At 46.4% G+C, this 72,089-nt stretch overlaps 1 protein-coding gene across 1 annotated transcript; it reads right to left on the bottom strand.

Annotated features, from left to right (window-relative positions):
- Positions 1–41,765: 41,765 nt before the first annotated feature.
- On the bottom strand, positions 41,766–42,731 carry LOC125535021 (uncharacterized). Its single transcript, XM_048698088.2, has one exon. It carries the CDS (start codon positions 42,614–42,616, stop codon positions 41,999–42,001), a length of 618 nt encoding a protein of 205 aa, XP_048554045.1. The 5' UTR covers positions 42,617–42,731; the 3' UTR covers positions 41,766–41,998.
- Between the last annotated feature and the right edge of the window lie 29,358 nt (positions 42,732–72,089).

The raw sequence follows: 72,089 nt of genomic DNA, 5'->3' as shown, positions 1-72,089 counted from the left end.
GCCAGAATTATGTCATGACTTGTTAGAATTGCCCTCTATGCTTCACTTAAATCTTTTATGAGCTATGGACTTGCTCTAGTGCTTCACTTATATCTTTTTGAGCATGGTGTGCTTCAGTATTTTTGAAGAAATGCTCTCTTGCTTCAATTAGATTTATTTAAGAGTTAATAATTTTTTAAGAAATTCTCTCTTGCTTCACTTAAATTAATTTTAGAGAAAGAAAAAAATTATGCTCATGATCTTCACTTATATTTGTTTGAGCTTGTCAAAAGAAACATATGAAAATTAGTTCTAAAGTGATAGATATCCAAGAAGGATATAATAAAAAATTCATGAAGATCACTGGACAAAATAAACTTGATTCTTAGTAATAGTTTTGAGATATGATGATGTGATATGTGAGTTATGTTAATGAGTAATTATGCTTTAGTAAGAATATTGGTGTTAAGGTTTGTGCTTCCCTATGCAAGCACGAAAGTTAATAATTATGCAATGAAATTATATCCTACTTGTGGTGCATTATTCGGTGTTAATTATGCTTAATGCTTGCTTATGAGATTATTCATTTCTTGGTTGGTCTCTTCTCAATCTTTTGCTAGCCTTCATTTTGCACTAAGTATGATCTCTACTTGTGCATCCAAAAACCTTTAAACCAGTTTTGCCACATGAGTCCACTATATCTACCTATATGTGGTATTCTTTTGCCGTTCTAAGCAAATTTGTATGTGCCATCTCTAATTTTCAAAATAAACTTCTCTTTTGTGTGTTCGTTCCGCTCGTGGAGCAGTGAGGGGTGGCAAATATTTTCCATGCTAGATGTGTTATTCTCACGATGAGTGTTTATTTACTTGTCATTGCACGAGAGTAAGGCAAAGGTATTAGGGATTCTCAGTCCCGAAATGAAAAATGGATTTACTTTATGTTGTCAAATAATAAATTCCTTGGAAAGTGTTGGTATGGAGGGAAACCGTGGATACGGCTAGCCATGGAAAGTGAAAGTATGGTTGAAAAGGGAATACACTTTATTTTCTATTTGGGAACCGCCTATGATATATATCTAGCATGGGAAGTGTTGGGAACTCTAAGTCGTTTCCGTTGGTGGGAAGGATACACCTCCCAAAATGTTTTTATCTCTAAATTTTTCACTTTGAGCTCTGGCCCCTCTACAAATCCCTACTTCCCTCTGCGAAGGGCCTTTCTTTTACTTTGTGCAATTTTTATTTTGAATTTGAGTCTCCATCTTCTCTTATGAAATCACCAACTAGGAGGCACTATGATCGTACTTGAGTATTCGGTGTAGTTAATATGCGAGTGTGTTTCATGAATTGATCAATGATTGAGCATGATGGGCTAGGGATAGCTTATTTTAGCGTTGATATTTTGAAAGACATGGTTGCTTGTTGATATGCTTGAGTATTTAAGTTATCATGTCAAAACTAGACTATTGCTTTGAACAATATAAAAGTCCAAATGTCCATGCTATGAAGAAAAGAATATGATATGACATGCTAGGCAGCATTCCACATCAAAACTTCTATTTTTATCACTTACCTACTCGAGGACATGTAGGAGTTAAGCTTGGGGATGCTGATACGGCTCCAACGTATCTATAATTTTTGATTGTTCCATGCTATTATATTATCAATATTGGATGTTTGATAATCATTTTATAGTCATTTTTTGGTATTAACCTATTGACATAGTGCCAAGTGGCAATTGCTATTTTTGTATGTTCTTTACATCGCAGAAAATCAATACCAAACGGAGTCCAAATGCCACGAAACTTTACATAGATTTTTTTATGGACTAGAAGACACCTAATGGGCCCTGGCTACGCCTAGGGGGTGCTCCGAGGAGTGAACAACCCACCAGGGCGCGCCAGGAGGCCCAGGCACGCGCTGATAGGTTGTGCCCACCTTGGGTGCCCCCCGGACCGCCTCTTTGCTCTATAAATACCCCAATATTACCAAAACCCTACGGGAGTCGACGAAATATTGATCCAGCCGCCGCAGAGTCCAGAACCACCAGATCCAATCTAGACACCATCTCCGATGGGGTTCACCACCTCCATTGGTGCCTCTCCAATGATGCGTGAGTAGGTCTTTGTAGACCTTCGGGTCTGTAGTTAGTAGCTAGATGGCTTCCTCTCTCTCTCTCTCTGAATTCTCAATACAATGGTCTCTTGGAGATCCATACGATGTAACTCTTTTTGCGGTGTGTTTGTTGGGATCTGATGAACTTTGAGTTTATGACCAGTTATATCTTTTTATATCCATGAAAGTATTTGAGTTTCTTTGATCTATTTTATGAATGATCTCTTATAGCCTCGTATTTCTTCTCCTATATTTGGGTTTTGTTTGGCCAACTTGATCTATTTATCTTGCAATGGGAAAAGGTGCTTTGTAGTGGGTTTGCTCTTACGGTGATTGATCCCAGTGACAGAAGGGGAACCGACGCCTATGTATTGTTGCTACTAAGGATAAAACGATGGGGTCTATCTCTACATAGATAGATCTTGCCTACATCATGTCATCATTCTTATTGCATTACTTCATTTCTCCATGAACTTAATACACTAGATGCATGCTGTATAGCTGTCGATGTGTGGAGTAATAGTAGTAGATGCAGGCAGGAGTCAGTCTACTAATCTTGGATGTGATGCCTATATAATGATAATTGCCTGGATATCGTCATGATTATTTGAAGTTCTATCAATTGCCGAATACTAATTTGTTCACCCACCGTTTGCTATTTTTCTCAAGAGAAGCCACTGGTGAAACCTACGGCCCCCGGGTGTCTTTCTCATATATTTGGCTTTGTGATGTACTTTAACTTTCCATTTATTTCAGATCTATTAAACCAAAAATATTTTGCTGCACTTTATTTTATTTGCGATCTATTAATTCAATCTATTACAACTTTCTCCCGTCCACGCACCAATTTATGGCACCGTTACCCAAAAGGGATTGACAACCCCTTTAACACGTCGGGTTGCGAGTGGTTGTTATTTGTGTGCAGGGGCTGTTTACATTGTGTTGCTTGGTTCTCCTACTGGTTCGATAACCTTGGTTTCATCACTGAGGGAAATACCTACCGTCATTGTGCTGCATCATCCCTTCCTCTTTGGGGAAATACCGACGTAGTCCTAGCCGACATCAACCACTAAGGGAATCACAACATACATATCATCGAAATATCAAACACATATCAAGTTTACATGATTACTTGCAACATGACTTCTCCCGTGACCTCAAGAACAAAAGTAACTACTCATAATTACCCCTGGGTACAAAATCTCTCTATGTCTTACCCATGCCTGTTGTTTTCGGGTAGGGTACCCGCGGGTACCCATACCCATGGGCAAAACTGCCATCCCTACTCACAAATGATATTCATGCTCAAGATCAGAGGGGTAGTAAATAGCATAACGGATCTGAACATATAACCTTTCACCAAATAAACCATACAGTAATCAACTACAATATGTAATCAACACTACTAGTCACCCACAGGTACCTGTCGGCGTTCTGGGAACGGGGGTCCCTAGACTTGCCTGCATGCGGCCAATGGCGTGGCTCTGCGAGCGGGCCCGTACAGCCCATCTTCACGAACAAGCACCCAAGACCCTTGTGAGGGGCCAAGCCTCGCGAGGTGGACAACACAAGACCTCCTCAGGCGCGGCCTCAATAGGCTGGCTCGCGAGGGGCGGAGAGTTCAAGGCAAGGCAAACCTCGCGAGGTTCCAGTGACGTAAGCCAAGGTGGGCGCCAGGCGGGCACCAGCGCGCACAGTGTCATTGTTTCCTCTTTGGTTCTAAGGAAGCAAGTGCAGGCACGGAGTACCGAGGCATCAGGCAAAGGTTTCCATATCAGTGCAACGAGACCAAGACCAGCAGGACGGCAAGACGGAGGTCACCGTGGAGCCCAAGACGGCGTCACCACCAGAGCCTTTTGCAGGCGAAGACTGCTTTTGTCAGGATAAGTTGTACTAGCTGTCCCCTTTCGAATTGGCCGTTGTTGGCTCCCTTCCCACTCAATATTTGGGGAGAGGACCAGGGCCTCTATAAAGAGGATTAGCCACCACAGTAGGAAGAAACGGGTCTCGGATCCATCCGAACAACCACAAGTTCACCAAGCACAAGAACACCTCGCCTCAGGAGGCTGTTCTTCCGCTTGTACTATTCATCTACAGCAGAAGAGGCAATCCACCACCACCACACTGGAGTAGGGTATTACACCACAACGGTGGCCCGAACCAGTATAAATCTGGTGTCCTTTGTGTCGCGAGTTCGTCGAGTTAGCCCTTGAGATATTAGTGAAGCTAGGACGTGGGAGATCTTCGCGCGCACCCCAGTGTTCGAACCTTGAGGGTTTTGCTGGAACCCGTGATCCGACATTTGGCGCGTTGGGTAGGGGTGCGCCGGAGTTTTCCTTCCATCGGTTCACGCTCCACCATCTTCGCGCCCATTCCCCATGGCTGGCGCCGCCCTTCCGGCTGGATCTACGGGTGACCACAGTGGCGCTCGGGGGCTCCGAGCCCTTGCTCCCGCCTTGCGGCAGGTGCAATGGCCACCCAAGTTCAAGCAGGAGATGCCGCCGCGCTACAACGGTGCGGCGGACCCGACGGCTTTCCTGCTGGCATATGAGGAGGCCGTCCTTAAGGCCGGGGGCGACGACAAGGTCATGGCCAACTGGCTTCCCATGGCCCTCAGTGGCGCACCATGGTGGCATCTTGGCAGGAGCTGCGCGGCCTCTTCGTCGCGCGCTACGCGGCGCCGGTGCACCACGCGGTTGCGGCCCTCCTCGGCGGCTCACAAACACCACCCTCGGATCGTCATGTCAAGCCATTCTTTCGTCAGATCGGGGCCACTTCCAAGCGCCCGGGGGCTCCGCCGGGCTGGGCCGTGCCCGAGGCCGACCTCACCTTTGACTCAGGGAATCATCCCACCTCCACCATTGGCTCGGGTGCGCTCCCAATGCTTTGCACGCCCACCATCTGCCACGTGTCCATCACCAAGATGCTCATCGACAGCAGCGCCGGCCTCAACATGCTCTCCGTCGAGGCCTTCAGCCTTCTTCACGTACCGCTCGAGCGGCTCCGCCCTAGCAAGCCCTTTGCAGGGGTTGGTGGAGGCTTCGCCCGCTCCCTGGGGTAGATCCGCCTCCCCGTGACCTTCAGCACGCGCGACAACTACCGCACCGAGCTCATCGACTTCGACATCGCCCACATCGGCCTCCCGTACAACGCCATCCTCGGGTACCCGGCCCTCACTCAGTTCATGGCGGCGACCCATCCGGCCTACAACCTCATGAAGATGCCTGGGAGAAAGAGTGTCCTCACAGTAGTTGGGGACACCAAGGAAGCCTTGATGATGCTTAAGCTCGGCCTCAAGACCGCCGCAACAGCGCAGCCCGCCGACGCGGATACCTCCAAGGCCAAGGGAGCCGCACCAACCAAGAAGAAGCAGTTTTTCACTCAGGACAAGGCAGAAACCAAGCGAGTGTCAGTCGAGGAGGACGGGTCCTCAGGGGCAACCTTTACCATAGGCGCCAACCTCGAGCCTAGTCAGGAGGAGGTGTTGGTGAAGTTCTTGCGCGCAAACATGGAAGTGTTCGCTTGGGAGCCCGATCAGCTGGTGGGGGTCCCAAGAGGGGTGATAGAGCACCACCTGAAGGTGTGCCCCAACGTACGCCTCGTGAAGCAGAAGGCGAGGCGGAAATCCACGGAGAAGCAATCTTTCATCGTCCAAGAAACCCGCAAGTTGGAGGCTGCGGGTGTCATTCGCGAGGTTCGGTACCCTGAGTGGCTGGCAAACCCCGTCGTCGTCCCCAAGAAAGGCGGGAAGGAGCGGATGTGCGTCGAATTCACCAACCTCGACAAGGCCTGCCCCCAGGATCCGGTCCCGCTTCCACGCATTGACCAAATCGTCGACTCCACTGCTGAGTGTGACTTGTTGTGCTTCCTGGATGCGTTCTCAGGATACCACCGGATCAAGATGGCGGTAGAAGATGTGGAGAAGACAGCCTTCCTGACCCCGTGTGGGGTGTACTGCTACACTGGCATGCCTTTCGGACTGTGCAACGCAGGTGCAACTTTCCAGCGGCTCATGCACAAGCACATCGCCTTGGGTCGGCAGCTCGGGAGGAACGCTGAAGCCTACGTCGACGACATCGTGGTGAAGTCTCGGGAGGCGAGGACCTTGATCCAAGACCTAGAGGAGACCTTTGAAAGCCTCCGCTGTTGGGGAACGTAGTAATTTCAAAAAAATTCCTACGCACACGCAAGATCATGGTGATGCATAGCAATGAGAGGGGAGAGTGTTGTCTACGTACCCTCGTAGATCGTTCGTGGAAGCGTTATATCAACGCGGTTGATGTAGTCGTACGTCTTCACGTCCGAACGATCCAAGTACCGAAAGCACGGCACCTCCGAGTTCTGCACACGTTCGGCTCGATGACGTCCTCGCCTTCTCGATCTAGCAAGAGGGGCGAAGTAGTAGATGAGTTCCGGCAGCACGACGGCATGGTGACGGTGTTGGTGAAGAACAATCTCCGCAGGGCTTCGCCTAAGCACTACGAAAACTATGATGGAGGATAAACTAGAGGGGACGGGGTTGCCGGCACACGGCTTGGTGTTTCTTGATGTGTCTTTGGTGCTAGCCCTACCCCTCTATTTATATATTGAGCCCTGGGGTCGAAACTTGGATTAAAAGCCTCCTCAAAGTCGGTTTCACCCGAAAGGCAAGAGTCCTTCTCGGACTCCAGCGCTAGACGCCAGGGTTCCCGGCGTCTACCCCCTAGACGCCGGGGTTCCTGGCGTCTAGCCTCTGGTCTCCGCAAAACTTCCTTTTTCACTTTCCAAAAGCATCGTGGGCTTTCCCCTTTGGCCCAGATAAAGTGTTCTCGTGCCCAAACATTTCGGGAAACATCCGGAACCCCTTCTGGTGAATTCCGGAACCCTTTCGGAGATCAAACACTACTATCCCATATAACAAACTTTATCTGCGGACCATTCTGGAGTTCCTCGTCATGTCCGTGATCTCATCCCGGACGCCGAACAACATTCGGTCATCAACATACATAACTCACATAGTACTATATCGTCAACGAACGTTAAGCGTGCGAACCCTACGGGTTCGAGAACTATGTAGACATGACCGAGACACCTGTCTGGTCAATAACCAATAGCGGGACCTGGATGCCCATATTGGCTCCTACATATTCTACGAAGATCTTTATCGGTCAAACCGCATAACAACATACGTTTTTCCCTTTGTCATCGGTATGTTACTTGCCCGAGATTCGATCGTCGGTACCTCAATACCTAGTTCAATCTCATTACCGCTAGTCTCTTTACTCATTCCGTAATACATCATCCCGCAACTAACTCATTAGTTGCAATGCTTGCAAGGCTTATAGTGATGTGCATTACCGAGTGGGCCCAAAGATACCTCTCCGACAATCGAAGTGACAAATCCTAATCTCGAAATACGCCAACCCAACAAGTACCTTTGGAGACACCTATAGAGCACCTTTATAATCACCCAGTTACGTTGTGACATTTGGCAGCACATAAAGTGTTCCTCCGGTAAACGGGAGTTGCGTAATCTCATAGTCATAGGAACATGTATAAGTCATGAAGAAAGAAATAGCAACATACTAAACGATCAAGTGCTAAGCTAACGGAATGGGTCAAGTCAATCACATCATTCTCCTAATGATGTGATCTCGTTAATCAAATGACAACTCATGTCTATGGTTAGGAAACTTAACCATCTTTGATCAACGAGCTAGTCAAGTAGAGGCATACTAGTGACACTCTGTTTGTCTATGTATTCACACATGTATTATGTTTCCGGTTAATACAATTCTAGCATGAATAATAAACATTTATCATGAAATAAGGAAATAAATAATAACTTTATTATTGCCTCTAGGGCATATTTCCTTCAGTCTCCCACTTGCACTAGAGTCAATAATGTAGATCACATCACCATGTGATTAACATCGATAGTTCACATCATCATGTGATTAACACCTATAGTTCACATCGCCATGTGACCAACACCCAAAGGGTTTACTAGATTCAGTAATCTAGTTCACATCGTTATGTGATTAACACCCAACGAGTACTAAGGTGTGATCATGTTTTGCTTGTGAGAGAATCTTAGTCAACAGGTCTTTCACATTCAGATCCATTATGTATTTTGCAAATTTCTATGTCAACAATGCTCTTCACTAAGCTACTCTAGCTAATTGCTCCCACTTTCAATATGTATCCAGATTGAGACTTTGAGTCATCTGGATCAGTGTCAAAACTTGCATCGACGTAACCTTTTACGACGAACTTTTTGTCACCTCCATAATCGAGAAACATATTGAGGGAGTCCTGGATTAGGGGGTGTTCGGACAGCTGAACTATACCTTCAGCCGGACTCCTGGACTATGAAGATACAAGATTGAAGACTCCGTCCCGTGTCCGGAAGGGACTTTCCTTGGCATGGAAGGCAAGCTTGGCATTACGGATGTTCAGATCTCCTACCATTGTAACCGACTCTATGTAACCCTAACCCTCTTCGGTGTCTATATAAACCGGGGGTTTTTAGTCCGTAGGACAACATACACATCAACAATCATACCATAGGCTAGCTTCTAGGGTTTAGCCTCTCTGATCTCGTGGTAGATCTACTCTTGTACTGCCCATATCATCAATATTAATCAAGCAGGACGTAGGGTTTTACCTCCATCGAGAGGGCCCGAACCTGGGTAAAACTTCGTGTCCCTTTCCTCCTGTTACCATCCGTCCTAGACGCACAATTCGGGACCCCCTACCCGAGATCCGCCGGTTTTGGCACCGACATTGGTGCTTTCATTGAGAGTTCCTCTGTGCCATCGCCGTCAGGCCCGATGGCTCCTACGATCATCAATGGCGACGTAGTCCAAGGTGAGACCTTCCTCCCCGGACAGATCTTCGCCTTTGGCGGCTTCGCACTGCGGGCCAATTCACTTGGCCATCTAGAGCAAATTGAAAGCTACGCCCCTGGCCATCAGGCCAGATTCGGAAGTTTAAACTACACGGCTGACATCCGCGGGGACTTGATCTTCGATGGATTCGAACCACTGCCGAGCGCGCCGCACTGTCACGACGAGCATGATCTAGCTCTACCGTCGAACAGTGCCCTGGAGGCCACACCCACATCGGCTCTGACCCTTAGTTCGGAGCCAACCGCGCCGATCGAGGATGGGCGGTTGGACGCCACCTCGGGGGTTGTGATCCCAACAGCGGTTGAGCCGAACACCAGCCCCGTACTCTGCGAGACTCGTGACTCCACGGAGCCGGATTCTTCTCCGGACTCCGAACCCTCCGCGCCCCTGCCGATCGAACCCGATTGGGCGCCGATCATGGAGTTCACGGCCGCAGACGTCTTTCAGAACTCGCCTTTCGGCGATATCCTAAAGTCACTGAAGTCTCTCTCTTTATCAGGAGAGCCCTGGCCAGACTACGGTCAGCAAGGTTGGGGTACGGACGATGAAGAAATTCAAAACCCACCCACCACCCACTTTGTAGCCACTGTCAACGACTTAACCGACATGCTCGACTTCAACTCCGAAGACATCGACGGTATGGACGCCGATGAAGGAGATGATAAAGAACCAGCGCCTACTAGGCCCTGGAAAGCCACCTCGTCATATGACATATATATGGTGGACACCCCAAAAGAGGGAGAGGGCGATGGAACAGCGGAGGATGACCCCTCCAAGAAACAGCCCAAGCGCCGGCGTCAGTGGCGCCGCTCAAAATCCCGCCAACACAAAAACGGTGATTCCAGCATGGGAGATAATAATACTTCGGAAAGTGCCGAAGAAAACCCCCTCCAGTAAGGTTTAGCACAGGAGGATGGAGAAACCAGCCCTCATGAAAGAGCGGCAGACAGAGAGGTCGAGGATGATAATTATATGCCTCCCTCCGAAGACGAGGCAAGCCTCAACGACGACGAATTCGTCGTGCCAGAGGATCCCATTGAGAAAAAGCGTTTCCAACATAGGCTTATGGCCATGGCAAGAAGCCTCAAGAAAAAACAGCAACAGCTCCGAGCTGATCAAGATTTGCTGGTTGACAGATGGACCGAAGTCCTTGCGGCCAAAGAGCATAAACTTGAACGCCCCTCCAAGAGTTACCCAAAGCGCAGGTTGCTACCCCAATTAGAGGAGGAAGCACTTGATGCGGCCGAACGGCCACCTCGTGGACGCGACAGAGAGGCCTCCCGGCCCTCCACTCAAGCCGCACCCCGTACCAAGGCACGGGAATATGCACCGGACTTATGAGACATGTTGGAGGACAAGGCAAGGCAAACACGATCGATCTACGGATCGCGTGGGCACCCCACGGCTCGAGACGGTAACTGTCACGCCGGCCAAAAATTCGGCAGGGCCGAACACAGTAGACAAAACTCATTGGAGCTACGTCATGATATCGCCCAGTACAGAGGCGCCACACACCCACTATGCTTTACAGATGAAATAATGGATCATCAAATCCCCGAGGGTTTCAAACCCGTAAACATCGAATCATATGATGGCACAACAGACCCTACGGTATGGATCGAGGATTATCTCTTTCATATCCACATGGCCCGCGGCGACGATTTTCACGCCATCAAATACCTCCCACTCAAGCTTAAAGGACCAGCTCGGCATTGGCTCAACAGCTTGCCAACAGAATCAGTCAGTTGTTGGGAGGACTTGGAAGCCGCATTCCTCGACAATTTCCAGGGCACTTATGTGCGACCCCCAGACGCCGATGACCTAAGTCACGTAATTCAGCAGCCAAAGGAATCGGTCAGGCAATTCTGGACACGGTTCCTAACAAAGAAAAATCAAATAGTCGACTGTCCGGACGCTGAGGCCCTAGCAGCCTTCAAGCACAATATCCATGACGAGTGGCTGGCTCGGCACCTTGGACAGGAAAAGCCGAAATCTATGGCAGCACTCACGACACTCATGACCCACTTTTGCGCGGGAGAAGACATCTGGCTTGCTCGTAGCAACAATATGACCAAGAACCCTGGTAGTTCGGACACCAGGGACATTAGTGGCTGGTTGCGTCGCAACAAGCAGAAGCGCCGCATTAACGGCGACAATGCTCAGGATACGGCAGTTAATGCCGGATTCAGAGGCTCTAAATCCGGTCAGCGGAAAAAGCCATTCAAAAGGAATCCTAGGGGTCTGTCCAGCTTGGACCGAATACTCAACCGCTTGTGCCAAATACATGGCACCCCCGAAAAGCCGGCCAATCACACCAACAGGGATTGTTGGGTGTTCAAGCAGGCAGGCAAGTTAAGCGCCGACAATGAAGACAAGGGGCTGCATAGCGATGACGACGAGGAGCCCCGGCCGCTGAACAATAATGGACAGAAGGGTTTCCCCCCACAAGTGCGGACGGTGAACATGATATACGCCACCCACGTCCCAAAAAGGGAGCGGAAGCGCGCGTTAAGGGACATATACGCGGTAGAGCCAGTCGCCCCAAAGTTCAACCCATGGTCCTCCTGCCCGATCACCTTTGATCGAAGAGACCATCCACTAGCATCCGTCATGGCGGATTTGCCGCATTGGTTCTAGATCCAATTATTGACGGATTTCATCTCACTAGAGTCCTCATGGACGGCGGCAGCAGCCTGAACCTGCTTTACCAGGATACAGTGCGAAAAATGGGCATCGATCCCTCGAGGATTAAGCCCACCAAAAAGACATTTAAAGGCGTAATACCAGGTGTAGAGGCCAACTGTACAGGCTCAGTCACACTTGAAGTGGTCTTCGGATCCCCGGATAATTTCCAAAGCGAGGAATTGGTCTTCGACATAGTCCCATTCCGCAGTGGCTATCATGCACTGCTCGGACGAACCACATTCGCCAAATTCAATGCGGTACCGCACTATGCATACCTTAAGCTCAAGATGCTAGGCCCTCGTGGAGTAATTACGGTCAATGGAAACACTGAACGCTCCCTCCGAACGGAGGAGCACACGGCGGCCCTTGCAGCGGAAGTCCAAAGCAGCCTCTCTAGGCAGTTCTCTAGTCCGGCCATTAAACGTTCGAACACCGTCAAGCGCGCCCGGAGTAACCTACAACAAGACCGCCTGGCACGTTCCGAGCAGGCATAGCAATGCGGCCCCAACCCCACCCTAGCAAAAAGGCGACGCCAGTACTTCGCGTACATAATTACGCTCTAGAAATACCATGGGCATAGGGGGAGGGGCACCATCACGGCATGCCAAAAACACGACTTAAACCGCACCAGGGGCTGCCGATTTTTTACTTTTCTCTTACTTCCAGGACTCTACTCTTCGGAAGGCCTGTTCGGCAGTTCAATTGCCGCAAAAACGATGCAAGAACCAGGGAAGCAGACAAGCCATGCCGCATTACGGAAATCCCAGGTGGTCTCTATCACGAGCAGTATACCTGTTTCGCATACTATTCCGCAGCTTGCCCCTGGAGCAGACATGTTAAATAGTCCAACTTTTCGTTTATCGCATTACTTGTATCATTCTGCTTTGATCGCAGCTATTTCTAATAAACAATGCATAGCTTTTGTCTATTTTTGCACTATCTTTTTATAAATAAATGTTCCTTCACGACATGTCGCACCCGTACAACTTGCTACGGCCAAAATACGCCAGGGGCTTTTAGCACCCCTCAATATGGTGTGAGAAGTCCGAACACTTTCACAAGTGCGGCACCCCAAACTTATAGCATTATATGCATCGGCTCCGAATCATGTCTTGGGTCAATAGTTGGGTTTGCCCGGCTCCTATGTTTTGGTGCCTTATATTCCGCTATATCGGCTAAGGTAGCACTAGGAGAACCACTGCGATTGTGCCCCAGTTGAGCTGGGCCGAGCACCTCAATGGAGAAAGCTAAAACTGACTGTCATGATGAAGCGAGAGCTGGTCGCTGTTCGAGAGGTTTTTTCGAGTCCCTAAAGACTTATGTCGCTTAGGGCGACGAGTCGGCTCTGTCCGGCCAAGGCGTGGATAGCGCCCCGAACTCGGTCTTCCGAATACTAGGGGCTTTGCCGAAATTTAAAATTATAGAATTTTGTGGCTAAGTGAGAGTGTTCACGCATTATAGTCTGATTGCCTCGTTCGTCGGGCTGAGCGCCTCCCTCGAAGGACCCAAACATGGGAAAAAGAGCGCCCAGATTTATCCCCGAACACCCCAGCACTAGTGGCAAGGGGGCAGAAGCCGACGACTCGCCATCTCTCAGTATTGATAAACAGCCGCACAGAAGGTAATATTTAAATTCAAGCAGCATTGCTCAGCGCATATGAACAAGTTTTCAGCACACAGGACAAAAACGAGCGAGTTTTGCTCAAAAATTACATCCCTAGTACATTCATCCGCCACAAGGCGGGCACCCTTCAGAACATCCTTATAGTAATTTTCGGGCTTGCGATGCTCTTTCCCCACTGGTGGCCCGTCCTTCACAAGCTTCTCCGCATCCAGCCTGCCCCAGTGCACCTTAGCGTGGGCAAAGGCCCTACGGGAACCTTCAATACAGGCGGAGCGCTTGATGACTTCGAGCCTTGGATAGGCCTCCACCAGCCGCCGCACCAGCCCGAAATAGCTCCCAGGCAGAGCCTCTCCAGGCCACAGCCGAACTAGGAGGCCCTTCATGGCCTGTTCGGCCGCCTTGTGGAGCTTGACCAGTTGCTTCAGCTGGTCGCACAGGGGCACGGGGTGTCCGGCCTCAGCATACTGAGACCAGAACACCTTCTCCGTCGAGCTGCCCTCCTCAGCTCGATAGAATGCGGCGGCATCGGATACACTCCGGGGAAGATCTGCAAATGCCCCTGGAGAGCTCCGGATTCGGGTAAGTATCAAGTAACTCACGTTTATGTGTTTACTTTGCATAAAGAATGCCTTACCCGCCGCTATTTTCTTCACCTCATCCAACTCCTGGAGGGTCTTCTGGGATTCGGCCTTGGCAGACTTGGCATTTTCAATAGCCGCCGCGAGCTCAGACGCTCGCGTCTTCGAGTCAAGCTCCAAACTCTCATGTTTCTTCATGAGAACCTGGAGCTCTTGCCACACCTTGCCAACCTCGGCCTCATACCTCTCCCGCTCGGTGCGCTCCGCGGCCGCACTCTTCTCGGCCTCGAGCAGCGCTTGCTTAAGGGTCGCCACCTCAGATGTGGCCCCTACAATAGCCATGTTAATCCTGTCATTTCTTGCAATTGCACCTTTTTTATATACATATTCAACCAAGGTATTTCTTACCTTCCTTCTCCTCGAGCTGCTTCTTGGCACGCCCGAGCTCTTGCTCGGACTTCTCGAGGCTCTGCTTCATCATGTCCACTTCCGCAGTGAGTACGGCGGACGCCAGCAGAGAAGCCTGCACACGCATATTGACTCCTTTTGTTAGACTCCTGTGAATTTTTTGATCCTCTATTCGGCTTTTCTTCCCGAACGCCCAACAGAGCATCAGGGGCTACTGTCTATGCGGTAATATTATTTACACATTATTTACTTACCTCAAAGCCTATCAAAAGGCTAGTACAAGCTTCAGTCAATCCGCTCTTGGCGGACTGAACCTTCTGGACCACCGCACTCATAATAGCGCGGTGTTCCTCGTCGATGGAGGCGCCTTGGAGCGCCTCCAACATATTGTCCGGCGCCTCCGGGTGGACGGGGGTCGCCGGCATGGTGGACTTGCTCCTCTTGGAAGGAGGTCCCCCACCGGACTCCGGAACCCTTGAAGGTTCCGGAGCGGTGTCCGGCCTAGAGCCGGACTTGGAGCCCTGGGGGATTTCATCCCCTTTACTCCTGGAGTCTGGGAGGTCGCCTTGCAGCGCCTCCGGGGCCACCTCCTCCCTGCTTGGAACCTGTTGGGACAACACCTCGGTGTCGTCCATAGGGCGGGGGGAGGAAGCCGTCGGAAGCGAGTTCACATCCGACGAGTCCAGTGAGCTGCTCGACGATGCGTCGAGCCGGTCTTTGGGTGGGCTGCATAAGCATATTCGACATAAGGGAAAGTTGTGCAATAAACGAATACTATGAATTATTCCGGTATCCAGATACTTACGATTTTGCCAGGGGCTTGGCCCTGGGCTGCCACTCCTCTTCGCCGTCGTCGGCGTCGTTGGAGTAGTCCGGAGGAAGGGTTTTCCCCTTCTTGGACCCTCCGGCCTCCTCAGAGAGGGCGGCCTTCCTTTTCTTCTCTCCTCCCGCTGGAGGGGGAGAGGTCTCTTCTTCTTCCTCCTCGTCTTCACGAGAGGAAGGCGCTTCGGGACCATCGGATGACGAATCCGACACCTCCTGGCACCGGGCACTCTTTCGAGTCCCCGTGGCCCTTTTCGTGCCCTTCTTCTCCGGCACCACATAGGGCGCCGGAACCAGCAGCTTCGCCAAGCGAGCGTCCGCTGGGCCTTCGGGCAAAGGAGCCGGACAGTTGATCTGTCCGGACGTCACCTCCCAATCCTATCACAGATAAGGGAACTTAGATCCCACATAGAGTCAAACTATGAAAAACTCATACCCTGTAAAAGGGCAAAACAGCTTACCGCATGAGCGTGATGCTGAGTACTGAATCCGCGATCTTCGGTAGCGGATGCGGGAGCCTCGGCGCCTTTGAAAAGCATCCTCCATGCATCTTCGTACGTCGTGTCGAAGAGCCTGTTTAGAGTTCGATGCTGCGCCGGGTCGAACTCCCACAGGTTGAAGGCTCGTCGTTGACACGGGAGGATCAGGCGGATGAGCATAACCTGGACTACGTTGACAAGCTTAAGCTTCTTGTCCACCAGGGTTTGGATGCATGTTTGGAGTCTGGTCAGCTCTCCTTTTTTACCCCAAGACAGGCATGTCTCCTTCCAGGAGGTGAGCCACATAGGGGGGCCGGATCGAAACTCAGGGGGTGCAACCCATTCGGCGTCGCGCGGCTCGGTGACGTAAAACCACCATGATTGCCACCCCTTCAGGGTCTCCACAAAGGAGCCCTCGAGCCACAGGACATTGGTCATCTTGCCAACCATGGCACCGCCGCACTCCACCTGGCTGCCGCGCACCACCTTTGGCTTGACGTTGAAAGTCTTAAGCCATAGGCCGAAATGGGGGCGGATGCGGAGGAGCGCCTCACACACGACGATAAACGCCAAGATGTTGAGGACGAAGTTCAGGGCCAGATCGTGGAAATCCAGGCCGTAGTAGAACATGAGCCCCCGGACAAATGGATGCAAAGGGAAGCCCAGTCCGCGGAGGAAATGGGGGAGGAATACCACCCTCTCATGGGGCCTAGGAGTGGGGATGAGCTGCCCCTTTTCGGCAAGCCGGTGCGTGATGTCGCTAGCCAGATATCCGGCCTTCCTCAGCTTTTTGATGTGTCCCTCCGTGACGGAGGAGACCATCCACTTGCCTCCCGCTCCGGACATGACTGGAGAAGGTTGAGGTGGTAGTACGGACTTGGGCGCTGGAGCTCGAGTGCGCAAGAATGGATATGCAAAGGAGGAAGAAGGCGTGGGTGAAAAGGTGGATCCTTATCCCCTTATATGGGTGGAGCAACTACATGTCCCCACCAGCCTGGTAAAACTCGCTTATCTCCAAGCGCCGTAATCAAAGGCGTGGTTGGGTTACCCATGCCCGTATTGATGAGAATCTCGGAATAAGGGGACACGATCTCTGCTTTGACAAGACGTGCCAAGGAAACCGCCTCGCATAACGCGTTGAGGTGGGATACTGAAACGACTCGGATAAAGGCTTGGCCGTGGTGTGTCATGCTACGGAATACGTCAGCAGATTAGATTTGTGTAAATATTATTCTCTCTATGGCAATATGTGGAAACTTATTTTGCAGAGCCGGACACTACCTTTGTGTTCAAAATCTTATATGAAGTACTTGGAGGAGGAACCCGCCTTCCAATGCCGAAGACAAACTGCGCGCCGGACTCGTCGTCATTGAAGCCTGGTTCAGGGGCTACTGAGGGAGTCCTGGATTAGGGGGTGTTCGGATAGCCGAACTATACCTTCAGCCGGACTCCTGGACTATGAAGATACAAGATTGAAGACTCCGTCCCGTGTCCGAAAGGGACTTTCCTTGGCGTGGAAGGCAAGCTTGGCAATACGGATGTTCAGATCTCCTACCAGTGTAACCGACTCTATGTAACCCTAACCCTCTCCGGTGTCTACATAAACTGGGGGTTTTTAGTCCGTAGGACAACATACACATCAACAATCATACCATAGGCTAGCTTCTAGGGTTTAGCCTCTTTGATCTCGTGGTAGATCTACTCTTGTACTACCCATATCATCAATATTAATCAAGCAGGACATAGGGTTTTACCTCCATCGAGAGGGCCCGAACCTGGGTAAAACTTCGTGTCCCTTGCCTCCTGTTACCATCCGTCCTAGACGCACAGTTCGGGACCCCCTACCCGAGATCCGCCGGTTTTGACACCGACACATATCCTTATTCCACTAAGGATAATTTTGACCAATATCCAGTGATCTACTCCTAGATCACTATTGTACTCCCTTGCCAAACTCAGGGCAGGGTATACAATAGGTCTGGTACACAACATGGCATACTTTATAGAACCTATGGCTGAGGCATAGGGAATGACTTTCATTCTCTCTCTATCTTCTGCCGTGGTCGGGTTTTGAGTCTTACTCAACTTCACACCTTTGTAACACAGGCAAGAACTCCTTCTTTGACTGTTCCATTTTGAACTACTTCAAAATCTTGTCAAGGTATGTACTCATTGAAAAACTTATCAAGTGTCTTGATCTATCTCTATAGATCTTGATGCTCAGTATGTAAGCAGCTTCACTGAGGTCTTTCTTTGAAAAACTCCTTTCAAACATTCCTTTATGCTTTGCAGAATAATTCTACATTATCTTTGATCAACAATATGTCATTCACATATACTTATCAGAAATGATGTAGTGCTCCCACTCACTTTCTTGTAAATACAGGCTTCACCGCAAGTCTGTATAAAACTATATGCTTTGATCAACTTAGCAAAGCGTATATTCCAACTCCGAGATGCTTGCACCAGTCCATAGATGGATCGCTGGAGCTTGCATATTTTGTTAGTACCTTTAGGATTGACAAAACCTTCTGGTTGCATCATATACAACTCTTCTTTAATAAATCCATTAAGGAATGCAACTTTGTTTATCCATTTGCCAGATTTCATAAAATGCGGCAATTGCTAACATGATTCAGACAGACTTAAGCATAGATACGAGTGAGAAACTCTCATCGTAGTCAACACCTTGAACTTGTCAAAAACCTTTTTGCGACAGTTCTAGCTTTGTAGATAGTAACACTACTATCAGCGTCCGTCTTCCTCTTGAAGATCCATTTAATCTCAACGGCTCGCCGATCATTGGGCAAGTCAATCAAAGTCCATACTTTGTTCTCATACATGGATCTCATCTCAGATTTCATGGCCTCAAGCCATTTCGCGGAATCTAGGCTCATCATCACTTCCTCATAGTTCGTAGGTTCGTCATGGTCAAGTAACATGACCTCCAGAACAGGATTACCGTACCACTCTGGTGCGCACCTCACTCTGGTTTACCTACGAGGTTCGGCAGTAACTTGATCTGAAGTTACATGATCATCATCATTAGCTTCCTCACTAATTGGTGTAGTAGTCACAGGAACAGATTTCTGTGATGAACTACTTTCCAATAAGGGAGCAGGTACAGTTACCTCATCAAGTTCTACTTTCCTCCCACTCACTTCTTTTGAGAAAAACTCCTTTTCTAGAAAGGATCCATTCAAAGCAACGAATATATTGCCTTCGGATCTGTGATAGAAAGTGTACCCAACATTTTCTTTTGGGTATCCTATGAAGACGCACTTCTCCGATTTGGGTTAGAGCTTATCAGGTTGAAACTTTTTCACATAAGCATTGCAACCTCAAACTTTAAGAAACGACAGCTTAGGTTTCTTGCCAAACCATAGTTCATACGGTGTCATCTCAACGGATTTAGATGGTGCCCTATTTAACGTTAATGCAGCTGTCTCTAATGCATAACCCCAAAACGATAGTGGTAGATCGGTAAGAGACATCATAGATCGCACCATATCTAATAAAGTACGGTTATGACGTTCGGACACACCATTACACTGTGGTGTTCGAGGTGGCGTGAGTAGTGAAACTATTTCACATTGTTTTAACTGAAGGCCAAACTCTTAACTCAAATATTTTACCTCTGCGATCATATCGTAGAAACTTTTATTTTCTTGTTACGATGATTCTCCACTTCACTCTGAAATTCTTTGAACTTTTCAAATGTTTCAGACTTGTGTTTCATTAAGTAGATATACCCATATCCGCTCAAATCATCTGTGAAGGTCAGAAAATAACGATACTTGCCGTGAGCCTTAACACTCATCGGACCGCATACATCAGTATGTATTATTTCCAATAAGTCAGTTGCTCGCTCCATTGTTCCGGGGAACGGAGTCTTAGTCATCTTACCCATGAGGCATGGTTCGCAAGCATCAACTGATTCATAATCAAGTGATTCCAAAAGCCCATCAGCATGGATTTTCTTCTTGCGCTTTACACCAATATGACCTAAACAGCAGTGCCACAAATAAGTTGCACTATCATTATTAACTTTGCATCTTTTGCCTTCAATGTTATGAAAATGTGTGTCACCACGATCGAGATCCAAGAAACCATTTTTATTGGGTGTATGACCATAGAAGGTTTTATTCATGTAAACAGAACAACAATTATTCTCTAATTTACATGAATAACCGTATTGCAATAAACATGATCCAATCATATTTATGCTCAACGCAAACACCAAATAACATTTATTTAGGTTCAACACTAATCCCGAAAGTATAGGGAATGTGCGATGATGATCATATCAATCTTGGAACCACTTCCAACACACATCGTCACTTCACCCTTAACTAGTCTCTGTTTATTTTGCACCTCCCATTTCGAGTTACTACTCTTAGCAACTGAACCAGTATCAAATACCGAGGGGTTGCTACGAACACTAGTAAAATACACATCAATAATCTGTATATCAAATATAGCTTTGTTCACTTTGCCATCCTTCTTATCCACCAATTACTTAGGGTAGTCCCGCTTCTAGTGACCAGTCCCTTTGCAGTAGAAGCACTCAGTTTCAGGCTTAGGTCCAGGCTTGGGTTTTTCACTTGAGCAGCAACTTGCTTGCCGTTCTTCTTGAAGTTCCCCTTTCTTCCCTTTGTCCCTTTACTTGAAACTAGTGGTTTTTGTTTACCATCAACACTTGATGCTTTTCTTGATTTCTACCTTCGTTGATTTCAGCATCACGAAGAGCTTGGGAATCGTTTCCATTATCCCTTGCATATTATAGTTCATCACGAAGTTCTACTAACTTGGTGATGGTGACTAGAGAATTCTGTCAATCACTATTTTATCTGGAAGATTAACTCCCACTTGATTCAAGCGATTGTAGTACCCAGACAATCTGAGCACATGCTCACTGCTTGAGCTATTCTCCTCCATCTTTTAGCTATAGAACTTGTTGGAGACTTCATATCTCTCAACTCGGGTATTTGCTTGAAATATTAACTTCAACTCCTGGAACATCCATATGATCCATGACGTTCAAAACGTCTTTGAAGTCCCGATTCTAAGCCGTTTAAGCATGGTGCACTAAACTATCAAGTAGTCATCATATTGAGCTAGCCAAACGTTCATAATGTCTGTATCTGCTTCTGCAATAGGTCTGTCACCTAGCGGTGCATTAAGGACATAATTCTTTTGTGCAGGAATGAGGATAATCCTCAGATCACGGATCCAATCCGCATCATTGCTAGTAACATCTTTCAACTTAATTTTCTCTAGGAACATATCAAAAATAAAACAGGGGAGCTAAACGCGAGCTATTGATCTACAACATAGATATGCTAATACTACCAGGACTAAGTTCATGATAAATTAAAGTTCAATTAATCATATTACATAAGAACTCCCACTTAGATAGACATCCCTCTAATCATCTAAGTGATCATGTGATCCATATCAACTAAACCATAACCAATCATCGCGTGAAATGGAGTAGTTTTCAATTGTGAACATCATTATGTTGATCATATCTACTATATGATTCACGCTCGTCCTTTCGGTCTCCAGTGTTCCGAGGCCATATCTGCATATGCTAGGCTCGTCAAGTTTAACCTGAGTATTTTGCGTGTGCAAAAACTGGCTTGCACCCATTGTAGATGGACGTAGAGCTTATCACACTCGATCATCACGTGGTGTCTGGGCACGACGAACTTTGGCAACGGTGCATACTTAGGGAGAACACTTTTATCTTGAAATTTAGTGAGAGATCATCTTATAATGCTACCGTCAAACAAAGCAAGATAAGATGCATAAAAGATAAACATCACATGCAATCAATATAAGTGATATGATATGGCCATCATCTTATTGTGCTTGTGATCTCCATCTCTGAAGCACCGTCATGATCACCATCGTCACCGGCGCGACACCTTGATCTCCATCGTAGCATCGTTGTCGTTCTCGCCAATCTTATGCTTCTACGACTATCGCTACCGCTTAGTGATAAAGTAAAGCATTACAGGGCGATCGCATTGCATACAATAAAGCGACAACCATATGGCTCCAGCCAGTTGCCGATAACTCAGTTACAAAACATGATCATCTCATACAACAACTTATATCTCATCACGTCTTGACCATATCACATCACAACATGCCCTGCAAAAACAAGTTAGACGTCCTCTACTTTGTTGTTGCAAGTTTTACATGGCTGCTACGGGCTTAGCAAGAACCGTTCTTACCTACGCATCAAAACCACAACGATAGTTTGTCAAGTTGGTGCTGTTTTAACCTTCACAAGGACCGGGCGTAGCCACACTCGATTCAACTAAAGTTGGAGAAACTGACACCCGCCAGCCACCTGTGTGCAAAGCACGTTGGTAGAACCAGTCTCGCGTAAGCGTACGTGTAATGTCGGTCCGGGCCGCTTCATCCAATAATACCGCCGAACCAAAGTATGACATGCTGGTAAGTAGTATGACTTATATCGCCCACAACTCACTTGTGTTCTACTCGTGCACAACATCAACGCATAAAACCTAGGCTCGGATGCCACTGTTGGGGAACGTAGTAATTTCAAAAAAAAAATCCTACGCACACGCAAGATCATGGTGATGCATAGCAACGAGAGGGGAGAGTGTTGTCTACGTACCCTCGTAGTTCATTCGCGGAAGCATTATATCAACGCAGTTGATGTAGTCATACGTCTTCACGTCCGACCGATCCAAGTACTGAAAGCACGGTACCTCCGAGTTCTGCACATGTTTGGCTCGGTGACGTCCTCGCCTTCTCGATCCAGCAAGAGGGGCGAAGTAGTAGATGAGTTCCGGCAGCACGACGGCGTGGTGACGGTGTTGGTGAAGAACAATCTCCGCAGGGCTTCGCCTAAGCACTACGAAAACTATGACGGAGGATAAACTAGAGGGGACGGGGTTGCTGGCACACGGCTTGGTGTCTCTTGATGTGTCTGTGGTGCTAGCCCTACCCCTCTATTTATATGCTGAGCCCTGGGGTCGAAACTGGGAGTAAAAGCCTCCTCAAAGTCGGTTTCACCCGAAAGGCAAGAGTCCTTCTCGGACTCCAGGGCTAGACGCCAGGGTTCCCGGCGTCAACTCCCTAGACGCCAGGGTTCCTGGCGTCTAGCCTCTGGTCTCCGCAAAACTTCCTTTTGCACTTTCCAAAAGCCTCGTGGGCTTTCCCCTTTGGCCCAGATAAAGTGTTCTCGTGCCCAAACATTTCGGGAAACATCCGGAACTCCTTCCGGTGAATTCCGGAACCCTTCCGGAGATCAAACACTACTATCCCATATATCAAACTTTATCTCCGGACCATTCCGGAGTTCCTTGTCATGTCCGTGATCTCATCCCGGACTCCGAACAACATTCGGTCATCAACATACATAACTCACATAGTACTATATCGTCAACGAGCGTTAAGCGTGCGGACCCTACGGGTTCGAGAACTATGTAGACATGACCGAGACACCTCTCTGGTCAATAACCAATAGCGGGACCTGGATGCCCATATTGGCTCCTACATATTCTACGAAGATCTTTATCGGTCAGACCGCATAACAACATACGTTGTTCCCTTTGTCCTCGGTATGTTACTTGCCCGAGATTCGATCGTCGGTATCTCAATACCTAGTTCAATCTCGTTACCGGCAAGTCTCTTTACTCATTCCGTAATACATCATCCCGCAACTAACTCATTAGTTGCAATGCTTGCAAGGCTTATAGTGATGTGCATTACCGAGTGGGCCCAGAGATACCTCTCCGACAATCGGAGTGACAAATCCTAATATCGAAATACGCCAACCCAACAAGTACCTTTGGAGACACCTGTAGAGCACCTTTATAATCACCCAGTTACGTTGTGACGTTTGGTGGCACACAAAGTGTTCCTCCGGTAAACGGGAGTTGCATAATCTCATAGTCATAGGAACATGTATAAGTCATGAAGAAAGCAATAGCAACAAACTAAATGATCAAGTGCTAAGCTAACGGAATGGGTCAAGTCAATCACATCATTCTCCTAATGATGTGATCTCGTTAATCAAATGACAACTCATGTCTATGGTTAGGAAACTTAACCATCTTTGATCAACGAGCTAGTCAAGTAGAGGCATACTAGTGACACTCTGTTTGTCTATGTATTCACACATGTATTATGTTTCCGGTTAATACAATTCTAGCATGAATAATAAACATTTATCATGAAATAAGGAAATAAATAATAACTTTATTATTGCCTCTAGGGCATATTTCCTTCATTCGCCTGGTGGACTTGCGGCTCAACTCGGAGAAGTGCGTGTTTGGCGTCCCTTCCGGCAAACTGCTGGGCTTCCTTGTGTCTCGCAGGGGGATCGAGGCCAACCCAGAGAAGGTCAAGGCCATTGAAGACATGAGTCCACCGCAAACCCTCAAGGAAATGCAGAAGCTTGCTAGACGGGTGACTGCGTTGGGACACTTTATTTCCAAGCTGGGAGAGCGTGCCCTACCCTTCTTCAAGTTGATGAAGAAGAAGGGCACATTCGAGTGGACCCCGGAGGCTGACCGAGCATTTCAAGACCTCAAGAGATACATGACTAGCCCCCCAGTGATGGTGGCGCCGCGACCTCTCGAGCCCCTAGTGCTTTAACTTGCCGCAACTCCCTACTCCGCCAGCGTGGCTCTAGTGGCGGTTCGGGAATAACACCAAGCCAAGGGCGCATCGCGCCGAGCTACGCCCCCAACAGGGACGGCGCAAGACCAGGAGGGCGCCACAAGGGCCGCAGCAGCGACAACAGAGGGCCAAGCTCGGCAGGATGATGACGCCGAGGTCCCGACAGGCGATCAAGCGTCGGGGGTTCCACCACCTCAGGAGACGCCCCAACTTCCGCAAGACACGAGCCTCACCAACGCGCCAGCTCTCGTCGAGCACGCGGTGTATTTCGTCAGCACGGTGTTGCGGGACGCAAGGGCACGATATCCCATGCCTCAGAAGCTCTTACTCGCGCTCTTGGTGGCCTCGCGCAAGCTGCGGCACTACTTCCAAGGCCACCCCATCAAGGTTGTCTCGGTCTACCCACTGAAGAGGGTGCTCAGGAGCCCCAACTCCGTCGGGAGGATCGCCGAGTGGAACATCGAGCTGCAGGCATTCCAGTTGGAGTTCAGCACCACCAGGGTCATCAAGGGGGCCGCGCTCGCCGATTTTGTGGCAGAATGGACGAACGCCCCGACGCTTGAAATAGGCGAGGACCGGTCCCTTTTGCTGGGAAGCGAGGCGCCCGATGGCTGGGTCATGTATTTGGATGGTGCCTTCGCGCGCCAAGGCGCGGGAGCTGGAGCAGTGCTCATCTCGCCCACTCAGGACAAGCTCTACTACGCCGTGCAGCTCTGCTTCCAACAAGGCGAGAAGGTCTCCAACAACATTGTAGAATATGAAGGCCTCATAGCCGGCCTGAAGGCTGCGGCGGCACTGTGGGTGAAGCGTATCACCATCAGGGGCGACTCGCAGCTCCTCATCAACTTCTCCAACAAGGTATACGAGCCGAAGGATGAACACATGGAGGCATACCTCGTGGAAGTACGCAAGATGGAGAAGCAGTTCCTGGGCCTGGAGTTGCAGCATGTGCCTCGGGGAACCAACAAGGAAGCCGACGACATCGCCAGAAGGGCATCCAAGCGACAGCCCCAAGAGCCTGGCATCTTCGAGGAGCGGCTCTTCAAGCCATCGGCGACACCACCGCTTTCAAGGACAGCGCAGCCTTGGGAGGAGCTCCCGCAGCCACCTGCCGCAGGAGCCCCAGCCTGTGGCCCGACTTCGGGTGTGCATCTACTCTTGGAGCTCGAGCCCCAGGAGGGATGCTGGACCAAGGAACTCAAGGAATACCTGATACAAGGGATGCTGCCGGAGAAGGAGGAGGACGCGGAGCGTGTGGCCCGGCAAGCCACATCATACTGCATCCAGGACGGTGAGTTATATAGGAAGCGGCCAAATGACGTTTCACGGCGTTGCATCTCCACGGAACAGGGGAAGGAGCTGCTAGCTGACATACATAGCGGGGACTGCGGGCACCACTCGTCCTCACGAACCCTCATCGGCAAGGCATTCCGCATCGAATTCTACTGGCCTATGACACTCAGTGACGCAGCTGAGCTGGTGAAGTCCTGCGAGGCCTGCCAATTCCACGCCAAACAGATCCATCAGCCAGCTCAGGGCCTCCAGACCATTCCACTCTCGTGGTCGTTCGCAGTCTGGGGACTGGATATCCTGGGCCTGTTCCCTCGGGCGCCTGGGGGCTATCGATACCTCTACGTCGCCATTGACAAGTTCACTAAGTGGGCGGAGGTGGAAGTCGTCCGCACCATCCTAGCTGGCTCTGCGGTCAAGTTCATCAAGGGTCTCATGAGCCGTTTCGGGGTCCCCAACCGCATCATCACCGATAATGGTTCGCAGTTCACCAGTAATCTCTTCAAAATGTACTGTGCTAATCTTGGAACGCAGATCTGCTACGCTTCGGTAGCGCACCCCCAGAGCAATGGTCAAGACGAATGTGCCAATGCAGAGGTCCTGAGAGGACTCAAGACTAGGACCTTCAAGAAGAAGCTCGAGGCCTGCGGCAGGGGCTGGCATGACGAGCTCCAGTCCGTGATGTGGTCCATCCGCACCACCGCGACTAAGCCAATGGGCGAGACCCCATTCTTCCTCGTCTACGGAGCAGAAGCGGTCCTCCCTCATGAGGTCAAGCATCACTCCGCACGAGTCCTGGCGTTTGATGAGACGTAGCAGGATGCCACGCGGAGGATGGACCTCGTGCTGGGGGAGGAATGCCGCCACACAGCTGCACTGCGGGCGGCAAGATACCAGCAGGCGCTGCGGCGGTACCACTATCGCAGCATCCGCTCCAGGACGCTCGAGGTGGGTGACCTCGTCCTGAGGCGGGTGCTCTCTAGGGAAGGGCTGCATAAGCTCTCACCCATGCGGGAGGGCCCGTTCAAGGTCGTCCATGTCTCCAGGCCTGGCGCCGCGCGCCTGGAGGCACAGGACGGGGTACCCATCCAGAACGCCTGAACATCCAGCACCTCCAGAAGTTCTACCCATGAAGCAAGGCCCAGCGCCTGTGAAGCAAGGCCCCGTGCCTGTGAAGATCGCCGCCTGTGACACTCTCACATAATAACGAGTGGGGCTGTACACGCCCCGGAGTCTCAGGAGTGCCGCCCTCAGGCCTCGGGGGCTCCCTCCCACGTCCAAGTGGCAGCACTTAGCTCCGCGCTGGTGAGAAGACTTGAAGATTAGACTAGGTGCCGAACACGGCTTTTCATTTGCTTTCCGTAGTTGGCTCGCCCTCTTCCTATTAAAATTTTCTTCTGGAGTTCTTTGTTGATTTGGTGCTGTCACCTTTTATCGATGTTTTCGGCTCCAGTTTAACCTGCACTCTCTCTCTCTTGCACACCTCGCGAGGGGGCTAGGCAGGCGCCCTCGCGAGCCCTTTTCCTTTCTCCCTTTCTCTGCCTTTCGATTATCTTTTCACGAGGCATCCTCGTTCGAGCCCACAAGCTGGCGCACCTCTCCTAATCTGTGCCCCTCGGGTATCGCGATACGAAGCGCTGGGTCAAGGCTTGGGTGAACGATAAGCCTCCTAGCGGGCCTCCTAACGAGTTTTTTGCAGTTCCCTAGCACCCGCCAAGTCAAGGAAGGCTTTCACAGGCACTATGAAGCAAGTCCCTCGTGAAGAGGAGGCTACCCCAAACATGCCAAGCTAAGTTACCTCTACAAAAAATAATGACACAGCATAAAAACAACAAACATAGCATAATGGTTGAGATCATAGTTCGATACACGCCCCCTCGGGGCCCATTCTGGTTTCTTTTGATGCAGGAAGGAAAGGAAGAACAAAATAAAAGTGGCGCCTGCCCCTACAGCAGTCCACAGGGGCAGGCTTCTGGCGCCGTCCTGAGCTCAGCCGGACCCCTCCTCGCGCTTCACGAAGGCGCGGCGACAAGACGACCCGCTACCGCCTTCGAAGCGGGCATGACGGCGTGGCAGCTGGTCGTAACCACCACTGCTGGAGCTATCGCCGGGGGAAGAGCCGCCATAGCTGGACGAGACACGGTTGGCACCAAGGGCGGGTTCGCCCTCATCCCCTCACGACCGTCGCTAAGGCCGAGCACCTCCCCGCCGTCGTTCACCTCGGGGAAGCACCCGGCGCGGAGACCATCTTCCCCAAACACCCTCACATAGAGGGTCGCATCGCTGTCGTACTTGAAATGGAGGGTGCACCGCCTGCCCAGGCCGCGCACACGGGAGAACGTCTGCCAACCGTGGGCCAGAGCTATGTTGTCCACGGCGGAGACCTCGACCGCGACCCAAGAAGCCCTGCTGCAGCAACCGTCCGCTTGCAGCCAGAACCCGCCTAGACCAGAGGCTGGCAGCTCGTCGACGAAGAAGCGCGGGAGCTGAAGCCAGTTGCCGGCCGGGTTCTTCGACCAGAAGACGAACTCCGGTAGCACCTCCGCCGAGTGGAAGCATGGCCGGGGAGGCCGCGCAACCACGACACGTCTCCCTTCATCGACAGGGCTGTCATGACCGGAGCGACCCCCACCACGCGCAACGGCGCCACCACGAGAACGGGGGGCCGCGGCGGGGTCGTGGTGTGCTTGCGGGGATGACCGCATCCACGCTTGGGCGCCGGAGAGCCGGGCCCCTCGCGAGGGGCCTTCCCCTTCTCCGCGGCAGAGAACCTCCTCGACGTCGCATTGGTGGTGATGATGGGGCAAAGGGGGAGAAGCAAGCGGAATGGGAAGAGATGGGCGATGAGGGCTCCGCCCCCTCCCATTTATAGCAGGAGAAGGCCAACTAGCGCCCCCCACGATTACAGGTAATGATGGTTTATCCTTGCATGTCGCAGGGACTTGTCCAGTAGGGCAGTTGCCGAGGCTGCATGGGGAAGCGGAGACGCCCATGTCCAATCAACCGCCACGCGTCGACCAAGGCCGCAGGATATTGGGGCCCGCGGTGCTCCGCACTTTCCCCTTGGCTTCGCCTCGAAGCCAAGCCCGAGCGCGCCTTGGGCCCGGGGGCTACTGTCGGCGTTCTGGGAACAGGGGTCCCCAGACTTGCTTGCCTGCGGCCCACGGCGTGGCTCTACGAGCGGGCCCGTACGGCCCATCTTCACCAACAAGCACCCAAGACCCTCGCGAGGGGCCAAGCCTCGCGAGGCGGACGACACAAGACCTCCTCAGGCACGGCCTCACCAGGCTGGCTCGCGAGGGGCGGAGAGTTCAAGGCAAGGCAAACCTCGCGAGGTTCCAGTGACGTAAGCCATGACGACCAAGGCCAGGCGAGCGCTAGCACGCACAGTGTCCTTGTTTCCTCTTTGGTGCTAAGGAAGCAAGCGTAGGCGCGGAGTACCGAGGCGTCACGCAAAGGTTTCCATATCAGTGCGACGAGACCAATACCAGCAGGACGGCAAGACGGAGGTCACCGTGGAGCCCAAGACGGCGTCACCACCAGAGCCTTTTGCAGGCGAAGACTGCTTTTGTCAGGATAAGTTGTACTAGCTGTCCCCTTTCGAATTGGCCGTTGTTGGCTCCCTTCCCGCTCAATATTTGGGGAGAGGACCAGGGCCTCTATAAAGAGGATTAGCCACCATAGTAGGAAGAAACGGGTCTCGAATCCATCCGAACAACCACAAGTTCACCAAGCACAAGAACACCTCGCCTCGGGAGGTTGTTCTTCCCCTTGTACTATTCATCCGCAACCCAAGAGGCAATCCACCACCACCACATTGGAGTAGGGTATTACACCACAAAGGTGGCCCGAACCAGTATAAATCCGGTGTCCTTTGTGTCGCGAGTTCGTCGAGTTAGCCCTTGAGATATTAGCGAAGCTAGGACGTAAATCGTAGGGGGAGATCTTTGCGCGCACCCCGGTGTTTGAACCTTGAGGGTTTTGCCAGAACCCGTGATCCGACAGTACCAATCTGAGGTTCCGGTACAAAGATTGAACACAAGAGATGAACTAGGGTTTGAGAAGAGATGGTGTTGTTGAATATGTTGATGAAGATTCGCCTCCCAAAGATGAGACTGTTGTTGGTTATGACGATGGCTTTGATTTCCCCCTCCGGGAGGGAAGTTCCCCCGACGGAATCGCTCCGCCGGAGGGCAAAAGTGCTCATGCCCAAGTTTCGCCTCGAGACGGCGGCGCTCCGTCCCGAAAGTTCCCTCCCTATTTTTTCTAGGTCAAAATACCTTAAATACCAGAAGATGGGCACCGAAGGTGGCCTAGGCTGGCCACAACCCACCAGGGCGCGCCTGGGGGGCCTGGCGCACCCTGGTGTCTTGTGGTAACCAGGTGCTCCCCCCTCCCCGCCGGTAGTTATTTGCTCTAGTATTTTTCATATATTCCAAAATAATTCTCCATGAAGTTTCAGCTTTTTTGGAGATGTGCAGAATAGGTAGCTTTGACATAGCTTTTCTAGGTCCAGAATTTCAGCTTCCCGCATTCTCCCTCTTTGTGTAAACCTTGCATTTTATGAAATAAAAGGCATTAGAATTACTCCATAAAGCATTACTATGCATAAAAACATTATAAATAACAGTAGGAAAACATGATGCAAAATGGACGTATCACTTATCTCGAGATTACCTGTGAACCTAACCATTATATATTGATCCATTGCCTCCTTTCTCTCCAAAACTAACAAGGCCAGTCTAGTCAAAGTTTTTTTAAACTTGAGGTGCAAAGAGGTCATGGCACGTTCATGGGAAAAGAGGCAAACCTCTTTCTAGGAGGAGGAGGATCGGGAGCTCGAAGGCTGTGACTCACCCTACAACTCCAATATGGAGAGGGCACGTTACATGGACAGTGACGCGTCCTCCTGGGAGGAACTGGGGGAGGAGTTTTATGAGGATGAGGATGATGAAGAAGAAGAGGGAAGGAACAAGAAGCTGGAACCAATCTCCATCGAGTCCGCCAAGCACCTCAACACCGCCGACCGCCTCGATTCATCAAGATCGATCTAACCGTATTCCATCGTGCATGCATTTTAGAGGGGTATCCCTATTTTTATCCGCTATTCAACCGCTATCCTTGAAAGACAAAAGTCCCTTTTTATAGGGTTTTTTTATCTAAACTTAGCATGTGCATTTTCATTATATGTAGCATGACAATTTCTTGGTCTTTTTGTAATGCCCCACATGGCAAGCTCTCATAAATTTTATCACTTATTCATGGCATTTTCTGGAATTGTTTTTATTTTACTTTCGCACATGGCAATTGTAGTTATCAAGAGTATGGCATTTTAATAATTAGCAACATGTCATTTTTATTATTAAGAGGATGTCAGCTTTATTATTAAGAGCATGCATTTTTATTACTAGGAGGATGACTGTTTTAGGATTAATAACATGACATTTCTATTATTAATAAGAAGCCATTTTTATTATTAGGAGAATGGTAATTTTATTATTAAGAGGATGGTTGTTTTATTATTAAGAGGATGAAAAATTTTATTTTTGCTGGCATGGCATTTCTAATTATCGTTGCAAATTTATAAATTAGAAAATGGCATTTTTATAAAGTAGCATGCCAATTTTCATATTTTCAAAGCATGGCATTATAAATGTATGTTCTCTGTTTTTTATAAGCAAACATGTTTTTTTCGTTCATGACATTTTTTATCTAGAGGATGGCAATTTATAGTTTAGCATGGCAATTTAATTTTTCTAGATCACATGTCCTTTTTTTGGTTTTGATCATACTCATTGTATTTTTATAAATTAGAGAAATGAAAATTTTATAAAGTTGCATGGTATTTCAAAATTTAGGGTTTCTCTATTTTTATAAGAAATGTTTATTTGTTTTGTTCATGGCATTTTTGAATAAATGACTATTAATTGTACCTTTGGGCCAATGGGGGGGGGGGGGGGGGGGGGTCGCCCTTGCCTGCTCCTTAGCGAACGAGGCGAAAGATTCGCTGGAAGCTGCTCCCCCTAGAGAAAGAAATTATACGGTGGAAACAGAGCAGCTCCCTGGTGATGAGTCGCAGGATATTAGGATCCTTTTATTTTGATGATGATGACTAAGCTTCCATCCATAGCAGGATCTCCTACTCCGCGACTTTAGCGTCGCGGAGGCCAACTAGCGCTCACTACAGCACCATGTTGGGCCGACCAACGAACACATAGAGTGACGAACTTATAGTGCGAAAAACCCGCAAAAAAGTGGCTCTTTCCAGGATTCAAACTCGCGCCATTGCATTCTTGTACGAGTTTGGATAAGCACTAGAGCCAATAGACACTAGTGAATAATGATAATAGTGCCAAAAACATAAGAACAACTGTGGTCGTGCTACTTATTGCACAGTACCATCTATTGTGTGACTTAGATTTTTAAATTATTTAAAAAAACATGTATTTGAAAAAGTTCATCGATTCATGATTTTGAAAAATGTTCATAATTTTTTAAGACAAGTTCACAAACTTGGAAAAAGTTCTTCAATTTTGAAAAAAGGTCATCGGTTTTGAAAAAATATCATCAGTTTGAAAAAAGTTCATGAAAAAATTCATCAATTTTGAAAACAAGTGCACAAAAAGTGTAAAAAAATTCATAGATTTTGAATAAAGTTCATAGATTTTAAAAAAGTTCATGAATTTTTAAAAAGTTTATGCATTTCAAAAAAGTACTTGGATTTAGAAAAAGTTCATGAATTAGAAAAAAGTTCAAAAATTTGAAAAACTTCATATTCTAAAAACTCATAAAATTTAAAAAAATTCAGAAATTTGAAATTACATCTTAAAAAAGAATGCAAATACAAAATGAAAAAGGAAAAAGAAAATGGGAAAGGGAAAGGGAAAAAAGAAAAACCAGCCAAATAAACACATAGTACTAGGAGGAGGAAAAACTGGTTGTAAGCTAAAAGAAGCATCCCAATACCAGAAAAAAAAAGGCAACCCGGGAGCCAGCTTCCTAGGTCGAGCCTCGGTGCGCATGTATCGCTTTTTTGTGGGTCGGCCCACATGTAAGCTGTTAAGTGGGTGGGTGGGTGGGGGGGGGGGGTGTTTGCCATGTACCATTATGCCTATAACAGGCACGAAATAGGAAATACCATCTGTAGCGTACCATTCCCATTTAGTTTTTCTCTTGTTATGGGCCGCACCGTTAGAACTCCGTCGGCCCGTCGACCGAGAGAAAACAACACAAAGTTCAAAAGGAAGTGCGAGAGCTATGTTTGCCTACAACCAGAAAGAAGGAGCTCTCGCCTGAAGCGTCCAAACTAACGACCAGCACCATTAGCGCATACTTAAGTGAAGTAGAAAAGAGAAAAAGAAAGCAGACAAGGATCGATCCCTGGTCTCCTGGATGCTATGTTATGCTGCATACCTCAGTTTCAAGTTCTTGTTAAACTCGTAGGGCGCGACCAACTTGAGGGAGAAAAGAGATGGTTTTTCCACTGGTTATTCAGGTTTTTTGTTTTTGTTTTTCCATTGATTTTCTTCGTTTCTTTCTTTGTTTTCACTGAGTTTTTTCTTTCATTTTTCTTGTTTTTCTTTGTTACTATCTCGATTTTTACTGGATTTTTCCTTTTTTTTCTTTTTTGTTTCTTTCTTTATTTTCATCAGTTTTCTCTTAGTTTTCACTATTTTTTGTACTCATTTTTCTCTATATCTAATACATTTTCTAATACACGTTTAACATTTTTCAAATACAAGATTAACAATTTTGTAAGACATGGTCATCATTTTTTCCAAACACGTTTAACATTTTTGAAATATTTGATTAGCATTTTTCAAATACAAGATTAAATTTTTAAATACATTGTCAATATTTTTGTGTACACATTCAACATTTTTCAAAAGCTTGATTAACATTTCAGTACCAGTTTAACATTTTTAACTTACATGACCTACATTTTTTATATGCACATTTACCATTTTCAAATGTTTTATTAAATTTTTTCAAATACAAGTTTAACAAAATTTTCATGGATCGTCAATATTTTTTCTATACACATTTCACATTTTTCAAATACTTGATAAATTTTTTAAAATTCTTGTTTAATTTTTTTAAATGTATGGATCAGCATTTTTTAAATACATGTTCAATTTTTTTTCACACACGTTGAATATTTTTTTATACATTTTCGTATACATGAGAATTTTTTCCTACACACATTTAACATTTTTCAAATGCTTGGTTAATATTTTAAAAAGATTTATGTAAAGTATTTTTGGTATTATATTTATTGAAAATTTTGGAAATATAGGAAGGAAAAACAAAAACGTGAAAAGGCAAAAAAAACAAGGTTGTGGCCTCCCGCACGTCTCGGCCGGCCCAACTAGCGCTCTGCTTGACGCGAGGCACACAATGCTTCCCCTCGGCCTCGCTAAAAGAGAGGTATAGCCGTGCCCAAAAGGCATAGTTTAAAGAACCAGAACAGACCGGCAGTCCGGTTGGAAAACCAGAATCAGCCGGTCTTTTAAGCTAAAAGGACCGTTCATGCAATGGACAAAGGAAAACCGAATGAATTGGGCTAAACCAGTCGCTTTTATATATTAAAACCAGACTAGAAAAATAGGGTGCACATAACCTCCCGGTTTCAAGCGAGCGTGCAAAGCCACTAGTGCTCACGGTGCTTCGTGACTAGAAGGCAGCGAGGACTATAAGAACTAGCAACAAAAGCAACTTTGTTAAAAGGAAGCAACAAATTCCAAAAATTTGAATATTATTTAAAAAATGTAAAGAATATTTAAGAAATGTGAATTTTAAAAACACACTAAACTGGATTTAGTAAATGGTAAAAAATTATAAAATACACACTGAACATTTTTAATATACATTGATTTTGTTTTTCAAATGCACATTGAACAAATTTCAATACACGATGAGCATTTTTTTGAAATTGCGAACAAATTGAATTTCAAACAGTTTTTTTGAATTGCGAACAAAATTTTAAATATGTCAACAAAATACTAAAACATGAAATAAATGTATTCTTTTTATTTCGAATTCTGAACAAATTTAAAAAGTGAACAAAATTTGAAAACGTGAACAATTTTTTAATTCCAAACTTTTTATTGAATTGTTATTTTTTTAAGTGAACAAAATTTGAAAAATGAACAGTATTTGAAACCTTTAGAAAACATTAAAAAATGTGAATAGCAATTGGAAATTTAGAACATATTTAGAATCCATGAATTTTTGGTGAAATCATAAATAGAATTTGAAATTTCAAACATTTTTAAAGTGAGAAAAAAAACCAAAAGAATTATAACAAACAGGATAAAAAAACAGAAACAGAAAAAAGAAAATGAAAGAAAAGAAAAGGGAAACAAAAAACAAAAAAGGAAAACCAAAAAAAGCACATATCCGGTTGAGGGAACTTCTGGAAGGTTCCCAAAATTGGTTTTGCGTCGTACTGATTCAACGCTTCAGATGGGCCAGCCTGGCGAACCAACCTGTAGTTCGATGGTTAGAAGGTCAGTGGTATGCCCAACCTAATCCTGGTGCTCGCATTTATTCTGAATTTATTTCAGAATTTTAAATGGTACACTTTTAGTGGGAAGAGACGTTTCCGTCGACTACGAGACACCTATGATGACTTCGTAAAATCTCAAGATAATATCCCGATCCAGTCTTTCGGAGGTGCTCATTAGGATAGAATGTGTGTGTGCGTCATAGGGTAAGTGTATGCGCGTATATATGAGCGCTTACGTCTGTACTATGTTTAAAATAAAAAGATGGGTAGACCTGTGTCGCGCCCCTCGCTCGCACGCTTCATTGGATGCACACGGGCGTCAAATAGGGTCTGCCGCACGCAACAGGATTCGATAAATCCAGCCCAATAAGAAACTTGTCAAGACCACGTTGACGTCAAATTGAACATACACAACTCCTTTGAACTGTTTACCTGCTATATTAATATAAAAATTGTTTTATTATATGCCCTAAAAAACCAGCAATTGAACCAACAAAAAAGGCGGTCCGATTGGTAAAAATCTGAATCGACAATCTCACATGTTCGGTCTTTTAAAAGGACGAGCGTGGGCGGACAGCGTAAGATAGTGAAGACACTATTGTCAATCAGGTGACATGTGTAGTCGACAGTGACATGATACGCCTTGGGCACCGTAAGCATTTTTTTTCAAGAGTACACGAATGGGTACTATATTTTTATAGAAGGTGGAATTTCAAATACAAGAGGACTAGTTTGTTGCGAACAACGAGTACAGTAAATTTTACACCAGGGCTAGTCCGAAGACAGCTACCATTGACAACACAATTAGAAAGCAAAAATAGCTTGTCTAAGACAGAGCAACATCACCGCGTCTCGATCAACACCGCTCACCTTTGAAGACAACACCAACTCCGACTGAACTTCTCTTATCGACGCACCATCCATCTTTGATGCCTAACAGGAGGTGACATGTAGATGTCAAAACTTGGTCGGTCCACTAATGCCACTGTCTCGGACTCACCGGTGATGACGTACATTGCATCATTGAAGATCATCTTAAACAGCGGCAAGCACCGGTAGCAGCCCAACATGGAACCTCAAGACCGTGACTTCAAGCACAATGCTTCCAACAAAAAAGCGATGTTAAAACACCGTCATCATACCGATTCAACTCCGAACATAGGCTTTCACCCCAAATCAGCTGCCAATCATGAGAGCGGGTGAGGGAGATGCCGGCACACCTTGGCGACGCCTTCAAGGAGGAGAACAACACCACAGGCGTCGTCGGCGCCAGCACTGACCTAGTACGAGCAGGAATTTTTTCTGAGTCGCCACACACCTCCATCCCTTCTCACCGGATTAGGGTCACACTGTCCAAGTTGACCACTCCGCCGCCGCCGCAACACTTCGACAGCATAGTCGAGATGCCGAGGTCCACCCAAGACATGCACGATCGGGAGCACACAGCCCAACCACAAGAACCACCACGGCTGAGAACTCGCACGTAAGCATTTGATTCGCCTGAAAGAATAACTTGAGAGGTTCATTCAAAGCGTGTGGCCAAAACCGTAGCAACGAATCCAGGTAAACCAAGAAAGCAAGCAACGTACTACTAGTATACTATCAAAGAACACTCGCGTAAGTCGGCGATCGATTACGATCAGAGTCAGATAGACAGACACAATCGATCGGCAAAACTCAAGCCACACGTTACCAGCTCAGTAACAGCAGTTCCACACACCTAGTAAACTACTGGCGCCAAGCCAAATCGGCAGCCACAAATCAGTCCGCGCGCGCGAGGTTAGGTCGACGCTGCCCGAGCCCGAGCCCGGTAGCATTCTCGAAGCAAAGTCCCGTAGCTTTCGACGACGGCAACGCGCCTCCACCTGAGCTGACCAAGCCCCTCTACTGGCCTGGCCGACCTTGCAGCAGCGCTCGCTCGCTCCCGGTCAACTCCACTCGCGCCATTGTGCTCTACGCAATAGCTAGCGCCACCGGCTCTCGGCGGAACGAGCCCCGCCCGGGCCCACGCGCGCACGCGCAGGATCCCCGCTTTCCGTAAAGGCGCGGCCGTAGATCTCGTGCGATCTTTATCTGGGCCTGCCGTGGTCCGTGGAGCTCCTTCAGTTCGTGATCGACGCGGAGGCTTTCGCGCCACCACTTGGTAAGTTTGTATGGACGCTGTCAAAGTTCAGGGGCTAGATGAATGGTTGAAATGATCCTGCAACTGCAACCGGTCAATTACAGCCGTGGGGGTATATACCGGCATCGAGAACCAAATTTATGTATATACTCCACCGTTGTGCTAGCTAGTTAAGTAATTATACTAAGTAAAAGATTTGCTACCATGTTTCTCTATGGGTTTTTTAACAGAGTATAGACGTAAGCGCTCATACATACGTGCATATGCTCATCCCTATGAACGCACACCCTATTCCTATGAGCACTTTCGAGAGACTGGGCCGGCATATCATCTTCAGATTTATGAAGTCATCGTAGGCGCCCCGTCATCGACGAAAACGTCTCCTCCTACTGAAGGCATGTCGCCGGAAATCCTGAAATAAATTCAGGAATAATGCGAGCATCAAGACTTGAACTCTGGTGGGCTGGAAATATCACTATCCCTCTAACCATCCAACCACATGTTGGTTCGCTTGAGGATGAACATCGGGACGGCCTATTTGATAGGTAGGTGAAAAAGCCCGTAGGATTTTCATTCAACAGTCACCCTCACCCCACACACTGTTTTCTTCTTCCTTCATTCCTTTCATTTCCGCATCGTCGATCGATGAGGGCCTAACTGCTTGCTACCGCCGTGGCTGGCGGCGCTATTGTGCTCGTGCTCTTCCCATTGCTCCCGCTCTCCCCTGAATCATCGTTCACAGCATGTTGCTGTCGCCCAGGCTATCCCTCTAAGCCCCCTCCCCCCAATACTCCTTACGTCATGTTCTTCTCGAGCGCCGGCAATCTGCCCACACTCGAACCATTCAACCTCCAAGTCCCTTCCGCCTGGGACACTGTTCGTCCGAGCCCTCGTCGTCGTCCACGCGTCTCGCTGGGCTCGCCGGGGCAACACTAACTTCGGGCTCGACGCTAGCGCTCAAATCAAATGGTACAAAATGTTTTTTTCCGAACACAATACATAAGCAGGCGCTCATATATATACGCACATACACTTATCCCTATAAACACACATGTAGACCGTACACCTATAAGCACCTCCGAGAGACTGGATATTTGACTTTCAGAAAGACCCAGTATAATCTTTGAGAGCACCATGACTAGATCATCTTTTCCCCCTAATGCTTTAGTGATCAGAGCTTTATCGCTACTAGATGATACCCCGTGTGTTTCATCTGGAATTGGTTGCAATATACTCCCTCTGTAAAGAAATATAATAGTATTTAGATCACTAAAATAGTGATCTAAACGCTCATATATTTCTTTACAGAGGGAGTACTTTGGTAGTATTCAATTATTTGAATATGGATATTTGGATGAATAATATGACAGTTGAAATCAAAAATACATAAGATTTGTTGTATTTAATTATTGAGGTGGGTCAAATATGTTAGTGGTGCTAAATATTATTGCTGCTAAATCAGTTTACGGATGGAACATTGAAACTGACTAATCGCAAAGGTCAGCGGGAAAAGGCCACCTCACTAAAACACTGTTAGTCAGTCCCGCGGCGGCTTAATCTTGCTCCATATCTGAAGTGTCTTCTCATTTTGGTATTCTTTGGTCCGTGTTCTTGTCATCACGAGCATCATTCTGTTTGCTTCAACTTTTTTCCAGCTGAATTGAGTAGACCATGCAAGATATTTTCAAAACCACTAACCAAAAATCAGTCTGTTTGAGGTGCCAGCGCATGACCACCAATAAAATTTATGACACGTCCTTTTGGAATAACTATGCATGAAACAGACTGTTATCTGCTGCACTAAAACTTCTACCAGTGATACCTCTACACATTCAGTGCAGGTGCTAGATGCACGACCCTACGACCCCAAATCTATCTAAACTACTTTTGATTGTACGATTTTTAGATGATAAACCAAATCATAAGTTTTTTAGATAGGTGTAATATCAATGACATCACAGCGTATCTCAAATCCACGGAGGAGAGGATTTGTAGCACCAAGGTCGGGGCACACAGATTTGCAGCCGCCCAATAGCCTCGTGATTCAAAAACCGTTTTGGTCTTTGCATGTGCTTTAATCCTTAATTATCTTAGATGGGATCTATGGGTGCAATTCTTGCAGTTTTTGGTAGCTCTATCCATCCCACATCCCATGATTTTTCTTTCGTCTTTCAAATTTGAATCTATTATATCATTCAAACCGAAAAGTCTAACTTATATTTCGTTTGCATATTCATGATTCTTGTGACGAGGGCATTCAAATAAGATCCATTTTGAATACATCTTGATGAGTTCTAAAACTTCGTTAAGTTTTATCTGCTAAAACTTGATGTACGACACTTCAAACTTGGTGTGCCCTCATGCTATGTCCATCGACTTTCTGGATCGCGAGGCAGATCGGGTTGCCGGACAAGTTTCAAATACTAAAACTTGATAAGAATGATGATAAATTTAGGAATTTTCTAAAACTAAACCCTAGAGCACTAAGCCCAAAACCCTAAAGCATTTGAAACTTGGTAAAACTTAATGCTACGATTATCAAGTTTAATTTTTTTGAAACTTAGATTTTTTTTAAGTTGTCACGGTGTATGCAAGACGGGTCTTGTTCGAAGGTCTCATCGTGATGAACACAAATATGCAAATGAAACTTAATTTGGACTTTCACTTCAAAAATATAGTAGATTGGAACTAAAAGACGAAATGAGAAAGGCATGGGAGATGGGATGAATGGCGCATGCATCTCTGGCAAGAGTTGTCAAAAGCATGCATGGATGGAACCGAGCCTATAGTAATCAAATCCCTAAGATTAAACACGTTTACGAATATTAAAGCAATCAAACAACCGAACACGACTGGGCAGCTAGGTTCCCCCGCACCTGCGTGCCCTTGAGAGTTTCTGAAATCCACGCTACAACTTCAGTAACCTAAAGCAAAACAACTGCCGCATAACCCTAATTATCGCCGGATAATTTTGTCGGTCTTTCCCTTGCCTCTAGCGGTTGGTTTCGGTGCTGGGAGGCGAGAGAGACGCATTGTTGTGCTCGCAGGGAGTCTTAGTCTTGTTAGGTTTTGGCATCCTCGTATCGTTCCGAGCAGTAGAGATGACTATACAATGGAATAAGTATAGTCTTGTTCTCATCACAGTGGCGATGCTTCCACTGTTGTCGTGAGACGCATGAGGGTCAGTTCTCCCATATCTAATCCGTCAGGTTGTGGTGGAGAGTCGCCAAGCACTCTGTTTTCACTTCGGCTTGCGATAACATTGGTGCTCTCGTACCTAAGAATCTACGACAACGCTTTGGGCATCAACATGGGGTTAGATCTTGCCATCTGATCTTTGCTTTCTTATTTAGGCTGAAATTTTGTAATTTGGATCATCGTTGGGCATCTCATGCCAACATGCAGTGACTTCACAACCATAGTTACAATGACTCTCTAATTACGGTGCAGAGCAGGCGCGCCATCGGGCTACCCTCACAACATGACATCAACATGTGCATGTTGGAAGCGATGATGTACACATTTGGTATGTTTGCCATCTTATTTTTGTTAGCAGTGTTCTTGAGCCTCAGACTTAGTTAATATATGACCTCTATCATTTGCGGAAACAATAACATCATAGCTTTGTGTGCAGGGCTACGCCATGTAATCAAATAGGTTGATTTATCATAGTTGAATTGCAAAATTGAAACTTATTTTCTAAATCTTGTATTGATATGTAGATATAAATAGGAACAAATACTGCTTAGTCAAACAAGGTAATTCTAATATACTGCACTGCCAAACACAAAATATTAAAGAGCGAATTCCACTTTTACACTATAAGATTGAGTTTGTGAAACTTTGAACTATTCAAGAAAAATTCTTCCAAAATATCCTATTTACACAAGTTTGTTCCAATTTTTACCCCCTTTTATGATTTTGACATCTTCATTGGGTGGGGCCAATAGTCAATCTCATGCGGATTGCTGAAGCAGATGCCACATCATCGACATTCCTCCAAGACGTGTGTGAGGCAACAAGCCGCATCTTCCGAACATAAAAGCGCGGAATTCGCTCGATCTTAAATAATGTAAGGACGCTTTTCTTTTGGCGCGCCAATCAAGCCTGGTTTTAAGGGGTGTTCTTTCAAGATTCTTTATATTCAGGCTTGGTCTTAGGGGAAAATATCTTGTGCTCTGAGCACCTAAGTTCAGGTGCTACAGAAGGAGCCCGGCCCTTGGATCTAGATCTCATGACCGCAGGGAGAGCTCGTGCGAATTTGCAGAAAACCCCAAGGAGTCCCGTGATTACACATAGGTCCAGTAACTCTTCATTTGATCTACATTCAAGGGCCGAGATCGCGCTAGAGCACCTGAACTTAGGTGCTCCAAGAGCACATGATATTCAGGGGGTGTTCTTTGAAAATTGTTTAGATTCGATGTTCAACTTAACTTCAGTAAAATAATAGAATACAAAAATCCAGACAGGTCATTTGGAACTTATTAGTACCATCGACATTAGAAAAAGGAACTCGGAATTTGAGTCCTCTAATTTCATTTTTATGATCCAGCTGGACCAGCCGGAGATCAAATCATGGAATTATGATGAACTGCAGCAAAGTATCAATGTCAACTCATTCATTCATTTGCATCCAATTTTTGTGAACTAGAACTATCCATCTCCTTCTGAACTATCTTGCACGCTTGCCTCTCTTCCTCTAGTATGAACAATTAAGCGAGACTGAAACACTAAACTCCATCTCTCTTGATGGAGAGCCCAATAAAAAAGAAGACACCACATCTGGCAATCCATGCACGCGCGGCTGCTAATGTTATCTTGAATTCCGGCCAGCCTCACCGACGACGGCATGTCGGCATCCTTCTTCCCTTCCTGGCCTCCGATATCGTCTCGAGCCCCGGCGACCACGGCCGCTGCTGCCTCGCCCCCACCAGCTGCATGTAGTGCTTCCTCAGCTCCGGCGTGCTGCACAGCTGTTCCGGCGCCGCCGCGCCGCACTTCTTGTCGCCGCCACCGTCGGACGTGATCACCTTTTCGATGAACTCCGGGAGGACCCTGATGAGCGCCATGCCGTCGGCGCCGGTGACGTACTCGAACGGGGACGACTCGCCGGCGAGGGACACCTTGGTCGGGGCCGGCGACAGCGACGCGAGCGAGGCCGCGGTGAGCGCCTGGCAGCTGGAGAACCGGGCCGCGGGGAGCACGAAGTAGGTCCGCCCCGCCAGCAGCTCCTCGCCCGGCGGCAGCGCCGGGATCGGGAGGCCGATGAAGAAGGAGTCGCCGGAGCAGACGAGGTGGTCGGGGGCCTCCGCCGTGACGTCGCCGGCCGTGGTGAACCGCCCGCCGGAAGCTGCGGCGAGCCTCGTCTGCCCGCCCCAGAACACCAGCCTCGCCTCCGCTCCCTTGCCGTGCACGGCCGGGGCGCGCAGGCAAGGGGAGAGGCCGTTGCCCATGCCGCGGCCTAGATTCTAGAAGCGTGTAGAACAAGCTTTGAGGCGCGAAATTGCGGAAGAGGAGGGATGCTCTGACTGAATGGTGCTTCGACAAGATTTGAGGATTCCTGGTGCGGGGATGTATATATAGGGAGGGGGTTGGGTGTGTGGGTTGACATTTGAAAAGTCAGAGCTGGGGGGTTTGATTATGGGTGTTATTTTACTCAAAAGTTGACCGGCCGGCTGTTCAAATATCAGGACAGTTGACCTTAGTTCTTCTTCTTTTTTCCTTTTCTTTTTTGAGGGAAAGATACATGGCTTTGTTAATATACTTGTTAGTGGGCAATGTCAACGCCCAATTGGGAAATGGAAGCTTCTAGCAAGTAGTGAATGGTTCTTCTCATGGAAAGTAAAACGAGATATTTCTCTTGACATCTAACAGTGCTCCAATCACTCAGTTCATTCAGCCATGATAGAATTTTTAATAATTGATGCATAGAGAGAAAAAAGGAAGATACTATTGCCTTCTATTGATGAAGAGATAATCTCTCAACATTGAAGAGATAACTATGCCGCACAATTTTAGAAGATGCTTTGCTTCTTAGCGTGTTTTTGGTCCAGTCTTGCTCATCGCATTACTTTGCTTGTGAGAGAAGACATCGAAAGTAACGTAACATTGTCTTCTTCCGGTGAAGAGATATGCTCTCGACGCTTAAAGATAATTCTGGCGTGCATTTTAGGAGATGCTTACTTCTTCGTGTGTTTTCCGGTTCAGTTTTAGTCATTGCATTAACGTGATCATTGATTGCCAGAGATATCAAAAGATGCATATATGCAACAAAGTGTTATCGCATGGATAGCGCAAGAGAAGATAACATTCGCTTTAATTTAGATGTCGTATCGGTCACGGAATGATGACTCTTTGTTTTGTCAGAGTTGGGAGGACATTATTTTCGGATCTTATGTCAGCAATGCGACTATTTGTTTACATAGTACTACTTATTTATTCAGATTCCGATAAAAGGGATAAATTAGGATGTATATTAATAACTTATTATCTTACGAGATTCACCAAGTGGCTATTCAGATATCTAAGACATATATTATCAAGGAATAAGCTTCTAGCAATTGGTACATGGCTAATCTCATGGATAGTAAAAGGTTTATTTTCATCCATATGTGCTAGAGTCACTTATCACTTGGGGTATTCACTGTCACACAAGCTTCTCCAATAGGTGTTTGTACCAAATTTTTATCAAGTTCAGATGTAAAATAAGTAAATAAAACCAACTACCTTTTCTTGGTAAAATAATAATAACCCATAGAACCATCTCAACATAAGGGTCACATTCATGCATTAGGACGCTAGAATACCTAGACCCCTTGGTCCTTAGGGAAGTAGATATCAACCCACTTCACCATGTGGTACTTCTAGCGTCAATCAAACGCGTACCAGATGAAGCACGACAGGTCCTTGTCGAAGGAGCTATTCACCCCTTCTGGGAGTATATACAACCCCGCCGAAAGAGCATGGTGTCCCCGTGTTTTGGTTTTGGTAATTGATGTCAATCCCTATGGACTAATGGTTGCCTTGAGTTAGATTTGAAGGGTTTGTCCATAGGCATTACTTGAAGACCATTCTTTGGTTTCAAGGTAATAAGGAGATTATGTGTTGACCAAGGTACTATTTAAGGAGTTATCCAAAGATTGGTCATGTGAGAGTTGAGCCTAATGCAAACATGTCTTGAAGAAGAAGAAGATTGTGTGAACATTCCTGTTTACCTTCAAGACATCATCTTTATCAAGAGAGAAGATAAGATACAACTGAAGGAAATATGCCCTAGAGACAATAATAAAGTTGTTATTTATATTTCCTTATATCATGATAAATGTTTGTTATTCATGCTAGAATTGTATTAACCGGAAACTTAGTACATGTGTGAATACATAAACAAACAGAGTGTCCCTAGTATGCCTCTACTTGACTAGCTCATTAATCAAAGATGGTTAAGTTTCCTGACCATAGACATGTGTTGTCATTTGATCAACGAGATTTATTTCTATTGCTTTCTTCATGACTTATACACATTCCTCTAGCTATGAGATTATGCAACTCCCAAATACCAGAGGAACATTTTGTGTGCTATCATACGTCACAACGTAAATGGGTGATTATAAAGATGCTCTACAGGTGTCTCCTATGGTGTTTGTTGAGTTAGCATAGATCGAGATTAGGATTTGTCACTTCAAGTATCGGAGAGGTATCTCTGGGCCCTCTCGGTAATGCACATCAGTATAAGCCTTGCAAGCAATATGACTAATGAGTTAGTTGCGGGATGATGCATTACGGAACGAGTAAAGAGACTTGACGGTAGCGAGATTGAATTAGGTATGATGATACCGACGATCAAATCTGGGGCAAGTAACATACCGATGACAAAGGGAATGACATATGTTGTTATGCGGTTTGACCGATACAGATCATCGTAGAATATATAGGAGCCAATATGAGCATCCAGGTTCCGCTATTGGTTATTGACCAGAGATGTGTCTCGTTCATGTCTACATAGTTCTTGAACCCGTAGGGTCCGCACGCTTAACTTTCGATGACGATTTGCATTATGAGTTATGTGTTTTGGTGACCGAAGTTTGTTCGAAGTCCCAGATGAGATCACCGACATGACGAGGAGTCTCGAAATGGTAGAGAGGTAAAGATTGATATATTGGACAAAGGTATTCAGACACCAGAAAGGTTTTAGGACGTTTCGAATATTTATCGAGGAACCGAGGGGTTACCGGAACCCCCCGGGGAAGTTATGGGCCTTAATGGGCCATAAGGGAGTAGGAGAGGGCAGCCCGCAGGGTGCCCCCCAACCCCCAAGGGAGTCCGAATTGGACTAGGGGGAGGGGCGCGGCCCCCTCTTTCCTCTCCCTCTCCCTTTCCTTCCCTCTTTCCCCCTCTTGGAATAGGAAAGGGAGTTCAACTAGGATTGGGGATCCTAGTTGGGCTCCCCCTTGGCGCGCCCCCTCATGGCTACTGGCCTCCTCCCTCTCCTCCTTTATATACGGGGGCGGGGGGCACCCCAAAGGCACATGAATTATCCCTTAGCCGTGTGCGGTGCCCCCCTCCACAGTTTACCACCTCGGTCATATTGTCGTAGTGCTTAGGCGAAGCCCTACGTGGATCACATCACCAACACCGTCGCCACGCCATCGTGCTGACGGAACTATCCCTCGACCCTCTACTGGATCAATAGCTCGAGGGACGTCATCGAGCTGAACGTGTGCTGAACACGGAGGTGTCGTATGTTCGATACTTGGATCGGTTGGATCATGAAGACATTCAACTACATCAACCGCGTTAACATAATGCTTCCACTTTCGGTCTACGAGGGCACGTGGACACACTCCCCCTCCCGTTGCTATGCATCTCCTAGACAGATCTTGCGTGATCGTAGGAATTTTTTGAAATTGCATGCTATGTCCCCATCAGTGGCATCGACGCCAGGTCTATGCGTAGATGATATGCACGAGTAGAACACAAAGAGTTGCGGGCGATAATAGTCATACTGCTTACCACCTACGTCTTACTTTGATTCGGCGGTATTGTTGGATGAAGCGGCCTAGACCGACATTACATGGCCATGTTCATGAGACTGGTTCTACCGACGTGCTTTGCACACAGGTGGCTGGCGGGTGTATGTTTCTCCAACTTTAGTTGAATCGAGTTTGACTACGGCCTGTCCTTGTTGAAGGTTAAAACAACACACTTGACAAAAAATCGTTGTGGTTTTGATGCGTAGGTAAGAACAGTTCTTGCTAGAAGCCCGTAGCAGCCACGTAAAACTTGCAACAACAAGGTAGAGGACGTCTAACTTGTTTTTGCAGGGCATGTTGTGATGTGATATGGTCAAGACATTATGAGATATAAATTGTTGTATGAGATGATCATGTTTTGTAAAAGTTATCGACAATTGGCAAGAAAACTAAACTGTCGTTTCTTAATGTTTGGGGCTGCGATGCTTATGTGAAAAAGCTTCAACCTGATAAGCTCGAACCCAAATCAGAGAAATGTGCCTTCATAGGATACCCAAAATAGTCTGTTGGGTACACCTTCTATCACAAATACAAAGGCAAGATATTCATTGCTAAGAATGGATCCTTTCTAGAGAAGGAGTTTCTCTCGAAAGAAGTGAGTGGGAGGAAAGTAGAACTTGATGAGGTAATTGTACCTTCTCCTGAATTGGAAAGTAGTTCATCACATAAATCAGTTCCAGTGATTCCTACACCAATTAGTGAGGAAGCTAATGATGATGATCATGAAACTTCAGATCAAATTATTACCGAACCTCGCAGGTTAACCAGAGTACGATCTGCACCAAAGTGGTACGGTAATCCTGTTCTGGAGGTCATGTTACTAGACCATGATGAACCTACGAACTATGAGGAAGCGATGATGAGCCCAGATTACGCGAAATGGCTTGAGGCCATGAATACTAAGATGGGATCCATGTATGAGAACAAAGTGTGGACTTTGGTTGACTTTCCTGATGATTGGCAAGCAATATAGAATAAATGGATCTTCAAGAAGAAGACTGACGCTGACGGTAATGTTACTGTCTACAAAACTTGACTTGTGCGAAAGGTTTTCGACAAGTTCAAGGAGTTGACTATGATGAGACCTTCTCACCCGTAGCGATGCTTAAGTCTGTCTGAATCATGTCAGCAGTTGCCGCATTTTATGATTATGAAATTTGGCAAATGAATGTCAAAACTGCATTCCTTAATGGATATCTTAAAGAAGAGTTGTATATGATGCAACCAGAAGGTTTTGTCGATCCTAAAGGTGCTAACAAAGTGTGCAAGCTCCAGCAATCCATTTATGGACTGGTGCAAGCCTCTCGGAGTTGGAATATACGCTTTGATAGTGTGATCAAAGCATATGGTTTTATACAGACTTTTAGAGAAGCCTGTATTTATAAGAAAGTGAGTGGGAGCTCTGTAGCATTTCTAATATTATATGTGGATGACATATTGTTGATTGGAAATAATGCAGAATTTCTCGATAGCATAAAAGGATACTTGAATAAGAATTTTTCAATGAAAGACCTCGGTGAAGCTGCTTATATATTGGGCATCAAGATCTATAGAGATAGATCAAGACACTTAATTGGACTTTCACAAAGCACATACCTTGGTAAAGTTTTGAAGAAGTTCAAAATGGACCAGTCAAATAAAGGGTTCTTGCCTATGTTACAAGGTGTGCAGTTGAGTCAGACTCAATGCCCGACCACTGCAGAAGATAGAGAGAAAATGAAAGTCATTCCCTATGCCTCAGCCATAGGTTCTATCATGTATGCAATGCTGTGTACCAGACCTGATGTGTGTCTTGCTATAAATTTAGCAGGGAGGTACCAAAGTAATCCAGGAGTGGATCACTGGACAGTGGTCAAGAACATCCTGAAATACCTGAAAAGGACTAAGGATATGTTTCTTGTTTATGGAGGTGACAAAGAGCTTGTCGTAAATGGTTACGTCGATGCAAGCTTTAACACTGATCCGGATGACTCTAAGTCACAAACCGGATACGTATTTATATTGAATGGTGGAGCTGTCAGTTGATCCAGTTCCAAGCAGAGCATCGTGGCGGGATCTGTCGTGGAATTGTCACGGCAGATGTCCTTAGTGTCGGGACTTAGTCGCGAGGCCAACGCATCTATGTGGTAGCTTGAGAGGCGTTGAGCGGGACGAGAGACACGATGTTTTTACCCAGGTTCGGCCCCTCACGGTGGAGGTAAAAGCCTACATCCTGCTTCATTGATATTGATGATGATGACCACGGTTACAAGATTGCTCTATCTCGCGGGCTATTGTCTAAACCTAACTTGTCCAACTCGTGGAACTTGTGAATCTTGTTCCCTTTTGGGGAGCCCTGCCCCTCCTTATATATGTTGGAGGGGCGGGTTACATGTAGAGTCCTATTAGGATTAGGACTAGTCTATCTCTAATACAAACCGGATACAAGTCCAGGTCTTAGCTCCTTGTAAGATAAATGTTCCTCATGCCTTTCCTCTTAAACCGGCCCACCATTAACCTAAACCGGCCTGCTGGTCCTTGGGCCTTGTCATGCATCTAGAATACGCGCCGGGTCACCAATGAATCTTCAGTCTCGTGAATCGTCATACCAGTGAACCGCCAGACACGTAAACCACCAGACACGTAAACCGCCAGACACGTAAACCGCCAATACTCTAGCGGTTTACCAATGAAACGCCTAGTCCGGCCGGGTTATACTTTCGTCCGGTTTACGCCGCGGGGTATATCCCCGACATTAGCCCCCAAGTTTAGCTTGGATTTATCCATGGTAAACTTATGCTGCAAAATAAACACAAGAACAAATTTGACAGGTTGTGCTCCAGGTTAAGAATTCTTGTAAACCGGTACCTGATCACCCTTAAGTCCTTGTTATTTCCTCCTTCTGGGAAGTCCGGGTCAACAGACCAGCTTCATAATCAATTTGCCGACATTGGTTTGTCACAGAGAAATATTGCGAAGAATAACTCCTTTGACTCAGCTCCCAAAGCGCCGGCTTAAGAAATATGGGTCTTGAAATACTTATCTGATATTCAGCCGGTTTGAAGATGTAAAACTTACCGGTTTAATATTACCAAAATGGCCGGTTTATAAATATTGATGGCACCGAGTCATAATTGTTGTTGACACCGGGTCATGTAATTGATCTTCCTGATTTGCTCCAAACTGATAAAATGAAGATGTTCCTCCTTTATATGCATAATACCTGTAGCCCTCAAGTCTTAAGAGGAGAATAATGATAACTTAAGACTTGCTCCAATAAGTGTTTCAACCTTGAAGAAAATCCGGTTTGTTCATCTCAATCATAGTTAGAATTGAGTATTCTACATATGTAGCCCCCAAGTGCCGGGTTGTCATGCTTGCAGCAACCTGGGACTTTGAAATTGCCTTATTCTCATAAAAAACTTTCAACTAGTGTAGCCCCCAAGGGCCGGGTCAGTATGCAATAATGAGCAGGGACTTTGCAAATATGATCATGTAAGCTTGAGCAGCAATATGTAGCCCCCAAGGGCCGGCTTAATAAGATAATATTGAGCTAGGACTCGATGTATTCTTCAATGAAATCATCATATGATGTAACCCCCGTCATGGGGCTTGAACCCACGTCCACAAGGTTAAGAGCCTTGTGCTTTACCAACCGAGCAGTGGATCCTTTAATAATAGATGAAAAATCTGTGTACCTTGAATTGTTGACAGGAGCAATTGGTAGCCCCCAAGTGTCATGGTGCATGCTTGCAGCGACATGAAACTTGTAATCTCAACTGAAATAATGTAGCCCCCAAGTGCCGGGTCGTAAGCCTGCAGCAACTTGGGACTATTCCTTTGTATAATAAATCATACCTATTGATAAAATAGTATCCAGTGCGCTGAAGCGACTTTGAAAATCTCAATCAGAATATTGGTTATTGATAACCATAATAAAAAATCCAGCCATGTTGGCTATTTGAATAATATACCCAATGATTTATAAGCGCATATTTCCAATGGCGCAATCCAAATATATACTGGCGACTTATAATCCAAAGCCAGGCCGGTTCAATAAACACCGGTGATTTGTATTTATGCTTTATTCGACCTGTTTCTGCATACAACAAGTTTAAAGTGTCCTGGCGGTTTACCGCCGGACGGGTCATAACACCCAACATATAACCCGGGTTTATAACCAAGGCTGCACTTAAGAATAATCAAATATGAAATAAATCATACCTGTGACATTGAATCACATCGTTGGTTTACCAACTTTTTGTAGTAAGGGTGATAACCCAAATCTTGAGTATGATAACTCCCGTCATATTTTGCCGGTTTATAATAAAACCGTACCAGGTTATGATAAACACCGGTTTAACCACATATAATACTGGCGACTCGTAGTCAAACCAGACCGGGCTGATAGTCTCCAGATTATAATTTGATCGTGTACTGACAACTTGTAGTTGAAAGCCGAGCCGGGTTGATAAACACCGGTTTACTCCATAATAGGATGGTAAAAGAAAATCAAACCGGGCAGATAGCCTCCGGATTAAGATTTGACCGTGTTCAGTCAATTTGTAATTTGATAGTCGAACCGGTTTTAAGAATTGTCGGTTTAAAAACGCAACAAAAGAAATATTTATCAAAACAAAATTTCAAGCAAAGGCAATGATAAAACCATTTGCAAAAAGAGGCTATTGAGCCGATCAAATGGCGTTATCATGGTCGGACACGACCAAGCCCCCGATAGGCGTAGCTATGGTTCAAGTCAGCCAGGTCCCCAAATGAAACAGTGGCATTATGCCGATCAAAAGGCGTGGCAATGGTTCGGGTTCGACCAAGCCCCCAAGTGATTCTGTGGCCTTAGGCCGATCAAGAGGCGTGACTATGGTTCAGACGTGACCACAAGTCCCCAAGTGATGCATTGGCATTACGCCGATCAAGAGGTGTAGCGATGGTTCGGGTTCGACCAAAGCCCCCAAGTGATGCTATGGCACTAGGCCGATCAAGAGGCGTGACTATGGTTCAGACGTGACCACAAGTCCCCAAGTGATGCTGTGGCTTTACGCCTATCAAAAGGTGTTGCTATGGTTCGGATATGACCAAGCCCCCAAGTGATCAATAATATGATAAGCCAATAAGGCAGGATACCCATGTTTGAACCGCGCATCATGGCAGCAGGTCCTCTTTGGCACCCTTTAACTTTTTGCAAGAGATAAATCCTTCTTGAACCGGGATTTTGAACCGGATATTGAGAGCTTCAAAGCTTTGTGGGAGATATCTTTCCCTTGAACCAGATTGTAAACCGGAATCTTCATTTTCAGCCGGAAACTTTCTGACGGCCTTTCAACTCGAACTTGCGAGAAGTTAATTCCTTTTTGAACCGGACATTTTTAAACCGGATTTGAGCCAGATACCAAGGGCTTCAGCTTTCTGTAGGAGACGGGATTCCCCTTAGACCGGATTATAAACCGGAATCTTTCTTGATAAACCGGAATTCTTCTATTGAACCGGAACCTTATGAGTGTCAATCACTTTTTAAACCGGAAATTTTTCGGCCGGCCTTCAAATTTTCTCCAATAGGGCAGTAGCCTCCAGGGTCGGGTTATTTTTGCCTCCAATGACCCGGAGTTTATGAATTTGTGATAACACCATTGAGCCATCTGATGAAGGCTGATAATATATTATGATCCGCTCCGGGTTTGTTAGAATAAACCGGACCGCAGGTCAGCGTTTTGCACACGTCCGTTGGATAGCTTGTATGAGCAGGCATGGCTCTGATTTGTTGATATATCTGCAAGAGTCGGCCGTGGGCGCTGTACACCGGCGCGGATGAGAGAAACAGCCGCGAGCATTGTAAGCCGGCGCGGACGGAGAGTTGGCCGCGGGCATTGTAAACCGGCGCGGACGGAGAGTTGGCCGCGGGCATTGTAAACCGGCGCGGACGGAGAGTTGGCCGCGGGCATTGTAAACCGGCGCGGATGGAGAGTTGGCTGCGGGCATTGTAAACCGGCGTGGATGGAGAGTCGGCCGCGGGCATTGTAAACCGGCGCGATCGATCGTCGGTGTAAACAGACGCCAGCAATGTGCTCTCCATATCTATGGCACGGTAGCCACTTTTATAGTGAGTAATTTTCCTGCACAAAGATCACAAACGAGAGTAATTGTTCTCAGATGAATTAATATACTGAGAAAAACACAGAGAAAAGATATCACCTGATGTTTCTGTCGGGTGAATGCTACATTCCAGTAATCATAGACTTGTAGTCTCCTTTCGTTGTCCAATCCATGATGTCATTTTCAGCAGATTGCATGGCCGTACTATTGTAGTTGATCAATAAAGCTCGAAGTGGATCGAAGCCTCTTATTATTTCTCTTAGCTCTTGATCGTTCCTTTGCGTAGCTCTATCACCACCTTCTTCCCAAACAGCTGCCGGCAGTAGCGCTGCGCCATCAAGCACTCGTGAAGCAACGTCAGTACTGTTCAACAGTAGCAGCTTTTCTTCAGCCTCTCAAGAACCGCGTGGTGCTGGGCGATGAACGCTACTCTCGTATGGGCACGGAGGTGGCGTGAGGCCGGCCACGGTGACGCAGGGCCGGGGCAATTGCAGAATCCCAGTGACCCGGCGTGGGACGGCAGAGGACGAGGTGGCTCATAGAAGCGAGGCGAGGTCGCGTGATGGCCGGCTCAGCTCGCGGGAGGTCGGTTGCGGTAGTGGAGTGGAAGCGGCTTGAGGTGTTGCTCCTTTGCTCGGGCGCGGCGGCTCAGAACCGTGGCCGGTTCAATGTTTTTCCTCGACAGCGAGACGGCTTCAGAAATGGCAACTCAGATCAGAGCGGCGGGTCCAGCGTTTCAGAGGCAGGTCGTGGCGATGACTCGTGGTCCAACCTATTGCAGCCCGGCGACGGCGACTCGGCGGCGTGACAGTGCGGTGACTCTCCTGCTGTAGTTGAGACGGGCGGCGGTTCGGCACTGCTGTGATTGCCGCAGCAGGGGAGGTCGGCCATGGCTGCGCACGGAAGCAGACGGTGGTTCACAGCAACTTGGCGGCTCACGGCGGAGGTGAGTCAGTACAACGGCGGGCGTGGAGGCAAACCATGGCCACGGCGAGGGCGGCTTACAGCAGCGGCGGCCGTGAGGCCGGGCGGCTCGAAAACAGCGAAGTGACGGCAAGGCCGGTTCAGAGATGCACAGGCGTCGAGGCGTCCCGAGATGTAGGTAGTACTCGAACCGTCGAACGACGGCTCTGTAAGGAGGCGTGCGGTGGCTGAACACGGCGTCGAGGTGAACTGGGGAGGTAGAGACCCGTGCAGCAGAGACCAGCTTGGGGTCGAGGCGTCTGCTTGCCAGCGGCAGATGCGGCGACTTGTAGCTGCGTTGGTGACTTGGTCAGGCAGGGTCCGATTTGTTCTCCAGGTCGTGGTTGATTTGACCAATCAACATCCAGGTCATCTTTCCTATATGTGTAACAACTTTTGGTAGTACCATTGTCCGGATTGCCTTCGCGTGGTGGCTGGTTAGGTCATAAGCAGCCTCGGGTTTTGAATCCTCAAAATCAGAAGCGAAATAGTAGCAGATTACTTCTCGTAATGCAGTACGACGACTCGCGGATTGCGCCGATCTTCGTGGATGAGCTCTTTGTCAGTCTCGCCGAACTCCAGGGCGTGAACGGCGCGTATATGCAACCCTAGAACTCTCTCAATCTCAACTTTTCATATGCTGCCGCTGAAAAGCCTTTTTAATCCCGACCGATGAACTCGCAATCGATGTAAACTTCTTCACACAGGCTCTTTATCATCCGGCCAGTTGCGCTCTTCTCGATCCCTAGAAGTATTCCCTCTAAGAACTCATCACCATCGTGCGCAAGTCCCACGGTGGGCGCCAACTGTTGTGGAATTGTCACGGCAGATGTTCTTAGTGTCAGGACTTAGTCGCGAGGCCAACGCATCTATGTGGTAGCTTGAGAGGGGTCGAGCGGGACGAGAGACGCGATGTTTTTACCCAGGTTCGTCCCCTCATGGTGAAGGTAAAAGCCTACATCCTGCTTCATTGATATTGATGATGATGACCACGATTACAAGATTGCTCTATCTCGCGAGCTATTGTCTAAACCTAACTTGTCCAACTCGTGGAACTTGTGAATCTTGTCCCCTTTTGGGGAGCCCTGCCCCTCCTTATATATGTTGGAGGGGCGGGTTACATGTAGAGTCCTATTAGGATTAGGACTAGTCTATCTCTAATACAAACCGGATACAAGTCCAGGTCTTAGCTCCTTGTAAGATAAATGTTCCTCATGCCTTTCCTCTTAAACCGGCCCACCATTAACCTAAACCGGCCTGCTGGTCCTTGGGCCTTGTCATGCATCTGGAATACGCGTCGGGTCACCAATGAATCTTTAGGCTCGTGAATCGTCATACCAGTGAACCGCCAGACACGTAAACCGCCAGACACGTAAACCACCAGACACGTAAACCGCCAGACACGTAAACCGCCAATCCTCTGCCGGTTTACCAATGAAACGCCTAGTCCGGCTGGGTTATACTTCCGTCCGGTTTACCAATGTGTGAAGTGGAGTACATAGCTGCTTCGGAAGCAGCAAATGAAGGAGTCTAGATGAAGGAGTTCATATCCTATCTAGGTGTAATACCTACTGCATTGGTCCAATGAAAATCTTTTGTGACAATACTGGAGCAATTGCCTTGGCAAAGGAATCCAGATTTCACAAGAGAACCAAACACATCAAAAGATGCTTTAATTCCATCCATGATCAAGTCAAGGAGGGGACACAGAGATATGCAAGATACATACGATCTGAATGTTGCAGACCCATTGACTAAGCCTATCTCACGAGCAAAACATGATCAACACCAAGACTCTATGGGTGTTAGAACCATTACTTTGTAATCTAGATTATTGCCTCTAGTGCAAGTGAGAGACTGAAGGAAATATGCCCTAGAGGCAATAATAAAGTTGTTATTTATATTTCCTTATATCCTAATAAATATTTATTATTCATGCTAGAATTGTATTAATCGGAAACTTAGTACATGTGTGAATACATAGACAAACAGAGTGTCCCTAGTATGTCTCTACTTGACTAGCTCGTTAATCAAAGATGGTTAAGTTTCCTGACCATATTCACGTGTTGTCATTTGATCAATGGGATCACATCATTAGAGAATGATGTGATGGACAAGACCCATCTGTTAGCTTAGCATAATGATCATTTAGTTTTATTGCTATTGCTTTCTTCATGACTTATACATATTCCTCTAACCATGAGATTATGCAACTCCCAAATACCAGAGGAATACTTTGTGTGCTATCAAAGGTCACAACGTAACTGGGTGATTACAAAGATGCTCTACAGGTGTCTCCGATGGTGTTTGTTGGGTTAGCATAGATCGAGATTAGGATTTGTCACTTCGAGTATCAGAGAGGTATCTCTGGGCCCTCTCGGTAATGCACATCACTATAAGCCTTGCAAGCAATGTGACTAATGAGTTAGTTGCGGGATGATGCATTACGGAACGAGTAAAGAGACTTGCCGGTAACGAGATTGAACTAGGTATGATGATATCGACGATCAAATCTCGGGCAAGTAACATACCGATGACAAAGGGAATAACGTATGTTGTTATGCGGTTTGACCAATAAAGATCTTCGTAGAAATGTAGGAGCCAATATGAGCATCCAGGTTCCGTCATTGGTTATTGACCAGAGATGTGTCTCGATCATGTCTACATAGTTCTCGAACCCGTAGGGTTCGCACGCTTAACGTTCGATGACGATTTGCATTATGAGTTATGTGTTTTGGTGACCGAAGAGGGGTCTCGAAATGGTCGAGAGGTAAAGATTTATATATTGGACGAAGGAATTCGGACACCGAAAAGGTTTCGGGATGTTTCAGATATTTATCGAGGAGCCGAGGGGTTACCGGAACCCCCTAGGGAAGTTATGGGCCTTAATGGGCCATAAGGGAGTAGGAGAGGGCAGCCCGCAGGGTGACGCGCGTCCCCAAGGGAGTCCGAATTGGACTAGGGGGAGGGGGCGTGACTGATGACCCACAAGTATAGGGGATCAATTGTACCTCTTTTCAATAAGTAAGAGTGTCGAACCCAACGAGGAGCAGAAGGAAATGACAAGTGGTTTTCAGTAAGGTAATGTCAGCAAGTGCTGAAATTGTAAGTAGAAGAGTAGTTTGATAGCAAGATAATTTGTAACGAGCAAGTAATGATAATAGTAACAAAAGTGCAGCAAGGTAGCCCAATCCTTTTAAGGAAAAGGACAGGCCAAAACGGTCTCTTATGATAAGCAAAACGTTCTTGAGGGTACACGGGAATTTCATCTAGTCACTTTCATCATGTTGGTTTAATTCATGTTCACTACTTTGATAATTTGTTATGTGTGTGGACCCGTGCTTAGGTGTTGTTCTTACTTGAACAAACCTCCTACTTATGACTAACCCTCCCGCAAGCATCCGCAACTACGAGAAAAGTATTAAGAATAAATTCTAACCATAGCATTAAACTTTTGGATCCAATCGTCCCCTTACGGAATAGCGCATAAACTGGGGTTTAAGCTTCTGTCACTCTCACAACCCATCATCTAATTGCTACTCCACAATGCATTCCCTTAGGCCCAAATATGGTGAAGTGTCATGTAGTCGACATTCACATGACACCACTAAGGGAATCACAACATACATACTATCAAAATATCAAACACATACCAAATTCACATGATTACTTGCAACATGATTTCTCCCGTGACCTCAAGAACAAAGGTAACTAATCACAAATAATAACCATGGTCAAGATCAGAGGGGTATTAAATAGCATATTGGATCTGAACATATAATCTTCCACCAAATAAACCATAGAGTAATCAACTACAAGATGTAATCAACACTACTAGTCACCCACAAGTACCAATCTATAGTTCCGGTAACAAGATTGAACACAAGAGATGAACTAGGGTTTGAGAGGAGGTGGTGTTGTTGAAGATGTTGATGGAGATTGCCCTCCCCAAGATGGGAGAGTTGTTGGTGATGATGATGACGATGATTTCCCCCTATGGGAGGGAAGTTCCCCCGGCGGAATCGCTCCATCGGAGGGCAAAAGTGCTCCTGCCCAAGTTCCGCCTTGAGGCGGCGGCGCTTTGTCCTGTAAGTCCCTGCCTTATTTTTTCTAGGTTAAAATGACTTATATACCAAAAGATGGGCACCGGAGGTGGGCCGAGGAGGCCACAACCCCCTAGGGCGCGCCAGGGGGCCCTGGCGCGCTCAGGTGGGTTGTGCCCACCTAGTGGCCCCCTATGGTAGTTATTTGCTCCAATAATTCTTATATATTCCATAAAAATTCCCCGTGAAGTTTCAGCTTGTTTGGAGTTGTGCAGAATAGGTGGCCTGACGTAGCTTTTCCAGGTCCAGATTTCCAGCTGCCAGAATTGTCCCCCTTGGTGTATACCTTGCAAATTATGAGAGAAAATGCATTAGAATTACTCCAAAAAGCATTATTATGGATAAAACATTATAAAAATAGTAAGAAAACATGATGCAAAATGGACGTATCAGCGCCCCCCTCTTTCCTCTCCCTCTCCTTCCCTCTTTCCCCCTCTTGGAATAGGAAAGGGAGTCCAACTAGGATTGGGAATCCTAGTTGGGCTCCCCCTTGGCGCGCCCCCTCATGGTCGTCGGCCTCCTCCCTCTCCTCCTTTATATATGGGGGCGGGGGGCACCCTAAAGGCACATCAATTGTCCCTTAGCCGTGTGGGGTGCCCCCTCCATAGTTTACCACCTCGGTCATATTGTCGTAGTGCTTAGGCGAAGCCCTGCGCGGATCACATCACCAACGCCGTCGTGCTGCCGGAACTCTCCCTCGACCCTCTACTGGATCAAGAGCTCGAGGGATGTCATCGAGCTAAATGTGTGCTGAACACGGAGGTGCCGTACGTTCGCTACTTGGATCGGTTGGATCGTGAAGACATTCAACTACATCAAGCGCATTAACATAACGCTTCCGCTTTCAGTCTACGAGGGTACGTGGACACACTCTCCCCTCTCGTTGCTATGCATCTCCTAGATAGATCTTGCGTGATCGTAGGAATTTTTTTGAAATTGCATGCTATGTTCCCCAACAACAAGGTTGATCAATACTAAGGACAAAGAGTGGATTCGAATTGATCAACACACAAAGCGCAGAAGATGTACCGAGCGGGATCTAGTGATCTCATGGTATGGTGAGCATTGCCCATTATGATCTCATGGTATGGTGAGCACACTTTCGCCCCTGAGATTGACCCGTCTGGTCTGATTGATGATGAGGCTGAATTTGTCGCCCTTCATGGCTTTGACTGGTCCAAACCCAACTTCCAGACGGTGGAGGAGGATGAACCGGCAAGGGATGAGGCGCAACCATCAAGTCAGCCGGGCCAAGACTCATGAATTGGCTCCGGTTTATCATCTGCTGTATGGGAGACTGAAAAATAGTTTATCATTTTGGGCTCCAAGCGCCTTGTAATAGGCTAGCTTTAAACTTCTTGCTCTGCTATGCCATCGTGCATATTGTGCTGCTTATAACACTTATTTATCTGTTATGTGAAGATATGCTATATATCCCTTATGACATTAACAATTTTGAATCTGTTCCTACATACAACATTTAAAAGTGTCCCGGTGGTTTACCGCTGGACGGGTTATAATGCCCCAACATGAACTTATCATGATTTATAACCAAGGCTGGTTAAAGTAATAATCATATATGAAAAATATATCATACATGTGATATTTGATCACACTTGTTGATTTTACCAAGCCAGTGTAGTAAGGGTGATAACCCAAGACTTTGGATGCTGGTAGTTATCAGAGACTGTCGGCTTATGAACAAAACCGGACTGGGTTAATAAACACTGGATATTTACCTTTATTTATACTAATGACTTATAGTCGAAAACCAGGCCGGGTTAATAAACTCCGGTTAATGTCATATATGACTCAGAAGGCATTATAAGCCTTATTGTTTTTTGACCACGTATTACTATGTCACAAAAGAAAAAATCTCAAAAATACATTCAAAGCAAAACAACAGAAAAAACCTGAGGCTTTCATAGGCCGCCAAGCCAAAATATCTTCTTCAATAAACTAGCATTAGCCACTAGAAGGTACGCGCTTTCCGTGAGCCGGCCCTCATTGACCCAATTGACATTTTAACCCGGATAAGTTCCGTTCTTATTTAAAGATAGACTTATCATGAGTACGCGGGGTTAGAGCAGCATCGTGCATCACAAGTCGATTTATCCAAGTTCCAAGGAAGGCGGCTTTACACTGAGCTTCTCCTTGCTATCCGTAAAATCGTGCCCTCTCATGACAAACCGGCGTTTTAACCTTAACGAGTTTAGGGTCTTGTTTAAAAGATTGACTGTTAAGAGTTTGGTGAGTCAACCAGGATTACCTGATGGAGAAGCATCTGGCATACAGGCAGGATAACCCGGGGTTTTAGGTGAATACACCTGGCTTCCAAGCCTGGCTTTTATAGCCTATCACAAGGTTATGAACTCTTCGTTCTTTAGAACAGAAGAGCCCCCAAGTGATATTTTGAGCTGTGCTCAGGGGGTACCTATGTTTGAGTCGTGCTTTTGCCACAGACTCTCTTTGGCCCCAAGTTTTTACGTGACCTATATGTCATATCAAAAGGGTAATTATAACTTCACTGTATAAAGCAGAAGCCCCCATGTAATCGAAGACTCATTAATTAGAGAGGAAAAAACGACAAAGGCCCTGCTTTAGCAGGGATGTCGGCTTTATTATATTGATCATAATATATACATTGTCAAAATATGTACATTGGAAGAGCCGGGGGCTCAGGTGTAGTATGGCCTAAGCTGAGCAATATTCCAGGGCCGTCGGGTCTCCTCCTCCGATGTGCGTGAATCCTTGTGGTCTTGAACATCGATAAGGTAATATGACCCGTTGTTTAGATTCTTGCTCACCACAAAGGGTCCTTCCCAAGGTGGGGATAACTTGTGCATATCAGTCTGATCCTGGATAAGCCGAAGCACCAGGTCGCCTTCTTGAAAAGTTATGGTTTTAACCCGACGGCTGTGATAACGGCGCAGATCTTGCTCGTAAATCGCCAAACGAGCTGCTGCTATGTCACTCTCCTCATCCAACAGATCAAGTGCTTCTTGATGTTCCCTTTCATTGTCCGCTTCAACATAAGCCGCCACACAAGGTGAGTCATGACGGATGTCACTAGGGAGAACTACCTCTGCTCCGTAAACCATGAAGAAAGGTGTGTATCCTGTAGATCTGTTTGGGATGGTATTGATACTCCATAACACGGAGGGTAACTCCTCCACCCAACAACCCGACGTCCTCTGCAGGGGAACCATAAGCCGGGGTTTGATGCTTTTCAAGATCTCTTGGTTTGCTCTCTCAGCTTGACCGTTGGATTGAGGGTGAGCTACTGATGATATATCAATCCAGATATGCTCACCTTGACAAAATTCTTCCATAGCACCCTTATAGAGATTAGTGCCATTGTTTATTATAATGCTGTGTGGAAAGCCAAAATGGAAGATCACCTTCTTCATGAATTGAACCGCCGTTGGTGCATCACACTTACTGACCGGCTCTGCTTCTACCCACTTAGTGAACCTATCAACCGCCACCAAAAGGTGGGTCTTCTTATCCTTGGGTCTTTTGAAAGCCCCAACCATATCAAGCCCCCAAACTGCGAACGGCCAAGTAATTGGAATCATCCTCAATTCTTGAGCTGGCACATGGGCTCGACGTGCAAATTTTTGACATCCATCACACCTGCTGACGAGGTCCTCTACATCAGCATGAGCTGTTAGCGAATAAAACCCATGACTGAAAGCTTTAGCCACAAGGGACTTTGAACCGACATGATGACCACAATCTCCTTCATGAATTTCTCGTAAGATCTCATAGCCCTCTTCTAGAGAAACACAACGCTGAAACGCCCCTGCGACACTGCGATGTTGTAACTCTCCATTGACAATCGTCATTGACTTAGACCGCCGAGTTATCTGCCTGGCTAAGGTTTCATCCTTATGTAACTCACCCCGGGTCATATAGGCCAAGTAAGGGACTGTCCAATCTAGGATTACATGAAGAGCCGCCACCAACTGAGCCTCCGGGTCAGGAATAGCCAAATCCTCCTCTGTAGGAATCTTAACCGACGGGTTATGCAAGACGTCGAGAAAGACATTAGGCGGCACCGGCTTACATTGAGAGCCCAGCCGGCGTAAAGCGTCCGCCGCTTCATTTTTCCTCCGATCAACATGCTCAACTTGATAACCTTTGAAGTGACCAGCAATAACGTCCACCTCTCGCCGATAAGCCGCCATGAGTGAATCCTTAGAATCCCAAGTACCAGAGACTTGCTGAGCCGCCAAATTTGAGACGCCGAAGCATCTAACCCGGCTTAAGTTCATTTCCTTAGCCATCCGAAGATCGTGGAGTAAGGCCTCATACTTAGCTGCATTGTTAGTATAAGGAAACATCAAACGAAGAACGTAGCAAAATTTATCACCTCGAGGGGAAGCAAGAATAACTCCAGCCCCCGAGCCCTCCAATTGCCTGGACCCATCAAAGTGAATAGCCCAATATGTGTTATCCGGCTTTTCCTCAGGCATCTGTAGCTCTGTCCAATCGTTGATGAAGTCCACCAGCGCTTGAGACTTGAGGGCCGTGCGAGGCACATATTTTAACCCATGAGGCCCAAGCTCAATGGCCCACTTAGCGACCCGACCAGTTGCTTCTCTGTTTTGGATGATATCTCCCAAAGGAGCAGAGCTGACCATGGTGATGGGATGGCCCAGAAAATAATGTTTAAGCTTCCGGCTGGCCAAGAACACCCCATATACAAGCTTCCACCAGTGTGGATACCTCTTCTTGGACTCAATAAGCACTTCACCGATATAGTAAACCGGCCTTTGAACCAAATACTCCTCTCCTGCCTCCTTTCTTTCTACCACAATAGCAACACTGACGGCCCGGCTATTAGCAGCCACATATAACAACAAAGGCTCCTTATCAATAGGGGCTGCGAGTACTGGCGGATCAACCAACTGCTTCTTCAAATCTTCAAACGCTGCATCAGCAGCATCACTCCAGACAAAGTTATCTGTATTTTTCATCATCTGATACAAAGGGATAGCCTTATCCCCCAACCGGCTTATGAACCGGCTTAACGCTGCAATACGACCCGCCAGACGCTGCACATCATTTATACACGCCGGCTTAGCCAGAGAGGTGATAGCCTTGATCTTCTCTGGATTAGCTTCAGTTCCTCTGTTAGACACCAAAAAACCCAGGATCTTACCTGCCGGCACACCAAAAACACACTTGGCCGGGTTAAGCATCATCTTGTAAACCCGGAGATTATCAAAGGTTTCCTTCAAATCATCTATCAGAGTCTCTTTTTCTCTGGATTCCACCACAATATCATCCACATAGGCATGAACATTACGCCCAATTTGGTTATGAAGGCAATTTTATACACACCTCTTATAAGTCGCCTGGGCACTCTTGAGCCCAAAAGGCATAGACACATAGCAGAAGGCTCCAAAGGGAGTTATGAAAGCCGTCTTCTCCTGGTCCTTAACTACCATATTGATCTGATGATAACCAGAATAAGCATCCAAAAAACTCAAACTTTCACAACCCACCGTAGCATCAATAACCTGATCGACACGAGGGACAGCAAAAGGATCAGCCGGACAAGCCTTGTTTAAATCCGTGTAGTCCACATACATACACCAAGTGCCATTTTTCTGAAGTACCAGCACCGGGTTAGCCAACCACTCAGGATGGAAAACTTCAATGATAAACCCAGTTGCCAAGAGCCGGGCTACTTCCTCTCCAATGGCCTTCCGTCTCTCCTCATTAAAACGGCGAAGAAACTGTTTGACCGGCTTAAACTTCGGATCAATATTAAGAGTGTGCTTAGTGAGTTCTCTCGGCACACCCGGCATGTCTGAAGGCTTCCATGCAAAGATGTCCCAGTTCTCACAGATGAATTCGATGAGCGCGCTTTCCTATTTCGGATCCAAATTAGCATTGATGCTGAACTGCTTGGATGAGTCACCAGGATCAAAATCAACCATCTTGGTATCATCTGCCGACTTAAACTTTAAAACTAGATCATGCTCTGTGGTTGGCTTTTTCAAAGACGTCATATCTGCTGGCTCAACATTGTCCTTGTAAAATTTCAACTCCTCCGTTGCACAAACTGACTCAGCATAAGCCGCGTATCCCTCTTCACACTCCAGAGCTATCTTACGGTGCCCATGCACTGTAATAGTTCCATTGTGACCCAGCATCTTGAGCTGTAGATACACGTAACACGGCCGCGCCATGAACTTGGCATAAGCCAGCCGTCCAAATAGAGCGTGATACAGGTTGTGGATCTTCACCACTTCAAAGGTCAACGTATCTGACCTAGAATCATGATCATCTCCAAAAACAACTTCCAGAGCTATCTTACCGACTGGATATGCCGACTTACCAGGCACCACACCATGGAAAATAGTATTTGATGGCTTAAGATTTTTATCAGTCAACCCCATGCGACGGGAAGTTTCATAATAAAGGATATTGATGCTACTCCCTCCGTCCATGAGTACTTTGGTAAACTTATATCCTCCGACCTGTGCTGCAACCACCAAAGACAAATGACCCGGATTATCAACCCGGGGCGGGTGATCTTCCCGACTCCACATAATGGGCTGCTTAGGCCAACGCAGATAACGAGGAACTGCCGGCTCAACCGCATTGACTAATCTCTTATGAAGCTTTTGGTCACGCTTACACAAGCTAGTAGTAAACACATGATATTGCCCACTATTCAACTGCTTCAGGTTGCTCTGGTAACCAGATTGTTGTTGTTGCCGACCCCTTGATTACTCTGCTGGTTGTAACCACCCTGGTTGTTGTGATTACCTTGATTTCCTTGGAAACCAGAGTTAGAACCGCCACCGCCATAACCCGGACCGTGAGGGCCGGGCCCAGAACCGCCACCTGGCCCATGGCTATCATGGAAAAGATTTGAATTTTTGTACTCCTTCATGATGTGACAATCCTTCCATAGATGCCCGGATAGTCTTTCCTTCGTACCATGTCGTGGGCAGGGCTGATTCAACATATGCTCCAGATTGATACCGGATCCGCTGGCTTGTGGAGGCGGTTTACCCTTATGACACTGACCATTATCCTATGCATTGGTGTTAGCCACAAAGTCAAAACTATTATTAGCTTTGCGCTTACCGTTGTCTCCCGGGTTATAGTGTTGCCCCTTAGCGTTGTTGCTCCTCTTCCGCTTCCCCGCTTTATCATCATCAGACTCAGGGTCTTTGGTACTATCAGAGTCGGCATATTTAACAAGAGCCGCCATGAGTGTCCCCATGTCATTGCAGTGGCGTTTGAGTCGCCCTAATTTCTGCTTCAAGGGCGTGAAACGGTGGTTGTTCTCCAACATCAACACCGCTGAGTCGGCATTGATGCGATCCAACGAGTGCAAGATTGTTGAGACCCGGCGCACCCAATGGGTCGTTGATTCACCTCCTTATTGAACACAGGCGGCCAGATCCACAATCGACATGGGTTGTTTACACGTATCTTTGAAGTTTTGGATAAACCGGGCTTTTAACTCGGCCCATGACCCGATGGAATTGGCAGGGAGCCCCTTCAACCAGGTGCGGGCCGTTCCTTCTAGCATCAGGGGAAAATACTTAGCACACGCAGCCTCGCTGACGTCCAACAACTCCATGGCCATCTCATAACTCTCAATCCATGCCTCAGGACTTAAATCAGCTGTATAGTTTGGCACCTTGCGAGGTCCTGTGAAACCTTTGGGCAAACGCTCATTACGTAGATCCGGCACCAAGCATGGTACACCCAAGTTTCTAAAGGTTACACCTGGCTCCACAGAGGTGGTCGGACGAACCGGAGTTGGTTGACGAGCCGCATACTGAGCCGCCAGCTCGGCCTCTCGACGAGCTCTACCTTGATCCACCAGGTCCTGAGCGTTTGCACCACCGCCCGCCGGGTCATGCCCACGAGGCGGGTTATGGTTCCACCCACTGCTTGATATAGCCGGCTCATCGAGATGCCTGCTGTAACTCCAGCTTGGGTGAGGGGTAGAATGAACTCAATCGCGGCTGTAAGAATAAGCTGCTGTAGAACCAGCGCTGTCTGAAGAAGGTCTCTAGCCCTCCGTGTCTCGACTGCCGCTGGAGATTCACCTTCGACCGGGATACCTGCCAATCGAGATGCTGCATCGATCATGTTATCCAAGGGTTGGAGTAATGACCCGATGGCGTCGGCATGTGCTATGGCGGGTTGATGTTCTGACGAGGTGGGTCCATCATGAGCGGTTGAACCAGCGTACCCGTCCCAGGTGCTTCGACTCGGTTTACCCGTGCCGGGTTACTGGTTCCTGCTCATGGCATGTTAAAAAGATTTCTTGCTTCGTAAACCGACGACAGATGGGTCTGATGCCTCCTCCTCATGACATCGCTTGAAGCATTCTGATCCAACATGAGCCGGTAAGACTCCACCTGAATCCGTTGTGACTGGGCGTCCAAAGCATCCCGTTCTTCAGCCATATTTAGCGCTTTCTGCATTTAACTCCTCCTTAGCCTGTGCTATCTCATCGCGCAATCTTGTGATCGCCGCGTTATGTTGATCTTGATCCGCCGGGTTAACCACCGTTGTTAACAGCGTCGCCAATTTATCCAGCAAATCAGTTAAAGCCTGAGTCGGCGGGTGCTCAGGGCCTCCTGCCCCGACAGCCGGTGCCGCCCCTGACCCGGAAACCAGCTCCACCACAGTTGATGAATGCTGCACGGGCTGTGTACCGGCCATGAAAATTGCAACTCGATTTGGCGGCTCACAGGGGTCCGGAATACCATCACCATTGGAATAGCCCCCAAGCCGGCCCTCTTGCAGTTGATACAACGATTCAGTCTCACTAGTAGATGACTCGTCATCAGAACAAACAACGGTCTCACCACCAAATGCTGATCTATCCTCAGGTTGCACTCCATGGATACATCCCATGAAGGCACGATTCATGGCGGGACGAACCCGGGCGGGTCTCACACGCTGAGTGATACGTCTCTGTCGTATCTACTTTTCCAAACACTTTTGCCCTTGTTTTGGACTCTAACTTGCATGATTTGAATGGAACTAACCCAGACTGACGCTGTTTTCAGCAGAATTGCCATGGTGTTATTTTTGTGCATAAATAAAAGTTCTCGGAATGACCTGAAAATCAACGGAGATTATTTTTGGAATATATAAAAAAATACTGGAAGAAGAATCCACGTCAGGGGGCCCACACCCTGTCCACGAGGGTGGGGGGCACGCCTACCCCCCTAGGGCGCCCCCTGCCTCATGGGCCCCCTGACGCTCCACCGACCTCAACTCCAACTCCATATATTCATGTTCGGGGAGAAAAAAATCAGAGAGAAGGATTCATCGCATTTTACGATATAGAACCGCCGCCAAGCCCTAAACTCTCTCGGGAGGGCTGATCTGGAGTCCGTTCGGGTCTCCGGAGAGGGGAATCCGTTGCCATCGTCATCATCAACCTTCCTCCATCACCAATTTCATGATGCTCATCGTCATACGTGAGTAATTCCATCGTAGGCTTGCTGGACGGTGATGGGTTGGATGAGATTTATCATGTAATCGAGTTACTTTTGTTAGGGTTTGATCCCTAGTATCCACTATGTTCTGAGATTGATGTTGCTATGACTGTGCTATGCTTAATGCTTGTCACTAGGGCCCGAGTGCCATGATTTCGGATCTGAACCTATTATGTTTTCATGAATATATGTGAGTTCTTGATCCTATCTTGCAAGTCTATAGTCACCTATTATGTGTTATGATCCGTTAACCCCGAAGTGACAATAATCGGGATACTTACCGGTGATGACCGTAGTTTGAGGAGTTCATGTATTCACTATGTGTTAATGCTTTGGTCCGGTACTCTATTAAAAGGAGGCCTTAATATCCCTTAGTTTCCAATAGGACCCCGCTGCCACGGGAGGGTAGGACAAAATATGTCATGCAAGTTCTTTTCCATAAGCACGTATGACTATATTCGGAATACATGCCTACATTACATTGATGAACTGGAGCTAGTTCTGTGTCACCCTATGTTATAACTGTTGCATGATTGATCGCATCCGACATAATTATCCATCACTGATCCATTGCCTATGAGCTTTTCCTATATTGTTCTTCGCTTATTTACTTTTCCGTTGCTACAGTTACAATCACTATAAAACCAAAAATATTACTTTTGCTACCGTTACCTTTACTATCATATTACTTTGCTACTAAATACCTTGTTGCAGATATTAAGTTTCTGGGTGTGGTTGAATTGACAACTCAGCTGCTAATACTTGAGAATATTCTTTGGCTTCCCTTGTGTCGAATCAATAAATTTGGGTCGAATACTCTACCCTCGAAAACTGTTGCGATACCCTATACTTGTGGGTTATCAAGACTATTTTCTGGCGCCGTTGCTAGGGAGCATAGCTCTATTCTTTGAGTCACTTGGCATTTATATCTGCTTATCACTATGAAGAACTTGAAAGATCAAAGAACCAAGATTTTTCCCTCAACTACGAGGGGAGGTAAAGAACTGCCATCTAGCTCTACACTTGATTCACCTTCTGTTTTGAGTAAACTTGTGACACCTACCGCTGTTATTGATTTCGATAGGTCGCATGTTATTGATGATGCCACTTCTGCTATGCGTGATATTTATGATGAAACTACTTCTATGATTGATAATACTGTGCCACTAGGTGAATTTCTTGATGAACAACTTGCTAGGGCTAGAGAGAATGAAATTATTGAAACTAATAATATTGATGAAAGTGACGATGAAGGTTCTCCCCCTAGATATGAGTTGCCTGTTGTGCCTGAGGGTTATGTTATGGATGAAGAAACTGCTAGAGACTTCTTAGCTTGCAATGATAGATCTGATCTTAATAAATTATTAGTTAAGCTTAAAGAAAAGTCTTTGAATGCTAGAATGAAATATGACCCTGCTTTTGCTACTTCATCTATCTTTATTACTGATAAGGATTATGATTTCTCTGTCGATCCTGAGTTAATTACTTTGGTTGAATCTGATCCTTTTTATGGCTATGAATATGAAACTGTTGTGGCACATCTTACTAAATTAAATGATATAGCCACCCTGTTTACTCATGATGAGAAAACTCGCTATTACTTTATCCTTAAGTTATTCCCATTCTCATTAAAGGGTGATGCTAAAACATGGTTTAATTATCTTGATCCTGGTTGTGTGCGTAGTCCCAAGGATATGATTTATTACCTCTCTGCTAAATATTTCCCCGCTCATAAGAAACAAGCTCCTTTAAGAGAAATATATAATTTTGTGCAAATTGAAGAAGCGAGTCTCCCAAAAGCTTGGGGGAGGCTTCTCCGATTACTTAATGCTTTGCCCGATCATCCTCTCAAGAAAAATGAAATACTTGATATCTTTTATAATGGACTAACCGATGCTTCCAGAGACTACCTGGATAGTTGTGCTGGTTGTGTTTTCAGGGAAAGGATTGTAGATGAAGCTGAATTGCTATTGAATAATATGTTGACTAATGAAAATAATTGGACACTTCTTGAACCAAATCCTAAGCCAACTCCGAAGAAAAGGGGTATTCTATTTCTCAGTCCTGAAAATATGCAAGAGGCAAAGAAATCTATGAAAGAAAAAGGTATTAAAGCTGAAGATGTTAAGAATTTACTACCTATTGAAGAAATACATGGTCTTGATAATCCGACACAGGTAGTAAAGGTAAATTCTCTCTATAGATTTGATAAATGTGAAATTCCATTTACTAAGTTTGCTAGCCAATGCTTGGATTAGTTTGATGACTTTATGGTTAAACAAGAAAATTTCAATGCTTATGTTGGTAGACAATTGAAACACAATGCTAATATTCTTGAACACTTGAGTGATTATATGTCTAGATTTAAAGGTGAACTTAAACTTATTAGTAAACATGCTTCTATGGTTACCACTCAAGTAGAACAAGTACTTAAGGCTCAGAATGATTTGCTCAATGAATTAAACAATAAGAAAAATGATAATGCTGTTAGAGTTATGACTAGAGGTGGTAAAATGACACAGGAACCTTTGTGTCCTGAGGGCCATCCTAAGAGAATTGAGCAAGATTCTCAGGGAACTAATGCTGATCCACCTAGTTCTTCTAAAAGGAAGAAAAATAAAAATGATAGGACTTTGCATGCTTCTAGTGAACCTGTTGTTGACACACGTGAGAATCCCAATGATATTTCTATTTCTGATGCTGAAACACAATCTGGTACTGAACATGAACCTAGTGATAATGTTAATGATGATGTTCATATTCATGCTCAACCTAGCAATGCTAATGATGTAGAGATTGAACCTGCTGTTGATCTTGATAATCCACAATCAAAGAATCAACGTTATGATAAGAGAGACTTCAGTGCTAGGAAACACGGTAAGGAAAGAGAACCATGGGTTCAGAAAACCATGCCTTTTACTCCTAAACCATCCAAGAAAAAGGATGATGAGGATTTTGAGCGCTTTGCTGAAATGATTAGACCTATCTTTTTGCGTATGCGTTTGACTGATATGCTTAAAATGAATCCTTATGCTAAGTATATGAAGGAAATTGTTACTAATAAGAGAAAGATATCGGAAGCTGAAATTTCCACCATGCTTGCTAATTACACTTTCAAGGGTGGAATACCAAAGAAACTTGGAGATCCAGGAGTACCAACTATACCACGATCCATTAAAAGAAACTATGTTAAAACTGCTTTATGTGATCTTGAGCCGGTGTTAGTGTTATGCCTCTCTCTTTATATCGTAGAGTTGATTTGAATAAGTTGACACCTACTGAAATATCTTTGCAAATGGCTGATAAATCAACTGCTATACCTATCGGTATTTGTGAGGATGTGCCTATTGTGGTTGCAAATGTTACTATTTTAACAGACTTTGTTATTCTTGATATTCCCGAGGACGATAGTATGTCGATTATCCTTGGTAGATCCTTTTTGAATATTGCAGGGGCTATTATTGATTGCAACAAAGGCAATGTCACTTTTCATGTTAATGGTAATGAGCATATGGTACACTTTCCGAGGAAACAACCTCAAGTCCACAGTATCAATTCTATTGGAAAAATTTCAACAATTACTATTGGAGGTTTTGAATTTCCTCTTCCTACTGTCAAGAAGAAATAGGATATTCTTATTGTTGGGGATGTGCATATCCCCGTTGAGATAACCTAGTGTTATTCGAAAATTCTTTGGTTTCATGTTATTCGAAATGAGTTTGTTAACAAGACATGATCAACCTTTTTAGTGGATTCCTTTTGATGAGCATGAGATAGATGAATTTAGAAAGCACAACTCTCTGTACCCTCTTATTACTTTCTGTTATTTATATTAAATAAAGCAAAAATAGTATTTTTTCTGTCTGTTTTCTGAATTATCCATGCAATAAAAAATACCCCGAAAATTAAAGTTCTCCAAATGCCCTGAGAATTAAATATGATTTTTTCTAGAATATTTAAGAATTTCTGGCACTGAGAACACATCAGGGGAGCCAGCACCTGGTCACGAGGGTCCAGGGCGCGCCCCCTGCCTTGTGGGCTCCTAGTGCCCCCCTCCACTTATTCCAACCACCACACACTCCTTCTTCCTCCCAAAAACACCACTAGCCAGCTCAAACCCGAGTTCTTGCTCATCTTGCTGCCATTTTCGATCTCCTTGCTCAAAGATCCATTCACAAAACTGCTTTGGGGGATTGTTCTTCGGTATGTGACTCCTCCAATGGCCCAATTAGTTTTTGTTCTAGTGCTTTATTTATTGCAAATTTTTGCTGCTTAGGTGACCCTGTTCTTGAGCTTGCATGTCAAATTTATGTGGTCAAAAGTAGTTTTAATGCATAATATAGCCTCTAGGTACTTGTAGGAGTAGTTGCTATCAATCTTGTTGAGTTTGGTTCACTTTTATTTTAAGTTACTAAAAATTTCAAAAAAAATTTAGAGGAAGAAATATGTGTAGGAAAATGTGCCAAGGTGGTTCCTCGAGGAAGCAAGGCCCAAGGCCCGCAATACGCGAGCCGGACAATGTACTACCAAGAGATGCTCAAGTGCGGCCTTGTGAATGGCCGTCAGAGGACTTCATGGTTCGGGCAGGAATTAAGGAGGAATTTGAAGCATATGTGCATAACGCCGATCTTGAGAGCTCCATGGCAGATAAGTGCCGTCAGTACCTCTATTTAACTGATTCATTTGTGAGAAGGTTTAAATTTACATCATCACGCAATTCTCAAACTGTCCTATTTGATCTTTATGATAAATCTTATACCATGGACTTGGAAGATTTTAATATTTCTTGTAAACTCCCACAATGGGGTATTGTTAGTGAACCTCGCAAATCTGAATATAAAGACTTTCTTGCTAGTATAACTGTGGGGGAATCTAGGGAAATCACGCAAGCTACCATAGGGAGCATTCATTTTCCTACCATACATTATTTTGCTCTCTTTATAGGTAGATGCATAAATGGTAAGGATGAGGCATGTCACATGTGTGTGCCAGATCTTAGTGTTCTCAAGAGTGCTGTATTAGGAGATAGACAATATAACTTGGGGGCCATTGTTGCACATAGTTTGCATAATAACAAAATTAATGGAGATTTCTTTGGTGGAATTTATGCAACCCGTTTAGCTGATTTTCTTGAGATACCCATACGTGGATATGATATTGAGTTGCCTCCTGCTTATTTAGATTATGATGCTATGGTTCGTCATGAGTTCGTTGAGAGGAACAATCAGTCCCTCTAGTACCGACTAATCTTTG

Source organism: Triticum urartu, chromosome 1A (assembly GCF_056163025.1).
Source record: "Triticum urartu cultivar PI428250 chromosome 1A, HENAU_Tu73, whole genome shotgun sequence".
Lineage (NCBI taxonomy): Eukaryota > Viridiplantae > Streptophyta > Magnoliopsida > Poales > Poaceae > Triticum > Triticum urartu.
Note: the sequence above shows the minus strand (reverse complement) of the source record. Positions and strands in the feature narration are given on the sequence as shown.

Bases quoted from the DNA above. Each gene is read 5' to 3' on its own strand.
- LOC125535021 (XM_048698088.2), bottom strand. From the start codon at position 42,616: ATGGGCAACGGCCTCTCCCCTTGCCTGCGCGCCCCGGCCGTGCACGGC.